The sequence below is a fragment of the Pipistrellus hanaki genome (genome assembly GCF_964339955.1).
Source record: "Pipistrellus hanaki genome assembly, chromosome: 14".
NCBI lineage: Eukaryota > Metazoa > Chordata > Mammalia > Chiroptera > Vespertilionidae > Pipistrellus > Pipistrellus hanaki.
Genome location: NC_140516.1, coordinates 9,573,073 through 9,644,123, shown reverse-complemented (window position 1 = coordinate 9,644,123; position 71,051 = coordinate 9,573,073). Strand labels below are relative to the sequence as shown.

The window sequence follows — 71,051 nt, the reverse complement described above, 5'->3', positions numbered from 1 at the left end:
ATCAGGTTCGAGGTCAGGGGAAGAATAGGCAGAGGAAAAGGCTGGAAGAGGAATGGAAGAATTTAGCTTGACCTGTAGATTTTTACTGTTTTCCTGACTAGGGCCGATCATTACATACTGGGAAGAAATCCATGTGAGGTGGCAGACGGGCAGCCATGGATGTTGGCCACACCTCAGCCAAGTGATGCCCTGAGACTCTGCCCTGTAAACCTACAAACACACCCAAGCTCTAAGCAGTGGCTTTTGCATATCAATGGCCCTCTCTGTTGCAGTTTATAAAATTGCAACCTGGAGCAAACAGATCCAAGGAGGACAGGACTGTGGTTCACACTGTAGCCCCTGCAATAGTACTGGCCTTGGACAGTAGCTGAACTGCACTTCATTGAGACCCAGAAACCAGAGTTCTAGTGCTCAGTTTCAATCTGTAACACCCATAAGTGACACATTCGGAAGACGGACTCAGTTAGCACTAAAGCCTCATTGAAACAAGGCGTGTCCCCAGCACAGCAGTTCTTCCTCTATGGACACAGCAGGTCCTCACAGACAACTGGCCTGAGTCAATTCCTCCCAGTGTACAGCAATCAAGGCTTAATTACACCAAGACTTTGCACTAAGCCCACAAAGGTATATAGCAAAAGCGACCACCTAAGGTGATTGGGGAAGCTGAGCTACTGACCCCTATAGGTCACCTGCCACAAAAAGCTACTTCAACAAACAGGGAGGCAGCCAAAATGAGATTCACAGAAGCATGACATGAATGGGAGAGATGGAGGAGAGTAAATTACTGGACGACACACAGTTCATAATCACATTTATAAGATTACTCAAGAATCTTCTAAAAACCTTTGAGAAATTTGATGAGACCTCCAAGAAGCTTGGTGAGACCTTCAAGGACCCTAATGAGAAAACAAAAAAAAAAATGGAAAAGGATCGGCCAGAAATTAAGCATACAAAGTCTGAAATAAAGAATATACAGAAACCAATATAGATCAACATGCCCCAAGAATCAAACCAAAGATATGGAATATAAGAAAGCAAAAATCACCGAACCAGAGAGGCAAAAAGAAAGAAGAATCCAAAAGTGTGAGGATAGTGTAAGGAGCCTCCAGGATGGCTTAAAGCGTACCAAGATCTGGATTTTTGGGGTGCCAGAAGAAGAGAGAGAGCAAGATATTGAAGGCATAATGGAAGACATAATGACAGAAAACTTTCCCTACCTGGTGAAAGAAATAGACCTACAAGTTCAGGAAGCACACAGGACCCAAAACAAGAGGAATCCAAAGAGGAACACACCAAGACACATCATAATTAAAATGCCAAGAGCAAAAGACAAAGAGAAAATCTTATAAGCAGCAAGAGAAAAACAACTAGTTACCTAAAAGGGAGTACCCATACGACTGTCAGCTGATTTCTCAACAGAAACTATGCAGGCCAGAAGGGAGTGGCAAGAAATATTCAAAATGATGAACAAGAACCTACAACCATAATTACTCTAACCAGCAAAGCTATCATTCAGAATTGAAGGTCAGATAAAGAGCTTCACAGACAAGAAAAAGTTAAAGGAGTTCATCAACACCAAACCAGGATTACATGAAATGTTGATGGGTATTCTTTAAGAAGAGGAAGAAGAAAAAGGTAAAGGTAAAAAATAATGAACAACCAAAAGGCATCAAATACATACGTACCAACAAGTGAATCTAAAAATGAAGAGAATAAAAAAAAAATCTGAAGAACAGAATGGACTGGTGAATATAATAGAATCAGGGACATAGGAAGGGATTGAACTAACAATTCACAGGGGGAAAGGGGTCTGAGGGGTGTGGGAAAAGATTGGACAAAAATCCTACACATATGGATGAAGAGAGCGGCAGGGGTAAGGGCGTGGGGTGGGGTTGGGAATCATGTGGACGGGAACTCTGGGTGGGGGAGAGGAACATCTGTAATAATTCGAACAATAAAGATTTAAATAAATAAATAAACAAACAAATAAATAAATATATAAACAAACAAACACAGGAAGTTCCTTTTAAAAAAAAAAATAAAGATACTGTCCTTTATGCACAGTATAAACACGAAGACATTCCCTTCAGGGCAGAGCAGAACCCTTACAAAAAATAACTAATTATATAATGGTTACCAGTCCGTTTTCTCCTTCTTTTCTTGCCTGTGGGAAAATTCAGGCATTAACTTTTATGCTTTGTTGCAGTAATCCTTCTTTTCTGAGTCATCGCATGTGCATTTTCTTTTTTGAAAGTTTCTGGTCTTTCCTTTTTCTATTTGCCTGGATGAATGGTTTGATACATGCCCCTAAACCTGTAGTAGTCTCCCACTCCTCTGGTGAACAGAATGGAGTTTAATTGAAAATAGAGAATTGTTCTGCTCTACATCACAAAATTACTCTTGGCATTGCCCCCAGATGCAGTGCTTGTAGGAGAGTGTGTCGTGGGATTAAAAGTCCAGTGATGTGACACACCTGCCCTGTCACCCCTACTGTACACTCCTTCAGCATTTCCCAGGCCACCTCTCACCCTGCCCCACAGGCCTGCATTAGGAGGGCACCTGGGAGAGTCCTCTCCCTACATTCACTTGTCAGATCCACTCCATGAGTCCACTGAGCATTTTTGGGGGGTGTCCCCATTCAACAAATACTCATCAAGTACTTCCTTAGTTTATGGTGCTCTCTCTGGGAGTTCAGACACAAAGAAAAACAGAATAGAAAACTAATTTTATTTATTTTTATTTTTAAAAATGTATTTTATTTTTTACAGAGAAGAAGGGAGAGGGATAAAGAGTTAGAAACATCAATGAGAGAGTAACATCAATCTGCTGCCTCCTGCACACCTCCTATGGGAATGTGCCCATAACCAAGGTACATGTCCTTGACCCGAATCAACCCTGGGACCTTTCAGTCCACAGGCCAACGCTCTATCCACTGAGCCAACACGGTTAGGGCTAGAAAACTAATTTTAATAAAAACATCTTATTAAGTGGCCTTTGGCACATTCATGAACTATTTTCAACCTTATTTGGTGAATGGGCTCCAAGTGCAGCTGCAATTCACTGTCTCCCCAGTTTGCTACCTGGGTTCTGCAGCATGTCAGCTCCACCAACCCTGAGATTGCTACAAACATGCATGGTCATGAGCAGGACTGCGGGCTCACAGTGTCAGAATCCTGCTCAGAGGGAGGTCTGGTTGGCCTTCTGGTTGACGATACATCATTTGACCCACAGGGTGTGAAGCTCACCATTGGGGAGTTTCTCCTCTTGTATCTACTAATAATGGACCCATTGACCTATAATGGGATGAGGATGTTCACAAAGAAGGGAACACTGAAGGGACAGACTGAGACTGGTGGTGCCCTGTGAAGAGTGAGGTCAGGACATTTTGCCCCACAGCAGTGATGCTGGCACATGCCATATCAAATCAGTGTCCTAAAGGTATTCTGGAAGGAAAGGCTGTCTTTGTCCTCCAGATTGCCTGGTGGCAGTTATGAGGCTATAACCACTTGGGGATTCCTGGGACTAATCATGGTACCGTGTTGGTGTGGTAGCAAAAGGGGTTCCATGGAACATAAGCTCCCAGGGTGTTCTGATCACAGATTTCTAATTGGGCAGGTCACAGTGAGTAGTCACACTGCAGGCATCTAGTATTTTTAGTAAAAGGGTTAACACACCTTTGAACGGCCTCTTTTAAGAGAAACCACCCTCAAGAGATATGGAGAGAGTGCAGGGAAAGAATTCCATCTCATCCTGTGAGCCAACATTCGCTACCACCTCTGGTGTGTTGGACCCTGTGGTGGGACAGCAGACACACCAGCTTTGACTCTGAGTTTCTCCCAGGCTCCTAAGGAGACAGATAACTTACACATTCCATTACCAAAACCATATACTTTCCCCCCCAACTTCATTAGAATTCTTAATTCTTAGAAAACTTAACTTGTAGTGACATCTAAAAGCAAGTAATTAGCATTTTCTAGATTGGCAAATTTCTAAATATACTTCATAACTTTCAGAAACACTCGTTTTTCATTGGCAATTAGATTCACATTTTCAAGAAATCTACTTCAAATAAAGTACAAAATATATTCATTCACAAATTCAAATGTATTTGTTCTTACCAACTGTATGAGAGTTAAAGTTAATTATTACCCAAGCCATTTTATTGACAAATTTTGTAACAGAGATAAATAACATGAACTTATTTTTGTAAACCCAGGCAAAACAAACATGTATGTTATGTTAATAATTTTGAAAGACATTCACTAACCTTAAACCATCATTTGAATTCTTGGTGATTATTGCTTTCCTTTAGTGTGTTGCTTAATTACCTAGTGTCCTTGCCAACTTTAAAGAAGGCTGGAGATGAGGGAGGGTATGAGGCTTGGACAACCTCCACCACTTCAGTTTTAAAAGTGTTGGTTTTTGGAGAACCAATATGGTGGCCTAGGTAAGCACCTAAGCTGTCGCCTTGCACAATTTCAAAAACAATAACTAAAATCAGAATGGACTTCATCCAGAACCATAGGAAAGCTGGTGGAGTGGGAAATGTATAACTAGAAAGAAAGAGAGAGGCTCACAGAACGGACTGGGAGCCGCAAAGCGCTGAGGTAGGGAGATGCTCAAGTGCAGAGAGGAAGTGCAGCCAAATGTCTGGCTGGCGGGAGGGGAGGAATTCCCAATTGCATTAAACGCTTTCTGTCTGTACTGAACCCCAACTCCAGCCAAAACCCCGTGGACCCAGGCTCATACGGGTGGAATCTGGACTGTAGAAAAAGGCACCCAGAGACTCAGAGACTGGGAGACTGGGGGAGCCCGGAGCCGCAGCAGTCGCACGAGAGTGAGTGTGAGCAGAGAGGTTCAACCTCGGAGGTTGCTGTGGACTCTCCATAGGGAAGGAGTCAGAAGCTCCAGACTATAGAGACCCAACCCAATTCCGGGTGAGCCCCTCGGGCACCAACACTCTGAGACTCTGCCCTATCCAAGCTGAGCACAGAAGTTTCTGCAACTTTGCAAGTCTGATCCTATAAGACTGTTTCCAATACAGAACGTATCCCAGAGTAGACACAGCTGATACCCACATCCAATTGGCCTGAAGGTCAATTCCTTTCAGAGATACCAACAACAATCAAGTCTTAACTGCAACAAGGCTGTATACGCAGTCCACAAAGGGGAGCACCAAGAGTGTCTACCTCAGGTCACTGAGGAGGCTGAACCTTTAGGCCATATAGGACACCAAACACATAAAACCATCCTACCAACTCTGGAAAGCAGCAAAAATGCCGAGACAAGGAAATAGATCTCAAATGAAAGAGATGGAGGATATAGAATTTAAAACGACGGTTTTAAGGTTATCCAAGAATTTCCTAGAAAAGGCTGATAAATTTCATGAGACCCAACTAAAAATTAAACATAAACTGACTAAATTGGAAAATATTATGCAGAGATCCAACAGCAAAATGGAAGAACACAAGAATAAGGTCAAAGAGTTGAAATACAAAAAGCCAATAGACACTTCTCTGGAGAAGCAAGAAGAAAAGAGAATCAGAAAGTTGAAGATAGTGTAAGGAGCCTCTAGGAAAACTTCAAATGTACCAAAATCAGAATTATGGGGGTGCCAGAAGAAGAGAGAGTGCAAGGTATTGAAAACATATTGGAAGAAATAATGACAGAAAACTTTCCCTACCTGGTGAAAGAAATAGACTTACAAGTACAGGAAGCTCGCAGAACCCCACACAAAAGGAATCCAAAGAGGATAACAGCAAGACACATCATAATTAAAATGCCAAGGGCAAAAGTAAAAAAGAGGATCTTACAAGCAGCAAGAGAAAAGCAGTTGGTTACCTATAAGGGAGCACCCATACGACTTCAGCTGATTTCTTAACAGAAACTATGCAGGCCAGAGGGAGTGGCAAGAAATATTCAAAGTGACGAATACCGAGAACCTACAACCAAGATTACTGTATTCAGCAAAGTTACCATTCAGAATTAAAGAGTAGATAAAGAGCTTCACAGATAAGAAAAAGCTAAAGGAGTTCATCACCACCAAACCATTGTTATATGAAATGCTGAAAGGTATTATTTAAGAAGAAGAAGAAGAAGAAGAAGAAGAAGAAGAAGAAGAAGAAGAAGAAGAAGAAGAAGAAGAAGAAGGAGGATAAAAATTATGATCAACAAATACATATATATATCAACAAGTGAATCTAAAAATCAAGTGAATTAGAAATCTGAGGAATAGAATTAACTGGTGAATATAATAGGATCAGGGGCAAACAAAGGGAGTGAATTGATAATAATCAGGGGGAAAGGGGTGTGGGGTGTGCAGAAAGAGACTGGATTAAAATCGTACACCTATGGATGAGGACAATGGGTGGGGGGTAAGGCCAGAGGGTGGAAGGGAGCTATGTGGTGGGGGGGGGGGGAGGAGAAAGAATTGTAATAATCTGAGCAATAAAGATTTATTTTAAAAAATAAAAAAAATTAAAGTGTCGGTTTTGGCATCTCACATGGAGGTTGGGCAGTCACCCCGACTGCCCACACAGAGTTTGGGGGAGACACCAATTCCTGCACTGTCCAGGGACCACAGCATCTTCAGGGCCTCCAGAAGAATTTAGGGTGCTTAGAAGACCCACATTCTTTTCTTTTTAAAATATGTTTTTATTGATTTGAGAGAGACAGAAGAAGGGAAAGGGAGAGAGAGAGAGAGAGAGAGAGAGAGAGAGAGAGAGAGAGAGAGAGAGAGAGAGAGAGAGAGAAAGAGAGAGAAACATCAATTGGCTAACTCCTCCACACCCCCTACTGGGGATGGAGCCTGCAACCAGGTATATGCCCTGATCAGGAACTGAACTGGGGATCTTTCAGTTCATGGGATGATGCTCAACCACTTGAGTTACTCTGGCAGGCAAAAGACCCATTGTCTTCATTTTCCTTTCATTTGCCAGAGGCAGCTTTCACACCACCGATTCCAGGTCCAAAAACAGTCCTATTGGCAGTTTCAAGGTGGTGTCCAACTGTCAATAAGGGTTGCCACCTGGGATTTCCCCCACTACATTCACACACCTCCCATCCCACCTCCACCAACAGGACTATGCGACTTGTTCTGCAAAGAGCTGAGGTCGGAGAAAAACATCAGTGTGTTGCTTGCTGATTTTATTTTTTAAAATAATTTCAGAGAGCAAGGGAGAAAGAAAAATCAATGATGAGAATCATTGATTGCCTCCTGCACACCCCTAGTAGGGATCAAGCCCACAACCCAGCCATGTGCTCTGACCAGGAATCAATCCTAGGACCCAGAAGAGGGACTATTGGATTCTATGATTATTCTTAATTTTTTGAGAATCATCCATACTGTTTTCCATAGTGGCTGTACCAGTTTACATTCCCACCAGCAGTCAATGAGAGTTCCTTTTTCTTCACAACCTCTCTAACACTTGTTATTACCTGTTTTGTTGATAATAGCCATTCTAACAGGTGTGATGTGGTATCACATTGTAGTTTTTATTTGCATTATTCCAGTAGCTAGTGAAGTTCAACATGTTTTCATATTCTCTTGACTGTATGTCTTCTTTGGAGAGCTGCTTGTTTAGGTCCTCTGCCCATTTTTAATTGGATTGTTTGTTTGCTTGGTGTTGTATGAGTTCTTTATGTATATTGGATATTAAACCTTTGTTGGAGCTATTTGCAAATATCATCTCCCATTGAGTTAGTTGTCTTTTTTTGTTGTCAGTTTCCTTTGCTGCACAGAGCTTTTCAGTTTGATACAGTTCCTTTCATCTATTTTTTCCTTTTCTTTCCTTTGGGGTAAAATTTTAAAAAATGTTCTCTACAACCAAGATCCCTATGCTTAGGACTTATGTTTTCTTCTGTGTAATTTACTGTTGGAGATCTTATATTTAGGTCTTTGATCCAATTTGTATTAATTTTTGTATATGGGAACAAACTGTAATCTAGTTTTCTTTTGCATCTGGCTTTCCAACTTTCCCAGTGCCATTTATTGAAGATGTTTTGTGCTCCTTTGTCAAAAATTATTAGCCCATATACATGTGCTTTTATTTCTGGGCTCTCCTTTGTCAAAAATTATTAGCCCATATACATGTGGTCTTATTTCTGGGCTCTCAATTCTGTTGCATTGGTCCATGTGTTTGTTTTCCTGCTAAAGTCATGCTGTTTTGATTATTAAAGCTCTGTAGTGTAATTTGAAACCAGGTAGTGTGATACCTCTGGCTTCGTTCTTTTTTCTCAGGATTGCTCTGGGTATTATGGGATCTTCGTGGTTCCCTGCAAATTTGATGTTTTTGGTCCTGTTTGTTTAAAAGAAAATGACTTTGGATTTTCATGGGCTCATATTAAATCTATATATTATTTTGGGTAATATGGCCATTTTTTCTATAGTGATTCTTCCAATTCGTGAATAAAAAAATATCTTTTCATTTCATTGTGTCTTTTTCAATCCTTTTTAATCATGTTTTGTAGTTTTCCATATATAGGTCCTTCACATCCTTTGTTCATTTTATTCCAAGTTATTTTATTCTTATGGTTGAATTGCAAAAAAACTATTTTTTCTTTTTCTTTCTTTTTTTTTTTTTTTGAGGTTTTATTGTTAGTATATAGGAAAGCAGTGGATTTTTTACATTGATTTTATATCCTGCAACTTTCAGTTTTACACCTTTGAGTATGATATAGGCTGGAGGTTTGTCATATGGTCTTTATTATGTTGAGGTACTTTCCTTCTATACCCATTTTATTGAGTATTTTAATCATACCTGGATGCTGTATCTTATCAAATGTTTTTTCTCATCTATTGATAAGATCATGTGACTTTTTATCCTTTGTTTTGTTACTGTGGTGTGTTTCCCTGATTGATTGTATATGCTGAGCTATCCTTGTGCCCTTAGAATGAATCCCACTTAATCATGATGTGTTATTTTTTAAAATGTATTATTGCATTCCATTCCCTGGTATTTGTTTAGAATTTTCACATCAGCATTTGTCAGAGATATTGGTCTATAGTTTTTTGTTGTTTTTTTTCTATGTTATTCTTGCTAGGTTTTGGTATTAAGGTTAGGTTGGCCTTATAAAATGTGTTAGAAAGTATTGCCTCTTTTTCAATATTTTGGAAGATTTTCAGAAGAATAGGCATTAAATCTTTGAATATTTGGTAGAATTTACTAGTGAAGCCATTGGTGCTGAACTTTTATTTTTGAGATGGTTTTTGATGGTTGTTTCAATTTCCTCACTGTTTATCACTCTATTTAGAGTTTCCAATTCTTCATGTTTGTTTTAGGAAAGTTATATAATTCTAGGAAGGTATCCATTTATTCTTGATTATGTGGCAGATGTCTTTTATAGTATTCTAGTGTGATCCTTTGTATATCTGTGTTGTCTGTGGTAACTTCCTGTCTTTTATTTCTGATTTTGTTTATTTAAGTCTTTTCTCTTTTTTCCTTAGTGAGTGTAGCGAGGAATTTGTCAACTTGATTCATCTTTTCAAAGAACTAGCTCTTTGTATTAATTAATTTTTGTAGAGTCCTCTTGTTCTTTATTTTATTCAATTCTGCTCTAATTTTTATTATTTCCTTTCTTCATCCTATTTTGGGTTGATTTTTTTGTCTGGAAGATCTCTTCTGTAATGTCAGTGGGGTGTTAAAATTTCTTACTATGACTATATTAATATCAATCTCTCCCTTAAAGTCCTCCAGGAGTTTTTTATTTTTTTAAATGTATTTGGGTGTTGCTATATTGGTTGTATATATGTTTACCAATGTTATAGTCTGTTAATGAATAGGTCCTTTTAGTATAATGTAATGACTTTCTTTGGCTCTTGCTATGATCTTTGTTTTAGAGTATTTTGTCAGATATAAGTATTGCTATCCCACTATTTTTTTTATTTCCAGGTGCTTGGAAAATCCTTTCCATCCTCTTTAATTTCATCCTGTGTGAATCTTTTGTTTTGAGGTGGGTCTCTTGTAGACAGCATATATATGGGTCATGGTTTTGTTTGTTTCTTTGTTTGTTATTTATTCAGCTATTCTATGTCATTTGATTGGAGTACTTAGTCCACTTACATATAATTTAATAATTGACTAGAGGTTTGGTGCACAGATTCATGCACCAGTGATCTCCCTCTGCCTGGTCTGCACGGATCAGCCAAAACCAGGTCTCAAATATCCCCCGAGGGGTTCCGGAGTGCAAGAGGGCACTCTGCATAGTTGCTGTTGCTTCGTAGCTCCTGCATCGAGCATCTCCCCACTGGTGTTCAGTGTCTAGTAGGCCCATTGCTTAGGCTTTTATATATATGTATGTGTATGTATGTATATATATATGTTTGTACGTATGTATATGTATATATATGTATGTATATGTATGTGTACACACACACACATACACAGACACACAGACACACACACACACACACACACACACACACACACACACATATATATATATATATATATATATATATATATATATATATATATATATATATATACTTGAGGCCCAACACACAAAATTCATGCATTGGAGAGGTGTTCCTAGCCCAGCCTTAACCCTTTCCAATCTGGGACCCTTCAGGGGATGTCTGATTTCCAGTTTAGGCCCCAACCCACATGGATTGAGCTTAAACTTGCAGTCGGACATCCCTCTCAAAATCCGGGACTGCTGGCTCCTAACCACTCACCTGCCTACCTGCCTAGTTGCCCTTAACTGCTTCTGCCTGCCAGCCTGATCGCTCCCTAACTGCTACTCTGCCAGCCTGATGGATGTCTCACTGCTTCCCTGCCAGCCCAATCACCCCCAAATACCCTCCTTGCTGGCCCGATTGGCCCCAACTGCCCTCCTTTGCCAACCTAATAGGCCCCAACTGCCCTCCTCTATTGGTCCAATAATCTCCAACTGCCATCCCCTGCCAGCCTGATTCCACCAACAGCCCTCCCTTGCCCACCTGGTCACCCCTAACTGCCCTCCCCTGCTTGTCTGCTCACCTCCAATTGCTCTACCCTGTTGGCTTGGTCACCCCCAACTGCCAGCCTGATTGCCCCAATTGTTCTCCACTGCTGACCCAATCATACCCAACTGCTCTCCCCTGCTGCCCTGTTCATCCCCAAGTGCCCTCCCTGTTGACCTAGTCGTCCCTAACTACCCTCCCCTGCTAGTCATCTTGTGGCCAGCACTTTGTGGTGGCCATCTTGTGGTGGTCATCTTGTGTTGATATGAGGGTGTCTTGTGAGGGTGCGAGGGCCATCTAGGCTTTTTTTTTTTTTTTTTAGTATAGATAGGTACTTATTTATTGTATTTACTGCCATTTTTAGTCTTTATACCTATGTTCTGTCCCTTCTCTCTCTTCCTCTTACAACAGCCTCTTTAGCATTTCTTGTAATGCTGGTTGGGTGGTAATAAAGTCCTTTAGGTTTTTGTGTGTGTGTCTGGGAAGCTTTTTATTTCACCTTCAATTGTGAATGATAGCTTTACTAAATAGAGTAGTCTTGGATTCAGATCCTTGCTATTCATGACTTTGAATACTTCATGCCATTCACTTTGGCTTACAGTGATCCTGTTGAGAAATCAGCTGACAAATTTCGGGAGCTCACTTGTAGGTAATGGACTGTCATTCTTTTGCTGGCCTTAAGAGTCTCCTAAAGTTTTCCAATTGAATTATGATGTATCTTGATGTTGGTCTCTTAGTCTTCATCTTTATTGGGACTTTCGGAACTAATATGACATTATACTTCTCCAGGTTAAGAATTTTCCTTTCATTCTTTCTTCAAACAGGTTATTTATTTCTTGCTCACTCTCTTCTTTCTCTGGTACCCCAGTTTGTGGGTATTGTTCTGTTTCATGTTGTCCCAAAGTTCCCTTATGGTCTTTTTTTTTTTTTTAAATTCTTTTTTGTTTTTGTTTTTGTTGCTCTAATTGGGTGTTTTTCCTAAATTGGGTATTTATCTTTTTATTAAAAAATAAATCTTTATTGCTCTAATTATTATAGGTGGTCCTCTCCCCCTTTCCCCAATAGCTCTCCTCCACCTGATTCCAAACCCCACCCAAGGCCCTTACCCTTGCCGCTGTCTTCATCCATAGGTGTAAGATTTTTGTCCAATCTCTTCCCGCACCCCTCAGACCCTTTTCCCCCTATGAATTGTTAGTCCAATCCCTTTCTATGTCCCTGATTCTATTATATTCACCATTCCATTCTGTTCTTCAGATTTTTTTTTATTCTCTTTATTTTTAGATTTACTTGTTGGTACATATGTACTTGATGCCTTTTTGTTGTTCATCATTTTTTACCTTTACCTTTTTCTTCTTCCTCTTCTTAAAGAATGCCCTTCAACATTTCATGTAATCCTGGTTTGCTGTTGATGAACTCCTTTAACTTTTTCTTGTCTGTGAAGCTCTTTATCTGACCATCAATTCTGAATGATAGCTTTGCTGGGTAGACTAATCTTGGTTGTAGGTTCTTGTTGTTCATCAGTTTGAATATTTCTTGCCACTCCCTTCTGGCCTGCATAGTTTCTGTTGAGAAATCAGGTCATAGGGGTATGGGTACTCCCTTGTAGGTAACTAGTTGTTTTTCTCTTGCTGCTTGTAAGATTTTCTCTTTGTCTTTTGCTCTTGGCATTTTAATTATGATGTGTCTTGGTGTGCTCCTCTTTGGATTCCTCTTGTTTTGGGTCCTGTGCGCTTCCTGAACTTGTGGTTCATTTCTTTCACTAGGTAGGGAAAGTTTTCTGTCATTATGTCTTCCATTAAGCCTTCAATATCCTGCTCTCTCTCTTCTTCTGGCATCCCAAAAATCTGGGTATTGGTACCCTTTAAGCAGTCCCGGAGGCTCTATACGCTATCCTCACACTTTTGGATTCTTCTTTTTTTTGGCCTCTCTGATTGGGTGATTTTTGCTTTTTTATATTCCATATCTTTGGTTTGATTCGTGGGGCATGTTGTTCTATAGTTGTTTCTGTATATTCTTTATTTCAGACTTTGTATGCTTAATTTCTGGCTGGTCTTTTTCCATTTCTTTTTTTTTCTCATTAGGGTTCTTAAAGATCTCACCAAGCTTCTTAGAGGTCTCATCAAATTTCTCAAAGGTTTTTAGAAGATTCTTGAGTAATCTTATAAATGTGATTCTGAACTGTGTGTCATCCAGTAATTTACTCTCCTCCATCTTTCCCATTCGTGTCATGCTTCTGTGAATCCTCATTTTGGCTGCCTCCCTGTATTGATGAAGTAGCTTTGTGTGGTCGGTGACCTATAGGGGCCAGTAGCTCAGCTTCCCCAATCACCTGAGGTGGTTGCTTTTGCTATATACCTTTGTGGGCTTAGTGCAAAGTCTTGGTGTAATTAAGCCTTGATTGCTGTACACTGGGAGGAATTGACTCCATGCCAGTTGTCTGTGAGGACCTGCTGTGTCCATAAAGGAAGAACTGCTGTGCTGTAGACACGCCTTGTTTCAGTGAGCTTTTGGTGCTCTCTGAGTCTGTCTCCCGAATATGTCACTTATGGGTGTGAGGGATTGAAACTGAGAACTAGAACTCTGGTTTCTGGGTCTCACTGAGGTGCAGTTCAGCTACTGTCTGAGGCCAGTACTACTGCAGGGGCTACAGTGTGAACCACAGTCCTGTCCTCCTTGGATCTGTTTGCTGCAGGTTGCAATTTTATAAACTGCAACAGAGAGGGCCATTCATATGCAAAAGCCACTGCTTGGAGCTTGTGTGAGTTTGTAGGTTCTGTGGGATGGAGTTGCAGGCCAGAGTCTCAGAGCTTCAGTAGGCTGGGGCGTGGCCAACAGTGATGGCTGCCAGTCAGCTCCCTTTTGGATGGAGTCCCCACATCCTCGAGTCCCTGCGTCTCCTCACTTCTCGAACCACAGCACAGCAAACAATCTCAGCTCTGCAAGCAAGCGAGCCTCACGTTCCGACCAGATGGCAGATAGTCTAGCTTCTCCCCAGAAACTGGATTTCAGAGAGACCAGGAGCTTGTCTCTCTTCGGGTTGAAGAAAGCACTGCCCTCCGCCAGCTGGGATCCTCCGCCAGCCCGTATTGCCTCCATGCCCTCCTACCTCAGTTTTTCAGTGCTTGTGCCCTGGATTCTCCTCTTTCTCTTTCAGTCTAGTTGTAGGACTTCCTCTCAGCCAGCTTTCCTTTGGTTTTAGGGGAGATTGACGTTTGTTTTATAGGGTTTTTTGAAATTGTTGTGCATGGCAGCCATTTAGGAGTGTTTATCTACGCCGCCATCTTTGTTCTCCGGGTATTTATCTTTTAAATCATTAATTCTATCCTGTGCTTCATCCAACCTTTTTTAACATTTTTTTCCACTGTTTTCTTGATGTCAATATGGTTATTTTCACTTCTGACTGGTTCTTATTCATGAAAGCAACTGTCACCATCACTTGAGATCTGACTCTTCTCACCTGTGTTGGTGTCACTGAGAAAGGCAAAGGTTATCATTGTAACAGGAATATCTGGGTTGGGTCATAAATAAAGTCAGACTCTGTTGCAATGTGGAGTTAGATGAAGGAAACACTATAGTCTGTGTTATAGGGAGATGTCAGGGCATTAAGAGTACTTATTAAGCCAGGAGGTAGCAGTTAATAGAAGCTAAGTTGCAAACAGAGAAGACATAGGGCTTCTGAAATAAAAGTCACCATAAATAGGAGTTTGACCACCAGGATAAGACTTGTCAGGAAGGCTCTGTGGGGAGTGGAGAGCAATGGTTCAGGTCAGTTCAGCCTCCATGCTGATCCAGATCTCTGTGAGGCACATGAACATTCTAACTTGGGGATGTTAATAACAAAAGTTTTATCATTTGGGGCACAAGTGGCTCTGCTATGGTATCCTGCTTCAAAATGTTGCAGTATGGGGAACAAGAGCCTTTCCTATGGGCCGGAGGAAACTGGCATTATAGACTCTACAATACACAAGGAGTTGCCACAGCAGCAACAAAACCCAGAAGCAGTAAGCACCCCCAATGGACAGGCCAAAGGAGAGTATTGCAGGCATTGGGCAGCTGGTATATGGCCTTAGGCAAAGGTCCACTGATGCAAGAGATGAAGCCACAGGGACATAGAAGGTAGCAGAGAGGACAGCAACAGCAGCAGGGCAGACAGCTGCCCCATGGCCACTGGAAGGCAGAGTTTCCTGGGGGAGGCCTGCAATAATGTGTCAGCAGCTCAGGGGTCCAAACTGCTCACTAGAGCAACCCACAGACGCAACAGCAGCTAAGGGAGTGGCGAGATGATGGCAAGGATTTAGGGACACCCATCCCATAAAAAACAAGTGAGGGGCACCCAGATCTAAACCAGCAAGCAAAATAGTGACCCCTGCCACGTGGCAGCTCCCCCAGCTACTCTCCTCACAGAATGCTGCAGCCTGGGCAACCTCTCAAAATCCATCCCTGCCTAGAAATGCCAAGAAGTGCCCAGCTCTTTCCCTATATTTGGTTAGTAATGTTGAGGTGAAGGACAAAGAGAAGGTGACACAGCAAGCCTTGTCTCTTGAAATATGCAAATGTGTGAGCTTTTGCAATAGTTGTCGGTTATTGGGCAACTTGCTTCTTTATCTGCCCCTCATTCAGCTTCCTTGGCTTTGTTCTTCTCAGGACCTCAGATTCCTGGAAATCTGTAAAACCCAGACACTGATAATTGCCACTGAACACCCAGAGCCCAGTGAGGTACAAATGAGGTCATGCCGTGTGTGCTCCGTAAATTCTAAGGTGACATGGGAGTAGTGTTGGGCGCTTAGTGGCAAGTTTCCAGAACCCAGGTGGGGGTGAGAGTGAGTGAGTCAACAAGGAAGAAAGTTACCCAAAAAAGTTCTTAAAAGATCAGCGCCTGGCAGAGAGGCATAAATAGCCTGTGCGTGCCAGGAAGTGAGCATTTGCCTGGAGACCCTGAGCCCTTGAAGAAGCAATGGTGAGTGTCCCTGGGCCTGCCTCTCTTTTTGTTTTCACTGTGTACAGCGAATGTCTCCCTGTCCATTTGGGGTGGTCTAATGTTCTGGTGTTGAGGGAGATAGGGTCAATGTAGCTCTACTGATCTGGGAGGTATGGGTGTGGTGTGAGGGCCTGAGAGGGCAGCATAGTGGGGGAAGAAGGACAGTTCTTCTCTCCCTCACTCTGCTTCCTTTGCTCCATGGGAGATTTGCCTTCTGCGCTGGGGGAGGTTGGGTGAGTGAGATATGACACCCACCTGGACCATAGATGCCATTGTCAGGAAGCCTCAGGTGGGAATGCAATTTCAACTTCCCACTTGTCTCTCTGCACACCTGATTTCTTCAGAAAGGTAGGTGATGGAGGAGAAACAGCCCAGGCCTTCCCAGGCCCGGGGTCAAAATCCATCCCGGTTCCAACTGCCAATTGGACATGGATAAACATCTTTCCTCTTAGCTTCAAATTTTTGTCTTAAAAATACACCCACAGGACAAGTTTACTGATTTCCAATTAATTTTTAGAGGTGTCATTTTTTCAATATACTTTAGTCTGACATTGAGGCATAAAGTGAACACTATGTGGTGGTTTAAGGGGATGTGGCTCTGCCCAATACCTCTATAGGCCCAGCGCAGAGGCCTCATCCAAGTCCTATGTCTCCAAACCTCTAAGGTGGCCCCTGCCCAGACCCCATCCTGCTACAATGAGCTCTGGTGCCTTCTGTGCCATCTTGAGCTGTTGGGCAGAATGCCTGTTTCTTTTCATTCTTCCCCAGATGTGGGCACAGGGCCCTTGAATTGTGGAAGCTGCACACTGGGGGGCAATGTCCTGGCTCAGGCTGGATGCTTTGTTGCTCCTGGCAGAGCCTCTGCCCTAGCAAGGGCCACGCTGCTGGCCTGTGAGCTTGCCTGGTGTTTAGAGACTCCCATGATGCCTGAGGATGTGGTAAACTTGGAATGAGAAAGCACTGATGCAAACAGGTTCCTCCACAACCCAGAACCACCAGCAGGTGGAGAAGAAAGCACTTCTATGGCCAGGAAGGTCCTCCACGGCCTCACCCTCAGGCTGCCTGGCAATTCCTTCTCCTTTGCTCTATCCCTCAGGCTTGTTTCCAGCCTTTGCAATTCCCATGCATGCTTTCCTGGCTCCTAATATACAGTTTCTCTCAAGAGGAAAGTAGCCCACCATTGGGAGTGGCCAGGTCCTTTACCCACCATGACCTCACTTAGCTGTGGAGTCCCTCTCACATGTCACTGGACACTACTGAACATGTTTTTCCTACATCAAAAACCACCCTCTCCCTGACGGAGCGCAACTTACACGCCCTCCTCCACGAGGCCCCTCTCCCAAGTGGTCCCAGGTGGAGGGCCAGCCTTCTAGGTGTCCCAGGGTCTCTCCAGCTATTCTGAGAACTTTTTTCTGGGTTCCATCTGGATCTTTATACATGGAGCAATGTAAGTAGTAAACCACCTGGCAAACATGTATCCATGTGCCCATCTTGTGTTAGGACACATGGCACTGAGCATTCTGGCTCCTTTCCAGACAAGCACTGAAACCGCCAGTGCTAGTCCATGCACAGGTACAAGTGACAGGAAATGAGTTTGCCCAGCAACCTTACTGATTCAGACAGGGAGAAGGAGGTTCAAAGAGGAGGACTGTCCTGCCCAAAGGCACTTCATGAGTCCCTCCTGATGTGACACGTGGCCTCAGTGAGGAGTGCTCATCTTAGCTGTGCCGATGGCAGTGAAAGTGAAGTCACTAGAAAGGACAAAATGGGGCTCTGAGAAGAGGTAGATGTTGCTGATAACCCATGTCAGAGTTCAGCTGGGTAACTCATGCCCTGCCAGGCCAGACTCTATGGCTGCCTTGTCCTAAGATCCTTTCAGAGTCCAGTCGTTCTCTGATTCCACAGAAGGGGCACGGTGATAGGAAAGTGCCTCTCTGACTTCTGGGTGTTGGGCTAAGCACTAACTCGTGTTCTGGAACCAAGAGCATGTCTTTCTTTCTCTGTCCTCCCCTGAAGGCCCTGCTTCTCCTCCTCTCCACGCTGGTCCTGCTCACACAGCCTCCAAGGTCATGGGGAGCAGAGATGATGAACCATACCCAGAAACATTTGGTTGATGCCTGCACTCTGGTCATGTGTGGCCCTGTGGAGAATGGTCTGCCTGGTCGTGATGGACGCGATGGAAGAGAGGGCCCCCGGGGCGAGAAGGGGAATCCAGGTAGAGCTGGGACCATGGGCTTGTCCTGGTGGGCATGGGTGGGCATGGAATTGTAACCAACTCAGCAACTCTGGGCATTTTGCCATGGAAGCCCTGGAAATGGAAGCCCACCTCCTGGGGAAGAGGTCCCCTGGACATTCAGGCCATCTGAAACACCTCGTTACCAGTTGGCAAATGACAGGCCGTCCTGAGCGCTGAGATGTTTTTGCCCCTGCCCTAGTGGCCAGGATTCCTCCCCTAGGATCTTCTGATTCCTCTCACCCTAAGAATGAGCAAATGATGGGTAAATGACTGGTATTTGGGGTCTAGAACCAAGCACTTACAATTGCTCATTGTGGTGGAATGATTTCTGGGCAGTGTGTTAATATGTAAGTAAATTCTACTACTGCATGAGAGGTGGGCAAAGATGAGGCCCTGTGGCCCCACACTCAGTCCTTATAAAAAGGATTTACCTAAATACACTATGGAGAGCAGGAAATGGAGCTCATATTTCTGTGTCCACCCCTCTGCTTAGGCATTCACTTTCGGAGTTCATTTAATCCTATTTATTAGTGACACTTTAACCTCATTTCATTGGTTATGAAATTGTGAGACCCTATGTGGAAGGTGATAAGGACGTGCGCTTCTGTGTCAGGCAAATCTTTGCTTGATTGTTGGTTCCACTCCACAGCAGGGACCCCTGGGACAAGCCGCTCAGTGTGCACATCTGTAAGTGGGAAGAATTTCACACAGTGACAAAAATTGAGCCAAGGCTTTAGTCTTTGTTGAATCTCCAGGATAAAGTTGTATTTTCCTCTGTACTACCAGGTGAATTCTCTTTCGCTTTCTAAAGGTGCTCTTAATAAGGGTGTTATGCAAGAAATACCCCCCATAGGAGAAAGAGGGAGATAACACCCAACTGTTCATTCACTTCCTTGTCCGTTTACTCATTATTTTCTTTGTTCACTAGAAACGGACAAGGAAGTGAATGAACAGTTGGGTGTTATCTCCCTCTCTCTCCTTGCTTTATTACTCATAATAAATCAATGTTACTCATTTATTTGTTAACTGAATTTATGGGATGACATTGGTTAATAAATTATATAGGTTCTATAATAAATCATCTGTATATTGTTTTATGTGTTCACCACCCCAAGGCAAGTCTCCTTCCATCACCATTTATCACTCATGTACCCTCTCCTGCCTTCCCCCACTCGCCTTTCCTTCAGGTGTTTTTTTTCTTTTCTTTTCTGTTTGCAATATGTGTTCTATCCATAAAATGGTGTATTACTCACTTATACAATGGCATATTATTGAGCCATTCCATGGCATATTATTAAGTTATACAAAGAAGTGAGACATTCTACAAAGTGAATAAGCCTCAAGAACTCACTGCACATTAAAAAAAAAAAAAAAAAAAAGCCAGACACCAAAGGTAACATATTGTATAATTCCATTGATAAGAATTATCTGGAGTAGGTAATGGAGACAAGAAGCAGAGTTGTGATAGCCAGGGGTGGGGCGGGGGCATGGGGAATAGGGAGTGGCTGCCCAAAGCCTAGGAGGTTTTCCTTTGGGGTGGTTAAACGTTTTGAACTAAATACAAGTGGCAGTTGCATGACATTGTGAAGGTGCTAAATACCACTGAACTGTATACTTTTAAAGGGTTGGTTTTACATTCAAGAACTTTCTGCCAGGGCTGATTAGCAGACCATGACTGACAGATGAACAGAATACTCCGACACAGGGTTTTGTGCTACAGGACTCTTTTACTCCAGTTGTAAAAGCTGTCCTGTACGCCTGCCTTGTTGGCTTTTTACTGTAACAGCTTGAGCTCAAATTAACCTCCAGATACAATCAGCAGGGCAAGTATCCTTGAGGAAGTATATGCTTCTACAAGGTCAGGTCTTTAAAGATTAAATACAGAGATTCTAGCTAAACACCACACGATCGGACTTGTTTGGAAAAGTCAAGGTAGGGGCTGCTGCTTCCGAGGTCCTCCCAGAGGCCTAGATCTTTCAGAGAATCCTCCTTAAGACAGACATTCCAACCAAGTCCATGCTTCCCCATAACTTTCACTTCAATAAAATGGAAGAACCAAACTCATATAATTAAGTGTAAAATCCTTAAATGTTAATAGCCATTTGTTCCCTTTTGTGTCTTTTTTTGTTAATCCTTACCCCAGGATGTTTTCCCCATTGACTTTTAGAGAGAGGGAAAAGGAGAGGGAGAGACAAAGAGACAGGAACACTGATGTGAGAGAGACACATTGATTGGTCAGATGGAGCCTGCAACTGAGGTACGTGACTTTGACCGGAATTGACTTGGGACCCTTCAGTCTGTGAGCTGATGCTCTAACCACTGAGAAAAACTGGCTAGGGCAGGTTCCTTTTGTCTTTTTTGGGTAACTCTTGCATCATTTAAGACTTAGGCAGCCTGTCTTCAAATAACAGGTCTTTTAAAAATATTTTGACTATTTTTCCAATAGAAAAATACTATGTGGTCACTAAAGATAAAGAAAAAGAAGAAAGTTGAAATTATCTTTGTGACACTTAGAAAAAAATTAACGTTTTGAATATGTCTTTTCTGGGGTTTTCCAATAAGTTTGATGTGCACACCCAATAATGTCTGTACATGTTTATGAAGCAGAAGCATATTCAATATAATGTTTATAATGTCCTTATCCCCTTAATGATGCAGTAGACAATAATTTGGTCTGTTTTCTATAGGTATCAGAACATGTGACCATGCTTTTTCTATTTTTCATGGATGTTTAACCTATTCATCTCATAAAAGGGTAATATGTAAATTGACCGTCACTCCAACACACAAGATGGCTGCCCCCATGTGGACACAAGGCGACCACCACAAGATGGCCAACAGGGGAGAGCAGTTGGGAGGGACCAGGCCAGCAAGGGAGGGCAATTGGGGGTGATCAAGCCTGTAGGGGAGGGCAGTTAGGGGTGAGCACGCCAGCAAAGAAGGGAAGTTAGGGGCAACCAGACCTGCAGGGAAGGGCAGTTGAGAGGGACCCAGGCCTGTAGTGGAGAGCAGTTTGGGACACCAGACCTGCAGGAAGGGCAGTTAGGGGTGACCAGGCCTTCAGTGAAGGGCAGTTAGGGGCAAACAGACTGGCAGGGGAGTGGTTAGGGGGTGATCAGGTTGGCAGGCAGAAGTGATTAGGGGCAATCAGGAAACCAGGCAGGTGAGCAATTGTGAGCCAGAAGTTTTGGATTGATGGGTTCCAGATTGGTGAGAGTGCAGGCTGTGCTGAGGGACTCCCTCCCCCCCTCACCTCCGCCCCCATCCTGTGCATGAATTTCGTGCACCGGGTCTCTAGTATATATATATATAAAAGCCTAATATGCTATTTGTCCGACCAAGCAGTCAACCAAATCATCGACTGGTTGACTGGTCACTATGACATGCACTGATCACCAGTGGGCAGATGGCTAACCAAAATTGCTAATGCGAGTTCAGGTTCTTTGTTTTGTTTCTTCCAATCCAGATATAAGTGAGATTACACTGTGTATTTTTTAATTTGTATGACTTATGACACTTAGCATAATTCCTTCAAGATCAATTCATGTGTGGCAAATGGTAGGATTCTTTTTATGGCTTAATAGTATTCCAGTGTGTGTGTGTGTGTGTGTGTGTGTGTGTGTGTGTGATATTTTTATCCCTCCATCCATTATGGACACTATTAGGTTGTTTCCACCTCTTGGCTACTTTAAAAAATGTTACAATGAACATGAGGGTACAGATATCTTTCAAATTAGTGTTTTATTTCCTTTGGATAAAACCCAGAAGTGGTATTGCTCGGTCATACTTTTAAAAAATATTATCTTTTCAATGTCTTAAAGAAACTCCGTATTGGAATCCATAGTGGCTGCACCAAATTACAATCCCACCAACAGTGCATAGGGGTTCTTCTACTCCACATCATGACCAACACTGATGCTTTTTTGTGTTTTTAATAGTCACCATTCCAGGAGATGTGAGATGATATCTCATGGATTTGATTTGGATTTCCCTGATGACTCTTGTCAGGGACCATTTCTGTTATAAAGTTTGGCCCTAGGAAGGGGAAATCCAGGAGTCCATGATCCAGGGCAAACTGCAGCTCATGAGCCACATTTGGCTCTTTGGCCACTTGAGTGTGGCTCTTCCACAAAATACCACAGCCTGAGAGAGTCTATTTTGAAGAAGTAGCATTAGAAGAAGTTTAAGTTTAAAAAATTTGGCTCTCAAAAAGAAATTTAAATCTTTGTACTGTTGATATTTGGCTCTATTGACTAATGAGTTTGCCAACCACTGATTCAGGGTGAAAACTGGCAGATCCACTGCTGTAATTTTGCAGCCTTGGGGCAGGCACTGGGCACTGCATGGAAATCAGACTGTCCTTGGCTGGACCCCCTCCAGCTCTGGAAGGCCTGTTTCCTCGCCTGTGAAATGGGGTTGTGCAAACCTGTCTCCTGGGTCATCACTGGACTGAGGAGTGTGGAGGTGGAATGTCTACACCTGTGGAACCTGAAGGAACAGGACCTGCATCGCTGGCTCCTCCTAGGACCAGGGCCAGGTTTATGCCCATTTCTTCTGCTGCTACAGGTCCACCAGGAGCTCCAGGGCCAAGGGGGAGGCCTGGACCTGTTGGCCCCATTGGGCCCAAAGGGGACAACGGCTCTGCTGGAGAACCTGGACCAAAGGGAGACTCGGGGCCACGTGGTGAGCAGTGGGTGGGGACTGCAATGCCTGCCTGTAGGTCATGAAGGAGGATGCACATACCACCCAGGAAGGAGGGTGCCCTGCAGGTGGCACTGGGTTCACACAGGGAAGGTGGTAGTCCTTCTGGGCGGAGTCTGTAGGATGGTGCTATTGTCTTACCTCTATGACTGCTCTTGCTTTCTCACTGTCTCCCCGTTCTGAGAAGACCTAGTGCACTGATTGGCTGTTCCTTTTCCCAGGACTTCAGGGACCAGCAGGTGAGCCCGGGCCAGCTGGAAGAGAGGGTCCCTCAGGAATGAAGGGGGATGTAGGCCCCCAAGGCGAACCTGGCCCCAAAGGAGAGCCTGGGCCCAAAGGTAGGAGGTTGGTGAGTGGTGGTCCGGAAGGGAGAGGGAGGAATGACAATGGCAATCCCTGATGTGACCTAAGGATGCTCAGCGTGCCAGGGAAGCCAGGCCTTCACCTCTGGCAGGCCTTGCTGTGGTCCCTCCCCCCACACCCGCACATCAAAGGAGCCCAGACAGTGGGGACTGTGCACTGTCTCCCTCTCCATGTCGAGCTGAGGAAATGATCCAGTCTGCACACACTCTCAGCAGCCTTTGTTCCAATCTGTTCCTTCCTCAGGAGAAGTTGGTGCTCCAGGCATGCAGGGCTCTGCAGGGCCAAGAGGCCCCCCAGGTCTCAAAGGAGTGCAAGGTGCCCCTGGTGAGCCTGGAGCCCCTGGGAATGCAGGGCCAGCAGGTGAGTGATGGGCACAGCTGGGGCAGGCCTTCGGTTCTCCTGTGTCCACTTGAAGCTGTGGATGCCAGTCCCTCCCCCATCACCCACCAGCTCAGAGCTGCAACACTGGGCATGGGGAGTCTGTGCAAGGAGGTGCCTCGCCGGGTTTGAGCTCTGTAACTTGGGAGAGTGGGGAGTGAGCAGCAGGGACAGTCTGCATCCTGGGAAGATCTGGTGATGGGTGCTGGGACAGTAGTGCACAGAGCGGGTGCTTGGCTGGCTTTGGGACAGACTGTACGTGGGAGGGTGTATTGTGGGACAGTAGCACAGTCCATATGCTGGAAGGGAAAATGCAGGAGAATGTGTGCCGAGCTTACTCTCCTCTTCTTATCTGATCTCAGGGCCTGCAGGACCCCCGGGCCCATCGGGACCTCCAGGCGCCAGGGGCCTCCAGGGACTGAAGGGGGACAGAGGTGCTCCTGGGGAGAGAGGACCAAAGGGAGAGAGTGGGCTTCCAGGTAAGGTCACCTCCCCTAGCTCTGGGGCCCAATCAGGGTGCAGAGGGAGGAGGGCCTACTGCTAAGTGGTCAGCCCATTTTGGGGGCAGGGTGGGGTTGTGAATGCAGGAAAGGCTGTTGGGCTAAAGGCAGGAAGATGAGGTTCTATCTAGAGAGCCCCAGTACTCGGGTTCAAGCCTGAGCAGCTTCCCATCTGGTCACTGGGACAGCTCAGCTCTCTTCCCAGCTCATCAGAGAGCTTTGAGCATCAAATATCCCAGAGATGGGAAGTACTTAATGGAAATGCAATTCCCCCATCTCCCCAACAGGCATCTACTAATGTGCTCCCAGATTCTTAGATTTTGCTGTGAAATGTCATCTGGATCAGCGTTAGTGGGGTGCCAGGACCTGCCCAAGGCACGGTGTGCTCATAACAGAGCCTCAGGGAACTCAAGGGCAGGAGGGCCAGCTGGGGCACAGCTCCTTCCCCTCCCCCAAGAAAGCCTATCACTGAGCACCCTTTCCTTGAGACCCGGACTCTGACCAAATGCCTGGCTGTGAGGGACTAGTCCTCACTGGGCCCCTCTCTCCTGCAGACATCGCTGCTCTGAGGCAGCAGATGGAGACCTTGCAGGGGCAGGTGGGACGCCTTCAGGGAGCCTTCCTTCAGTCTAAGAAAGGTGAGTGCCTGGACTGAACCAGTCTCCAAGGGCAGGCCCCAGGCGGGGCCTGAGGCAGGCTGGTCCTAGGATTGGGGTCTCTAGGATGGTAGTGGATTTGGACAATGGGCTGGACCTGGGACTGGGGCGGGACCTGCAGCTAAGCATTGGGTGGAGCAGAGCAGGGCAGCCACATGTTCCAGGAGCTGCAAGCAGATGCAAGAGACACGTAGCAGGCTGTGGCCCCTATACCAGCTCAGTGAGCTGGCACCAGCATGGTCAAGGCTACCAAGCTTCAGCCCCCACCAATCATAGCCACCTGGGACTGGAACAGTTCAATGCCCAAGCTCAGCTGTTCAGACCTTATCACCTGCTGACTTGTGCTGGGCTCAGGACACACCACTACCCAGGATGCATTTCTGATCTTTATGCGGCTAAGTGTGCTGACCCCCCAAGATGTTGCTGCCCAGCCCACAGCAGCAGTGACTCCAGACAACTGTCCTGAGAGTTGGGGCTGGGATGCTGTGCTAGGGTTCAAGGCTGTGAGGGTGTGACCTTGGCATTTGGCCATTGAGTGTCTCACCTCTGACAGGCCCTGGGTCCGCCAGGGGGAAAGCCGCCTTTGGGCTCTACCTAGTGCTAGGCTCTCCCATCCTCCCTGGGTGTTCATGGTGGAGACTCTTCCCTAACCTGGGTGCTGAGGAGTCAGAGGCCCCAGGAGCACAGCCAGTGCCCTGTGCCTGTGGGCATCTCCACCTGAGTCCCAAATTTGCTCCTCCTCCTCCCTGCTTTCCCTATGTCAGCTTTCAGCCCAAATCATTGAGCAAATGACATTGATCCAAAGAGAAGTTTCTGAAGGAGGAGGGCAGGCAGGGGTGAGACATAGGGTTGGCTCTTACATTCCTTAGGGCACTGAGTACCCATGTACCAAGGGAGAGGTTCCAAGCATTTGGTATGTCTCCCTCTCTCCACAAACATGCATGTGTGCTCAGTCCCTCACATGCACACTGATGCAAACAAAGGAAAATTTGTGTCATGCACCTGCCACAAGTGTGTGTATAACACACATGCCATCACTCACATCATGCATCTACACCCTTGAGCACACATGCATATTCACACACACCCAGGTGGGCCTTCAGTGCTCCCATGTACCTTCAGATGGACACGTGGTCATATTCCTGCCTGCACACACAGACCCTCCTGGGTGCATGTAATGAATGGCAGATGAACTCTTGACCAGGGCTGCTGTGGGTGCCCTTCTGAGCCTGTGTAGAGTCTGCCCCTTGAACCCTTGCGGAAGGGTCACGGTAGGTCAGGGTGCAGCCTGGGCTCCTCACCAGCCCTTTGGGGCTGGAGCACAGCCCTCTCAGGAGCCCTGAAGGCTTCTATGCACAAACCCAGCAGTCAAAGGGATGGAAAATGAGCCTGGCCAACATGTCGAAATGGTTGAGTGTTGCTCTATGAACCAGGAGACCATGGTTCAATCCCCAGTGAGGGCATGTGTCTGGGCTATGGGCTTGATCCCCAGTAGGGGGTGTACAGGAGGCAGCCAATTAATGATTCTCTGTCATCATTGATGTTTCTACCACTCTTTCCCTCTCCTTTTCTTTCTAAAATAATTAAAAATATATTAAAGTACACACACACACACACACACTCACAAACACAACAAAGGGATGGAAAATGAGATGGAATAAAAATATATAGTTGTGTTATTTTGTAAACCAGAAGATACCTTAACCAATAATCCAAATTAATTTGGAGTCTTTTATTATTACACTAGCGGTAGTGGGCTCAGAATAGAATATCCGTCAGATTCTGGGCCCCAACATGGTGGCAGTCTATCCTATTTATACTTTTCAGCTCTTTGTCTTCCAAATTTGGAACGAGACTTTCAGACCTTCTGAGAAAGAAGTGCTATGTGTTAGGGCAGGGCAGTGAGACCATATCTCAAGGCCTGGCCTGGCACCAGCACTAACTCCGTCTGGGATATAGTTTATGGCCTCAATGGAATGGGAGTAGTCTTATATTTTCTTATTATTTAAGAAAGCAAGCATTTACAGAAGCCACAATAGCAGGGTTAACATTTCAAAGAGCAGTTTTTACACAAAATTGAGGTTACTATGCTTCTGCTGAATGCCACACACATGATGCTTTTTATCAATTGTACTCCCATCTTAGAGATAAGGAACTGGTAACCCAGAAAAAGAAATGATTTTCTCTGCCACCTGGACAGGCATGGCCAAGGGGGGCTGAACACATGGCCCTCTGGTTCCCAGACAGGGCTCTCTCCAGCACTGTCTCTCTCTTGCCCCTGGTACCCATGCACACCTCTCAGCTGTCTTTTGGCCTCTCTCCCAGCCCTCCAGCCTCACCCAAATGCACAGCAAGGTGACAGCACTGGGCTGCACTCAGTGCAGAGATTAGCACATGGCTGCCCTCAAAGGGCCCACCCTCCCCTCTTCTTTCCCACGTCCACACATGGCACGGGCCTCCCTCCCAATGCCACAGGGTCCCAGTGAGAGGAGAGGGGGCACTTGTTTGAAGCTCTCAGAGGCCACACAATGCCAAAGCTTTCCATTCCTGCCCAGGAACTGGGAAACCGATTCTACCATGCAATATGGGGTGAGATAGAAAGAGCATGTCTCAGCTTTACTGTGAGATCCGATAAGGGTGACTCCCCAACTCTACATGGGATGGTTAATGAAGTTGAGCTCCTCTCTCTGAGCTTAGGGTTCTCACCTGTAAGTAGACAGGCAGATCCACCTCTCAGAGTGTACCACGGAGCCAGGGGTCTCACCTTTGTCCTCCCTGGTGCCCTGAGGTCCTGGGCTCTGGGTTGGAGCACAAGGGTCTCAGAGCCATGTAGCTTTGGCAGGTGCCCCCAGAACCCTAACCTGACTGTCCTCTCCTCCTAGTGGAGCTCTTTCCCAACGGCCGAGGTGTTGGCCAGAAGGTCTTCAAAGCATCAAGCTTTGTGAAACCTTTCCAGGAGGCACAGCAAGTGTGCACACAGGCGGGGGGCCAGCTGCCCTCCCCACGCTCTGCAGCTGAGAACGAGGCCTTGAAACAGCTGATCGAAGTTGAGAACTTGGGTGCTGCGTTCCTGAGCATGACTGACTCCGAGACGGAGGGCAAGTTCGTCTACCCAGGAGGGGAGCCCCTGGGCTATTCCAACTGGGCCCCCGGGGAGCCCAACAATGATCAGGGCATTGAGGACTGTGTAGAGATCTACACCAACGGCGAGTGGAACGACAAGTCCTGTGAAGAGAAGCGCCTCGTGATCTGCGAGTTCTGAGCCCTCCCCTGTGCTGCCCACATAAAAATGAAGAGCTGAGGGCTCTGTGACCGGCTTCTGCACAGAGCCAAGGGCTCCCATGGAACTCCTCTCTCAGAATAAAATACACAACTGGCTACACACACTGGCTGCCCTGTCAGCGGGAGAAGGGGCCAGCCTGCTTTTCCAGTTGCAAGGGATAAAATTAGGTCCCAAAATCCAAAGGCTCCTCCTCAGCCCTCTGCCTCCTCACACTGTCCACCCAGCTTGTCACTCCCTCCTCTGTCACTCTTCCTCCTCTGTCACACATCCTCCTCTTGCTTTGGTGTCCCATTAGGGCAGTTAAATATCTTCCACTTTTGCTAGCCCCTCCTCTTCCTGACCAATTAATGGACTTATGCTCAAGCCTTAACTCTCCCTTCTCTACCCTCCTCATCCTCACTCCAGGGATTAGCTAGTTCTGTCCAGGGCTCAGACCCCTGGTACCCACATTTCATGCCTGCTCAGGACCTCTCCCGGAGCCCCAGACTCCTCTGACCAATGCTAGTGGAGCCCCAGGGGCTGGGAGGTTCAGTGGTTTCTCCTTGCCTCAAGGCCTGAGCCCCAGAAGGAGCACAGCTCCATGTTCTGACCTGGAAGGTCATCTGCCTCCCTGGCAGGACTGTGTGGCCCAGTTGAGCAGCCTCCTCCGCATCCCTGCACACCAGCACCTCATTCTACCCTGTCATTGTGACTGCCTGCCAGCTCATGGTGGGAGTCCTACTTCAAAATCCCAATTCCAGCTAAGATCTCAGGCACTGAGGGTCCAGCCACACTCATGTTCACCCCCAGCCCTCCCTTTGCATCTGCCCAGGAAGTTCTCCCCCTTTGAAGCCTCAGAGCCATCTGGCCAGTTCCTCATCCTCATCCCACAGAGAGGGGAAACTTGCTCAAGGCCCCAGGTGTGTCAGTACTACAACTTAGTAATATGAAAGGTCATCTGATCCCAACCCTTACACTTCTGGCCTATCAACTTCTGGGCCAAAGGCCTCTGTGTACCAGTTGACATTAATGACACCTGTGCTTAAGAAATCAGAAGGACATCTGGTTGAAGCCCAGGCTCATAGAAGAGGCAACAAGACTCCTCCCCAGACAGGAAACCAGCCCTCCTTTGTTCCCAGGGACTGGAAGCCACACACCTCTCTTCCCAACACTTTCCAGCCTCACCTCAAATGTAGGACAGCAGGTCTGAGAGCAAAAAGCCACATCTAATCACTATGGTGTCAGATGGTACGAGATTGATCAAAATGATCATTTAGTAAGTTATGTAATGACTAATCACTGGGATTTACACCTGAAGTTAATATAATACAGCATGTCAGCTATAATTTACAAATGAAAAATAATTTAAATAAATAAAGTAAAACAAGGACCACACCTCCCAATAGCACTCAACTCAGTCTCTCTGCTGAGACCTTATACCTGTTACTGAACAAAAAGCCCCAGGTCCTGGCAGCTTCTGAAATAAATGTCAGTTATGCAACAGTGAGCAAATAATCTTCAATTCAGAAGTCACACTGGCACACCATCCACCAGGGAGCTGACAAAGGTATTTCATTGCAAATAAAAAGGAAAAGCAGTGGATGTAGTTTAAGCCCAGGGAGGGATATTTCCCAAGAATGAAGAGTTCTGAGGTGGCTCAAGGACTGCGGGTACACACACAGCGCTGTGCGGCCTCCCTGCTTCAGCCTCTGTGCATCTTCGCCTCTCTTCCTCCCTTTCCCACCACCTGCTTCTGCTTCCGGCTCTCAGTGCCCAAGCACAGAGTCATGTGTCACACAGAGATCAGAAACTCTTGCTTGATATCAGGTCAAAATTCCTGTGGAAGTGAATCGGCCTGGCCCAGGAGACTAGGCCTGGGGGTGGACGACACAGCACAGTATGGCCATTGGGACCCATGCAAGGTCATGGTGGTCTGTCAGTCCCTCTAAAAGTGACCACTTCCCACCCCAGCATGTAAGGCAACCTATTTCTTTGACACAAGTGCAGTGGAAATGACATACCTGACTCAATAGGAAGAAAAGAAGTGGCCTGTGGTGTTGAAGGCAAGGACTGTGGAGACCCCAAGCCCTAGGAGAAGCTTTAGATTCACCTCATCATGGGGTCTGGTTAGCTTTCCAGCACAGAGAGCAAGTAAGAAGGGCCATTTGGGTTCTGTAGACACAGCCCAACGAAAGCCAAAAACTAAGCACAATATTTCAAAAAAAAAAAAAAAAATCCAGGTTTTAACCCTTTCTGAGCACAGAGACCTCTCCCCCACTCCTACATGAGCAGAGGTGAACATGTGCAATAAATGACATTAGCCTTACCCCACCCATAGTAGCTTGGTCCTTAGGGGAGTAGCCTGGGTGCCACATGGAGCCAAGACTGCATCACTCTGACCTCTCAGGAGACGCTATGACCCTCACCTTGTCAGGCGACATCCTGGGAGCAGCCTAGGGTCCTTCCAGGTGTGGAGGGTGACAAACACAGCAGCTCCATAGGGAAGCCCTGCTCAGTTCAATAGTATATTCTCAGATCAGCTCTTGGTTCTCAACCAGCCCACTTCCCATCAGGAACTGACAGTGAGGCGCACTGTGATGTTTGCAGGTGTTAGGATCTTTTATCTTCGTCCTGAATTCCTTCCGTGTAAAACTGAGTTGCTTAAGTTCAGGACATTCTCAATCACTCTTATCTTCTGGATATTCTTAATTCAGGCTTAATGGTGTGCTTGACCTTTTCAAGCTACCAGTGCTTATATACTAGAGCCAAGAACCCAGGTATCTACTATAGGGGACAACATACGTATAAGTTACATATTTATCCTGGCATCTCGTCATACCCTCATAGATGCTATAATCATGAACGTACATGATAAGTTGAAGAACTGTGTTCCTGCACACAATAGAGGCACTCAACAATAAAATCTGAAATGAGTGGATGATGGTAAAACCTTTTAACTAGGAGAATAGAGGTTAGCCATCTCTTTGTGGTTTCACCAAGCCACTGAGAGACCAAGACACTTCTTATTATTGCCCAAGCTATGTCTATGAGGCCCCCATATGGCCAATAACAGGTGTCTTCTTATAGGCTTTACATTTGTTGTTGCTTTTGTGTGTCTGTGAATATTTTAATCCAAGAGGCCTTATGAAGGCTGGTCTGTGACCTGCGTAGAAACAGATAAGGGCAAGTGCACTGTCTGAAACGCCCTGTTCTCTGCTGCTGTGTAGGAGCAGCAGCAATAGTGGTTATATGTTGTGTAACCCAGCATTCTGGAAACCTGAGCAAATGCAGGGAAAACATTGAAGATCACTTGGATGGATCTACCTGGGCCTTGAGTGCGATTGGGAGTTTGTCACTGCAGCATGTGTAGTCCATCTTTACTGCATAGAATTTGAATATCAACCTATTTGACTTTCAGTTACCTAAGCAATATAGTCTCTCTCAGGCTTCCTGACTCAAATAACCTGAGCCACTCACGAGGGCCCTCCCTACCTGATGAAAACAATACTTTTCATATTTGTTTATTAAGAAGGTTGAGTGAAAAAATGAAACAGTTGAGTGAATGCAATCCTGAGTTCCTATTTGTAAGCCTGTTTGTATGGTTGAAGAAAATGTTTTCAACACATTTTCAGGCCCATTGACCTGAGGAAATATAGCACAGTGACACACACACACACACACACACACACACACACACACACACACACCGTCAGCCTCTCTGCACGTTTATTAATTCCCTGAATGTTTCATTTTACATGTAAGTGGCTGGGGTCAGGCAGAGGCCAAAGTTCAGATGACACCTTCAGGCCAAGGGAATGTGTTCTGTGACCAGAGGGGTGCATCGGGGCAAGAAGGGGAGGGTACAAGCACTGCTGGGTTTTCAGCAAGCCTAGGACACCTGGCCTGGCGTCAGAGGGCCTGAGAGGATAGTAAGAGGATGAGAGGGATGTGAGTTCTCCAAAGACTCAGTTCCAAAAGAGAGTGAGGCTGGGAGAGCTCATCAGAAGGTCTTATGAGAGAATAAACAACCTAGAACAGTCAGAAAAATTACTTAAAAAACAAAGAGAATGCAGTTGGTCCTTTTAAGTTAAAAGGTTTTATAAAACTAACGTAATTGTAATAGTGTTTTACTATCACAGGACAGATGGGCCAAATGTAGAGTTTACCCAAGCCAGTCCCTAGTATGTCTATACATATATGTCATATATGCATGACAAAAATAGGTTGCCAAGGTTATAGTAAAATAATGAATGGTTCAATTAATAATTCTCAATAAAATGGGTAAGCATTTAGTGGAAAAATAAAATCAGATTTTTACTTACATATAAAATTTAAAATCAGAACTAAAATATAAAAGTTCTCTGCCAAAAAGTAAAGCAATATAAGATTAAAATTGAAATGCTCATTTATCTACAAATATATAACAGATAAATAAACATGAAAATGATAAATATTGAAGTAGGAATGAAAAGAGAAATATCTAAGAATGAGAAGAGAAAAATTATGAAATAAGATATACTGATGGCCAATAGTAATGAAACATGAAACATGTACAATCTTAGTAGTAATTAAAGAAACTCAAATTAGAGAAACCAAGTTGGCGGCATAGGGTAGACACCCAAATGCAGCCTACTACAACAAATTTGAATATAGAACTGGAAAACAGGGGAGGCATGCCCTGAAGCACCGAACAGTTAGCTGAGAGGTGGCTCTGCCATCTGGGAAGGAGAGAGAGGCATGCTGACCCTCAGAAACTGTGAAGGTATGGAGAACTGTGCACACGAAAAGGTGCTGCTTAATCCAGTGTGCGGAGTGGGAGGGCCGGGCCAAGATTGCTGCTGGCCGACTCCTGGTGTACCGAGAGGGTGGACAGCTGACGCGTGGCTGGCTTTCTTGTTCGAGAGGAAAACAGATTCAACCTATTGCTCTGATAGATGGCCCTAGTCAGGGAGAGGCCAGACTGTCAGGCAGCAGGCAGAAATCTCTCTGAGGTGTGTGAAGCCAGAGGCCATTACTGTGGGACTTGGGGAGGAGCCGATGGGAAAACAAAGCTTGTCTGTACCAACCTGTGACTCTGCCCCATCCAAGCTGAGCACAGAAACTCTCCCAGAGGCTGGCTTTCTCTAAGGAGGAACTGGCTAGAATCCAAAGCTAGCCTGTGCCTTTACCAAAGAGGTGTGTACGCCTGCAACCAATCTTGCGAGACTCACCATGAACAGGACTTTTCTAAGGCAAGACTGACAGGGAACCAAGATTGTCTGCATCACCCCAAGACTCCGCCCCATCCAAGCGGAGTGCAGAAGGCCTCCTAGCTGAGACACTGCTGATGCTCCCAACCAATTGGCTTGGAGATCCATGCTTCCCAGTGATACCAACAATAAGCAAGGCTTAACAACAAGACAGTACACAAAGGGCTACACCAAGACTGTCCACCGCAAGAAACTGGGAAGGCTGTGCTATTGGGCTCTACCAGAACACTTAGCACACAAAACTATTCCATCAAATCAGAAAAACAACTACCCTGGTTTCCCCAAAATAAGAGTGTCTTATATTAATTTTTGCTCCCAAAGATGTGCTAGGTCTTATTTTCAGGGGATGTCTTATTTTTCCATGAAGAAGAATATGGTACACATTTATTGTTAAATGAAAATAAAGGAAATTTATTACCTGTATATGGTACGGTAGTACAGTATTTGTCAACACAAACCAGAAAAACTGTGAATCCTACAGTATCAAGAATTTACTCATTTATTCAATGACAATCATGTCATCATCTTCTGGAGCATCATCATAACAATCCAATTCCTGAATTTCCTGGTGAATTTCTTGTGACTCCATTTCTTTCAGAATCAGTGGACCAAATCTCTCATGTTTAGCAATAGTACTGTCTTTAAATGAGTACTTCTTGTCAAGGTAGCCTGCTCGCAATGCATTTGCAAAGCAACTGTCAGTGATTTTCTCACATGAATTCTTCACCCAAGTCACAACTTCTTATGGTTTAGGTTTCACAAAGTTTCCACGCTGATTTCTCTCCATTCAATTTTTAATGTAGTCATTAATTTCTATGCGCAAATTGTCTTTGAATGGCTTGTTTATTGCAATTTCAAGAGTGTGGAGATAGACCATCATTCCTGCAGGAATCATTATCTGATCTATTTTTCTTTTGTGAAGAAATGTCTTCATGTCTGTAGCACGGTGAGTGCTGGCTGCATCCCAGACTAGCAGAACTCTTTGGCTCCCTCGCATAACAAGCAGCAGCATTAAATCGACCCACTCTCTTATAACTGCTTGTGTGGCCCAGGCTTTTTCAGTTTCAAGAATAGAAATGCCGAAAACACTTTCAATCTTTTCCTTCTTGCCCTTAGAAATGATTAAAGGTGGGATTTTAGTGTCATCCAGACGAATTGCCAAAATGCAGGAAATACGTGCACTTTCATAAGCAGTGGAGGGAATGTACACTAAGAAGGCACCTCGCTGTTCAATTGTTGTTTGAGATGATTGGCCCATAAACACTGCAGTGTCATCCATAGCAATCATGTTGGAAAGATTGTATTTAGAGAAGTCAGCATCATCAATAAAGGACTTGAATGCAAGTGCTCGCTTAATAAGTTGAGTATCTTCCAACCTAAACAATGTTGTAGATCTTCTTAAAGACAGTTCATTTCACTGAAGGAAATTATCCAGCCAGTGTTGTGATGCTTTGAAGTCTTCGGGGGCTATGTCAAACTGTGGTGCCATTGCAAGGGCAAATTCTTAAATCTGAGCCCTATTCACAACCAAAGCCTTTGCTCTCCTGTCAACAACCCATTCACTGATCAGGTCTTCCAGCTCAGAAAATAATGGTTGCCAACCTGATCCACACTTGCGCTTTTTAGCATTTCCCTTGTCCACTTGTTCAATGAGGTTACCATACTCTGCTCACCATTTTTGGACCAATCGGATACTCAACATCTTCTCTGCAGAAAGCAGTAAGATTTTGGCCACAAGAGTCTTCCACGAGTCCTTTCTTGTACTCCACGGAGTAGCTTTTTCTTTTTGTGCTCATTTCTAGGGGTAAAAAAAAAGGAATTGGGGTATCAAGGTGGGGAAAGGGGGATCACTTAAAATGACACAGTGGGGATCAGAGGGGGGAATCAAAATGGCACAGGAGAATGAGACGGGAGATTACCATTTTAGTAACCCCTTTTGATCCTCCTGTGTCATTTTGAGTGCCCCCTCTGATCCTCCTCTGTCATTTTAAGTGATCCCCCTCCCCCCACCCCTTTGCCACTGAACACCTTCACCAGACATACCCCCTACCCCTTTATCAGACATTTACCCCTTGGGGCCTGCCTGGGGACTCTCACTGGGCTTGCTGGAGCCTGAATCTGGGCTGAAGCAGGGTCTTCCACTGACTGAGAACCTTCAATCATCATGAGGGCGGTTGTGAGCATCAGGTAGTGTCACCAGAGACAGGCCAGCACTCAGCACCTTCGCTGTGTCAGCTCTAATCCTCCTGTTCTTCTACAGGCATCTGTGAAAGTCTCCTCCTCTCTCCCACCCCATGCTCACTGCTCACTCCTGACCTCCCTCCGCTCCGCCTCCACACCACAGAGATGTCAGGACTCTGCGTAACGTCACTAGTTGCTAGACACCAGTCGGGGAGGCCCTAGCGACCAGTTTACGGTAAATTAATTTTCATTCTGAGACAGAGCCTGGGGGGCCCTATTTTTGGGGGGATGCCTTATATTTCACTCAGAAAGAAACAGTTAAGTAGGTCTTATTTTTGAAGATGTTTTATTTTCGGGGAAACACGGAAAATGCAGACAAGAGGCAAGACACAAAGGTAGGAGATGGAAGAATAGAAAAGAATAGACATTGAGTTCAAAACTACAGTTATAAGGCTTTTCCAGACTATCCTAAAAAAGGCCGATAAAATAAATTAGATCTATGAGGATATAAAAGGGGATCAACTAGAAATAATAAGGGATCAACTAGAAATAAAGAAAATATTGTCTGAAATTTAAAATATTACACAGAGTCCTAAAAACAGACTGGAAGATCGCAAGAATCAAGACAAAGATTTAGAACACAAAGAGCCAGAGGACACTCCCCTGCAGAAGCAAGAAGATACGAGAATCCAAAAAGTTAAAGATAGTGTAAGAAACCTCTGGGACAATTTTAAGCGAACCAACATCAGAATTATGGGGATCCCAGAAGAAGAGAGAGAGCAAGATACTGAAAGAATACTGGAAGAAATAGTGACAGCAAACTTCCCCCACCTGGGGAAAGAAATAGATTTACAAGTCCAGGAAGCACGCAGAACCCCAAACAAAAGGAATCCAAAGAGGACCACACCAAGGCACATCATAATTAAAATCTCAAGAACAAAAGACAAAGAGAGAATATTAAAAGCAGCAAGAGAAAAGCAGGTAGTTACCTATAAAGAATCACCCATAGGAATGTCAGCTGATTGACAATATCAACAGAAACCATGAAGGCCAGATGGGAATGGCAAGAAATATTCAAGGTGATGAATAGCAAGAACCTACAGCCAAAAATACTCTACCCAGCAAAGCTATCACTCAGAATCGAAGGCCAGACAAGGAGCTTCACAAATAAAAAGAAGCTAAAGGAGTTCATCACCACGAAACCAGAATTATATGAATTGCTTAAGGTAGTTCTTTAGGAAGAGAAAGAAGATAAAGATAAAAATTATGAACAACAAATACGTAACTATCAACAAGTGAAACTTTAAACCAAGGGAATTAAAAAATCTGATGAAAATTGTTAACTGGTGAAGATAATATAATCAGAGGTATAGAAGGGGAGTGGACTGATGATTCTCTGGAAAAAGGGGAGTGGGGGTGCAGGAAGAGACTGAACAAAAACTGCACCTATGGATGAGGACTATGGGGGATGGGGAAAGGACAGAGTGTGGGGTGGGAACCTGGTGGAGGGGAGAAATTGAGGAGGGGGGGCAAGAGGAACACATTTGTAATAATCTGAACAATAAATATTTATTAAAAAAATAAAGAAACTCAAATTAAACAGCAGTAAACATCCAAAAATTTATGGACTAGAGTTCAAGCTATACTCAGAGAAAATTATACTTTACTTTCATTATTAAAAATTTATATATATAAAATCCTAAGCAACCATTGCAACCAAAACAACTAAACGGATGACCAAATAGGCTGTGTGGGGTGACTAGGCCAGCAGGGGGGTTAGTGAGGAATGACCAAACATCTGTACAGCGGGCTGTGTGGGCTGACTAGGCCAGCAGGGGAGTTAGTGAGGGATGACCAAACATCTGAAGAGCGGGCTGTGTGGGGTGACCAGGCCAGCTGGGGATTATTCAGGGGAAAGCAAACGACTGAACAGCAGGTTGTGTGGAGTGACCAGGCCATCAGGGGGGTGCAATGAGGGGTGACCAGGCCAGCAGATGGGGGCCTTGAGGGGTACCATGCTGGCAGTGGGGGAAGTTGGAGGTGACCAGGACAGCAGGGGGGCCAGTTAGGAGCAATCAGTCAGGTAGGCAGGTGAGCAGTTAGTGATCCTGGATTGTGAGAGGGATGTCCAACTGCCGATTTTGGGCCTAAATCAGTAGTCATACATCCCCTGAGGTGTCCTGGAATGGAGAGGGTACAGGCTGGGCTGTGGGGATACCCCCTCCCCTCCATGCATGAATTTTGTGTACCAGGCCTCTAGTTACAAAATAAAAGCATGGGCACTGAGTGTGGTATTAAGCCATCTCTGAAGCATCTGTCCATCCTCCATCTCAGACCATGCGTGCTTCCGCCTCTGGACTCCTCAGACCCGTTTCACATGGTGCACCCCAAATGTACTCCATTTTTCCTGGTCCCTGCCCTTGGAATGCTTGGGAAACAGACCTCATCAGTGTAAGGGGAGAGGATCACCTATAAACTGCAGACAGAGCACAAAAAAGGTCAGCACAGGTATCTGGGTGGCAGAGGATGTTCTTGCTGGGTAAAGGGTCACAAGGCAACTCCCATGTAATCTGATTGTGCCTTTGTGGTTGCCAATGCCACGGTTTGTTAAGTGAACAAGAAGCTGAACTTAGCAGAAGCACCAGGAAGAGCTGGCACATGGGTTCTTTTTCACACACTATCTCAGATCTGTTGGTAGTCACTGCAGGGGTCAAATGGCCCGAGGGTCTCATCCCAGCTGAGATATGGTGTTAAGTGTAGAGAAGTCCCCAGTCTCTCCTGGCTGATGCTGAGGGGTGTGGAAGGGGAAGCATAGGGCTTGATTCTGGTTGAACGTCACAGAGGTAGCTAAGGGGGGTGCCCACACATCCAGCCTCCACAGAGCCAGTCCTGTCCTGACAGAGATTCTGACTTCAGCCTAGACACAGAGAGCTGAGGCGAGCAGACAAGAAGGAAGAGCTCACAGTGAAGGTATGGACATGAGAGACACACAGACGCAGAGCAGAGGATTAATTCTACCAGTTCCAGGGATTGCTACACGTGGGGGCTACTGCTCACCCAGTGGGACAGTGTGTCTGGTCCTGCCTCTACAAGGGAGGGGCATTTAGGAAAGGCATTCTGACTGGGTATTGCAATCAGAGCAGCAGGGAAGAAAGCAGGAACATCTGAAGTTGCAGACCAGGGCCCCACTACTCACCTGGCTCCCATGTTGGCTTTCTGAGTTTGCTCGCCTTGTCTTAGAGACACCAGCAGAGGGCAGCATGAAGCCACTGCTTTTACCCAAGAAAGAAAGCTGTGCCCAGAGCCATATTCCAAAGTAAGTCTCTCCAAGCAGCTTCTCTCTTGGATCCAACTTGGAGCTCAGTCAAGCTCCTGAGAAGGTTGTGGGGTCACACATTCTTTGGGGAGCACTGCAATTCCTTCATTTGTTTGTTTATTCACTTATTCACTCAACAGTTATTGAGAGTGAGGTGGTCCCCAGCCCTGTTATGGGCCTGGGACTTCATTGTATGACTCAGCTTATCATACTAATCACAGTAACACCAAGAAGGAATGCTTGCATGGCATTCATCATGGCCAGAGCTCTTCTGGCTGCCTTACTTGTGCCAGTCCATTTATTCCTCACAGCCCTGTGAGGGGGACACTAGTCATAGCCCATGTTTACCATGAAGGGAACCTACACCCAGAGTGTGTGTGACTTGCTCAGGACCTCAGCTGCATGGGGTGTTAATCCAGACAGTCTGGCTCCAGCATCCTCTCTTTTATTTTTTTAAACATATTTTTATTGAATTCAGAGAGGAAGGGAGAAGGAGAGAGAGATAGAAACATCAATGATGAGAGAGAATCATTGATCAGCTGCCTCCTGCAGCACCCTACAACATTAAGCCTTTAACCCAGACATGGGCTCTTGATTGGAATTGAACCTGGCATCCTCTCTCTGCAGGTTGATGCTCTCTCCACTGAGCCAAAGCAGACAGGGCTCAGCATCCTCTTAATGACTTTGTTACACTTGACGAAAACAAACAAGTAAATGGTCAGGATGATTTCAATGTCCACAACAGCCAATAAGAAAATAAACCTGGGTGTTGTAATGGGGACTGGGGTTGCAGTAGCCATACATTCGATGGTCAGATAAAGGCTTTGAAGGGGAGGACAATGGTGACAATAAGAGCCAGGCCCTGCAGGAGAAGGATCATGCTATCACCCACACAATCTCTGTTGAGCCCAGGGTGGTAGTGCTCAGCTCAAGGCCACTTGTGGACACTTTGTCCATGACCAAGCATGCACATACCTCACCTTGAGCCCCTGACACCACCCCCAACTAATACTCCTCATTGAGGGGTGTGCAAAGTAAGGCAACTGGATATAGGCTTGGGATAGGGGGTAGAGAGGTAGTGGCTGAGTCAGCTAACTGCAGGATGCTGGGAATTTCAAGCACTGGGTCTCCTGGTTTCTGTACAGAAACACACACTCACACATGCACAAAGACCCCAAATCATGTGCACACAATTCCCCACTCACTGTTTCACCTGGTATTTCACAGAGATGTTCCAGACCCAGGCCCATTACCTGAAGCTAGGAGGCAGTTAGACCCTGGAAATGCAGAGGGAAGGATTTGGGTCAGCAGTTGTGTTTGACTAGTGGGCCATGAGCAGCTGACGGAGATATTTGGGATCTGACACTGTAGAGTTAAGCAGGATCCCCTTCACCTGGTGAAGGTCTACATAGATGGAGAAGCCTTGGCCCCTGGCTTCTGGGTCTCCCTGTAAAGGTAAAAGGCAGTCAAAAAGCTACTGGTATGGTTGTGTTTCCTTGAGCAGTGGTTTCCAAAACTGGCTAAACATCTGGATCACCTAAGGACCCTACTACGGTGAAGGACTCTGAGCTTTTGATGCACTGGGTCCACAGCACATCCAACTTGACCTTATGACTCACTCTGCCAAGCCTTCCAGGTAGCTCTGCTGGCATGCCTCTGAAGAGCCACATAAGGTGGCACTCAAGGTTACAAAGACAGCATCACTTTACAAAGTTCACTTCCCAACATCCCCATGGTGACATTCGGTCTCTTCCTGGTTAACAGGAAATGAATCTCTGATTCTTGGGAGTTCTAATGCACAGAACAGTTACACAATTACGAAAAACAACCTTCTAGATCAGAGGCCCTCTGCCACGTGCAAATACAAGTCCAGTTCTGCCAGTGACCCAGCTCTGGTGGATCTCTGACAGCCATGGGAGGGAAGCAGGTGGCCCAGGGCACAAGAGAGGGCAGAGGAATGTGAATTCTAGACCATTAGCCTGTACCCCAAGTCCCCATCCTCTGGTATGGGCATGGCTGAGAGTGAGAACAGCAGAGTTGTAGGGCTCCCCTGAAAGATGATCCTGCAGGAGTCTTTCAATTCCAGATGCAGAGCTCAGTTGCATCAGGGCGATGAACATTGAAAGCTCTCCTAGCTGCTTGCCCTCTGATGGCGGAAGGAAATCTCACTGGCTGGGTCTATACTACCTCAGGAGACCATGGACTTACATGAACTTTAAATTCCAGGTTCCCATCTTTAGAGCAAGTTGAACACACCATTCTAACTTACTCAGTGTTGCTGTTGATGGACTTGGAAAACAGGTGATCCATGATCAGGCAACAATGACTTTGCACAAAATGGCAGGTAACCAACACTGAAAACAGTTCTGGGATCCTGCAGCGTTTGCTCCTGAAATGGGCCGCACGGATCTGAATCTGTGTGACCATTGACTCCTCAGCTTTAGCAGGGAGAAGCCTCGACAGAGCAATTTAGATATAGAGATTGAGGCCACTCAATGCATTAGGCAGGGACATGCTTCGCAACCTTGCATTTCCCACCAACCTACTGCCTCTCATCCAGCCTCAACATGGCTCAGGCTTGTTCTCTCTGGGACACAACCCTGGAGTCAGGGCCCAGGCTCCACAGAGGTCTCAGCACCAGCCTTCTGTCTAGGAATGTGCTGAGCCATGGCCTTCAGTTCCTTACTCTTTGCAAGAGGCAGCAGAGAAAATTGCAAGTCAGATAGATCTGCGAGTTTCTTGGTCCAAAAGCCATCCTGGGGAGGGATATGGCAACAGCAGGGCTCAAAAGGTCACTCAGTTCTCCCCATTCCTGAAGCCCTGGGAAGCCTGGATGAACTGTAGTTACTATCATTAGACTCTCATTAGAATAGTGTATTTTTACATTTATGCCACCCTCAACGGAGCTAACTTGCATGGGTTCCACTACTTATTGATAAGAATTGGGAAGTGAATTTCAGGGAGGTGGTTGCCTCAATCCTAGATGGAGGCAGAATCGTGGCAGGCAGATGCATTTAGAGAGAGGAGTTCTGAAAAGACGATTTGGTGTGACGTCAGGAGAAGAATAGGCAGAGGAGAAGGCTGGAAGGGGAATGGAAGAATTTAGCTTGTCCTGTAGATTTTTACTGTTTCCCTGACTAGGGGTGACCATTACATGCTGGGAAGAAATCCATGTGAGGTACAATTTTATATATAATTTTATATATAAAATTCTACAATTTTATATCTAAAGATACTGTCCTTTATGCTCAGTATAAACACGAAGACATTCCCCTCAGGGAAGAGCTTGGTCCCCCGTCCATTACAAAATATAGAAATAATTATATAATGGTTACCAGTCCGTTTTCTCCTTGTTTTCTTGGCTGTAGGAAAGGGCACCTGGGGAAGGCCTCTCCCTACATTCACTTGTCAGATCCAGTCCATGAGTCCACATGGCATTTTTGGGGGTGTACCCATTCAACAAATACTCATCAAGCACTTCCTAAGTTTATGGTGCTCTCTCTGGGAGTTCAGATACAAAGAAAAACAGAATAGAAAACTAATTTTATTTATTTTTATTTTTAAAAATGTATTTTTTTTTTTTTACAGAGAAGAAGGGAGAGGGATAGAGAGTTAGAAACATCAATAAGAGAGAAACATCAATCTGCTGCCTCCTGCACATCTCCTATGGGAATGTGCCCATAACCAAGGTACATGCCCTTGACCCGAATCAACCCTGGGACCTTTCAGTCCACAGGCCGACGTTCTATCCTCTGAGCAAAACCGGTTAGGGCTAGAAAACTAATTTTAATAAAAACATCTTATTAAGTGGCCTTTGGCACATTCATGAACTATTTTTCAACCTTATTTGGTGAATGGGCTCCAAGTGCAGCTGCAATTCACTGTCTCCTCAGTTTGCTACCTGGGTTCTGCAGCATGTCAGCTCCAACAACCCTGAGATTGCTACAAACATGCATGGTCATGAGCAGGACTGTGGGCCCACAGTGTCAGAATCCTGCTCAGAGGGAGGTCTGGTCGGCCTTCTGGTTGACGATATATCATTTGACCCACAGGGTGTGAAGCTCACCATTGGGGAGTTTCTCCTCTTGTAACTACTAATAATGGACCCATTGACCTATAATGGGATGAGGATGTCCCCAGAGGAAGGGAACACTGAACATGGACAGACTGAGACTGGTGGTGCCCTGTGAAGAGGGAGGTCAGGACATTTTGCCCCACAGCAGTGATGCTGGCACATGCCATATCAAATCAGTGTCCTAAAGGTATGCTGGAAGGAAAGGCTGTCTTTGTCCTCCAGATTGCCTGGTGGCAGTAAGGAGGCCGCAGCCAATTGGAGATTCCTGGGACTAATCATAGTACCGTGTTGGTGTGGTAGCAAAAGGGGTTCCATGGAACATAAGCTCCCAGAGTGTTCTGATCACAGATTTCTAATTGGGCAGGTCACAGTGAGTAGTCACACTGTAGGCATTTAGTATTTTTAGTACGTAAAAGGGTTAACACACCTTTGAACGGCCTCTTTTTAGACCCCTCAAGAGAAACCACCCTCAAGAGATATGGAGGGAGTGCAGGGAAAGAATTGCATCTCATCCTGTGAGCCAACATTCGCTACCACCTCTGGTGTGTTGGACCCTGTGGTGGGACAGCAGACACACCAGCTTTGACTCTGAGTTTCTCCCAGGCTCCTAAGGAGACAGATAACTTACACATTCCATTACCAAAACCATATACTTTTTTTTCCCAACTTCATTAGAATTCTTAATTCTTAGAAAACTTTACTTGTAGTGACATCTAAAAGCAAGTAATTAGCATTTTCTAGATTGGCAAATTTATGAATACACTCGATAACTTCCAGAAACAGGCATTTTTCATTGGCAATTAGATTCACATTTTCAAGAAATCTACTTCAAATAAAGTTCAAAAATATTCATTCACAGATTCAATGTATTTTTTCTTACCAACTGTATGAGAGTTTAAAGTTAATTATTACCCAAGCCATTTTATTGACAAATTTTGTAACAGAGATAAATAACATGAACTTATTTTTGTAAACCCAGGAAAACAAACATGTATATTATGTTAATAATTTTGAAAGACATTCACTAATCTTAAACCATCATTTGAATTCTTGGTGATTAATAATGAAAGAGTTTTATCATTTGGGGCACAAGTGGCAATACTATGGGATCCTGCTTCAAAAAAGTGCAGTATAGGAAACAAGAGCCTTTCCTATGAGCCGAGGAAAACTGGCATTATAGATTCTACAATACACCAGGAGAAGCCACAGCAGCAACAAACCCCAGGAGCAGTCAGCATCCCCAATGGAGTGGCCAAAGGAGAGTATTGCAGGCATTGGGCAGCTGGTATGTGGCCTTAGGCAAAGGTCCACTGATGCTAGAGATGAAGCCACAGGGACCAAGAAGGGAGCAGAGAGGACAGCAACAGCAGCAGGGCAGACAGCTGCCCCATAGCCACTGGAAGTCAGAGTTTCTCCTAGGGGAGGCCTGAAATAGTGTGTCAGAAGCTCAGGGGTCCAAACTGCTCACTAAAGCAACCCACAGAGGCAACAGCAGCTAAGGAGTGGAGAGATGATGGCAAGGATTTCAGGACATCCATCCTAGGAAGCAAAAGAGTGACTCCTGCCAAGTGGCAGCTCCCCCAGCTACTCTCCTCACAGAATGCTGCAGCCTCGGCAACCCCTCCAGCTACTCCACCCCTGCCCAGAAATGCCAAGAAGCTCCCAGCCCTTTCCCAATATCTGGGTAGTAACGTTGAGGTGAAGCACAAAGTGAAGATGACACAGCCAGCCTTGGCTCTTGAAATATGCAAATGCATATGCTTTTGGAATAGTTGTAGGTTATTGAGCAACTTGCTTCTTCATCTGCCCCTCACTCTGCTTCCTTAGCTTTGTTCTTCTCAGGACCTCAGATTCCTGGAAATCTGTAAAACCCAGACACTGATAATTGCCGCCAAACACCCAGAGCCCAGTGAAGAACAGATGAGGTCATGCCCTGGGTGCTCCATAAATTCTAAGGTGACATGTGTGTAGTGTTGGGAGCTCAATAGCAAGTTTCCAGAACCCAGGTGGGGGTGAGAGTGAGTCAACAAGGAAGAAAATTATCCAAAAGAGTTCTTAAAAACCAGTGCCTGGTGGCTCAGGTGGCAGGGCAGCATAAATAGCCTGTGTGTGCCAGGAAGTGTGCATTTGCTTGAAGACCCTGAGCCCTCAAGGAAGCAATGGTGAGTGTCTCTGGGCCTGCCTCTCTTTTCATTTTCTCTGTTTCCAGCGAAATTCCCCCTGTCTGTTTGGGGTCTAATGTAGTAGTGTTGAGGAAGATAGGGTCTATGTACCTCTTCTGGGCTGAGCGGTGTGGGTGTGGGTGTGGCTGCGGGCCTGAGAGGGCAGCATAGTGGGGGAAGAAGGACTGTTTTTCTTCCCCTCACTCTGCTTCCTTTGCTCAGTGGGAGATTTGCCTTCTATGCTGGGGAGGGTGGGTGAGTGAGATATGCCACCCACCCAGTCCCCAGAAGCCATTGTCAGGAAGCCTCAGGTGGGCATGCAATTTCAACTTCTCACTGGGCTCATTGAACTTCTGATTTCTTCAGAAAGGAAGTTGGTGGAGGAGAAATAGCCCAGGCCCGGGTCAAAGTTTACCACATCCTGGTACAAACTGCCCGTTGAACATGGATAAACATCTTTCCTCTTAGCTTCAAATCTTTGTCTTAAAAATACACACTTTGGACAAGTTTAGTAATTTCTACTTAATTTTTAGATGCGTCATTTTTCATTATACTTTAGTCTGAAATCGAGGCATAAAGTGAACAGTATGTGGTTTAAGGGGTTGTGGCTCTACCTACTACTTCTATAGGCCTAGCAAAGAGGCCTCATCCAAGTCCTTGGTCTCAACCTTGTGAGGTGGCCCCTGCCCAGGCCTCTTCCTGCTACAATGAGCTATGGTGCCTTCTGTGCCATCTTGAGCTGCTGGGAAGAATGCCCGTTTCTTTTCATTCTTCCCCAGATGTGGGCACAGGGCCCTTGAATTGTGGCAGCTGCACACTGAGGGGCAATGTCCTGGCTCAGGCTGGATGCTTTGTTGCTCCTGGCAGAGCCTCTGCCACACCAAGGGCCATGCTGCTGGCCTGTGAGCTTGCCTGGTGTTTAGAGACTCCCATGATGCCCGAGGATGTGGTAACCTTGGAATGAGGAAGAACTGGTGCAAACAAGTTCCTCCACAGCCCAGAACAACCAGCAGGTGGAGAAGAAAGCACTTCTGTGCCAGGAAGGCCCTCTACAGCCTTCCCCTAAGGCTTTTTGGCGATCCCTTCTCCTTTGGTCCATCCCTCAGGCTTGTTCCCAGTCTCTGCAACTCCCATGCATGCTTTCCTTACTCCTAACTTTACAGTTCTCTCAAGAGGAAAGAAGCCCACCATTGGGAGTGGCCAGGTCCTTCACCCACCGTGACCTCACTTAGCTGCGGAGTCCCTCTCACATGTCACTGGACACTATTGAACATCTGTTTTTCCTACACCAAAACCACCCTCTCCCTGACCGAGCGCACCTCAAACACCCTCCTCTATGAGTCCCCACTCCCAAGTGGTCCCAGGTGGATGGCCAGCACTCTAGTTCCAGGGTCTCTCCAGCTATTCTAAGAACTTTTTCTGGGTTCCATCTGGAACTTTCTTCGTGGAGACATCTAGTCCAGGAATGGCAGACCACCTGGCAAACATGTACCCATGTGCCCATCTTGTGTTAGGATACATGTCACTGAGCATTCTGGCTCCTTTCCAGAGAAGCACTGAAACCTCCAGGAAATGGGTCTGCCCAGTCACCTTATTGATTCAAACATGGAGAAGGAGGTTCAAAGAGAAGAACTCTCCTGTCCAAAGGCACTTCCTGAATCCTTCCTGCTGTGACATGTGCCCTCAGTGAGGAGTTCCCTAGTGAAAGTGAAGTCACTAGAAGAGACAAAACAGGGCTCTGAGTAGAGGTAGAGTTCAGCTGAATAACTCATGCCCTCCCAGGCCAGACTGTATGGCTGCCTTGTCCTAAGTTCCTTTCAGAGTCCTGCTCCTCCTGGTCCCACAGAAGTGGGGAGGAGGTAGGAAAGTGCCTCTCTGACTTCTGGGTGGTGGGATAAGCACTAACCCATGTCCTGGAACCAAGAGCATGTCCTTTTCTCTCTGTCCTCCCCTGAAGGCCCTGCTTCTCCTCCTCTCAGCGCTGGTCCTGCTCACACAGCCTCTAAGGTCATGGGGAGAAGAGGTGATGATGGTTTCCCAGAAACGTTTGGTTGATGCCTGCACCCTGGTCATGTGTGGCCCTGTGGAGAATGGCCTGCCTGGTCGTGATGGACGCGATGGGAGACAGGGCCCCCGGGGTGAGAAGGGGGATCCAGGTAGAGCTGGAACCATGGGCTTTTCCTGGTGCGCATGGATGGGCATGGAATTGTAACCAGCTCAGCAACTCTGGGCATTCTGCCATGGAAACCCTGGAAATGGAAGCCCACCTCCTGGGGAAGAGGTCCCCTGGACATTCAGGCTACCTGAAAAACCTTGTTACCAGTTGGCAAATGACAGGCCGTGCTGAGCCCCAAGATGTTTTTGCACCTTCCCTAGTGGCCAGGATTCCTCCCCTAGGATTTTATGATTCCTCTCACCCTAAGAATGAGCAAATGCTGGGCAAATGACTGGTATTTGGGGTCTAGAACCAAGCACTTACAATTGCTCATTGTGGTGGAATGATTTCTGGGCAGTGTGTTAATATTTAACTAAATTCTACTGCTGCATGAGAGGTGGGCAAAGATGAGGCCCTGTGGCCCCACACTCAGTCCTTATAAAAAGGATTTACCTAAATACACTACGGAGAGGAGGAAATGGAGCTCATATTTCTGTGTCCAGCCCTCTGCTTGGGCATTCACTTTGGGAATTCATTTAATCCTATTTCTAAGTGACACTTTAACCTCATTTCATTGGTTATGAAATTGTGAGACCCTATGTGGAAGGTGATAAGGACGTGGGCTTCTGTGTCAGGCAAATCTTTGCTTGATTGTTGGCTCCATTCCACAGCAGGGACCCCTGGGACAAGCCGCTCAGTGTGCACATCTGTAAGTGGGAAGAATTTCACACAGTGACAAAAATTGAGCCAAGGCTTTCCTCTTTGTTGAATCTCCAGGATAAAGTTGTATTTTCCTCTGTACTACCAGGTGAGTTCTCCTACGCTTTCTAAAGGTGCTATTATTAAGGGTGTTATGCAAGATATACCCCTATAGGGGAGAGTCCAGGTCTGACTGACAAGATGAGAGAATTCAATAAACCAGCAACAAGGATGAAGGGACTGTTGTGGCCCTGAGCTGGGCCAAGAGAGGGATCAAGTGTGATCTTTATCTTTGTGGAGATTGCATTTTGATTGAAGGAAGAAGAAGACATTTAAGCTGGAAAGAATAGGTAACTTTGCCAGCTTTGTGGGTGAGGAACAAGGGAGTATTCATCTGTCCCTTTCAGGAATGGGCTGGGGCTTAAGACAGCGCATGGAAGTGGACCCAGAAGGAGGGTGGTGTGCAAGGTGCCAGCTCTCTCTTGGGGAATCCCAGCTCTCTCTAGCTCCCAGTGGAGCCCTGAATTAGAAACAGCCTTTCCCTCTGAACTGTTGTGTGGAGTATGGCTGAGACCTCCCTCTCTTCTGCATGTGCCTCGTGCACATTGCAAGCCTGGCCTTGTGTTGGGACTTCAAGAGAGAACGATACCCATTCAGACTGGGGACCATGCTCCACACTGACTCCTTAACCCCAGGCACTTCAGACATGTGACCCTCATGGGTCCAGAATTTCCTGGAGAGTTTGGAGCAGCCTCTGACCCTGATCCAAGTATGTGTGGGTGAGACTTATGACCATATGCCCTTTAGATTCTGATGCATGTGGTCTCAAGGTCAAGATAGATCTGAATGGCAGACCCTTGAGCAGAGGAGGAGGGTGGAGCCGGGTTCCTGTGGCGAAGACCAGATGTATCATGGAGGGCCAATGAGACCTGGACTCTGTCTTATTTTTTAAAATATATTTTATTGATTTTTTTACAGAGAGGAAGAGAGAGGGATAGAGAGTTAGAAACACCGATGAGAGAGAATCATCGATCAGCTGCCTCCACAACCAATGTACATGCCCTTGACTGGAATCGGACTGGGACCTTTCAGTCCACAGGTGGACCTCTATTCACTGAGCCAAATAGGTTTCAGCTGGACTCTGTTTGGGGGGCTGTGTTTATGGGCACAATTTCCTTTGTTCAGCATCTAGATGCCTGCCTGGATGGGATCCCATGAGCGCCCCCCGAAGGGCATGCCCCCCCCCCTTAGAGGAAAACTACACACTTCACAGCAGCGGACAGAGCCCCTCTCTCCCCTGCTTATGTCTCTGATCTCATCTCCTTATCCTCCTCCCACAGTCACTGGGCTCTGACCACACCGGCTCCTCAGTGGTCCGATTCCACCCCAGTCCCCCTGCCTTCCCGGAGCCCTGTCAGTGCTCTTCCCATAGGCACACCCCTCTCCTCCTTCACAGCTTTACCCACAGACCTGGCTCAGTGAGTCCTCTCAGACCACCCACCTGAGAAGACAGCCCCTGACAGCACTCCATGTTTTATTACCTCTGTGGCTCTTACGCTAACCCAGTAACCACATAGTGTGCATTTATTTTTATTATCTGCTTCTATGCAATTGAATTTAAGGTCCCTGAGTACGGAATCAGATTGGTTGTCCATCTCCTTCACCACTTCCCTGCACTTAAGATAGAAGCTAGTAGAATGAATAAGAGATGCAAGGAGAGGCGGAATTTGGGTACAGTAAGGAGTGGCCAAACTGCTGGTCCGCAAAGCTGCATTTCATTGGCATGAAGGTACAGGGCTAGACACCCTGGTGATACTGGGATGCAAAATCGGGCTGGGTGGACGGGGGCAAAGGGGTTGAATGGGGGACATCAGTAATACTGTAAACAGTTAAAAGAATTGGAAACAAAACAAACAAAATTAGTGCTTTAGGAGGCATGTGTGCTTGGTGATGAGGGTGTGGCTTCCCCCACCTCAGAGCTCTCATGGCCTCCATGGCTGGGTGCCAGGGATGGGCAGCCTATAACGCTCCCTTCTAGGGAATGGCTTCTTCCCTTGGCCCATCTGCCTGCTGCCATCTCAACCAGGGTGGAGCCCAAAAGAAGTTCAGATGGGGTCCCCGCAGCTCTGCCCCTGATGAATGTGGAATGTGGGGCCCATCCTCTAACCCTCTGGGTTCCATTTCATTCCTAGGGAGGGCTGTAGCTGAAAGCAGGATACAATGCCCAGCACACAGCCTCTTAAAGTCATCATCCCCCCTCCTCCCTCTTCCTGCCCCACTGGGCCTGGCCCTCCTGCCCTGGGAGCATGGATTCCATGTTTTAAATCTCACTGCTCCTCTACAAATCTCTAAATCTTCCTCACCTTGAAGTCCCATTTCCTCCATCGGGAAAAGTGCTCTGAGCACAGGAGTGTGTGCTGAACTTGGGGTGCTGGATGGGACAAGGGGCACCTCACACATTGCCTTCCACACTCATTGCTGTGCCTCATGGTTCAGTATTCTGCAACCAATCCCTTACAGAACAGGACCTGGTGCTCACACTTGCATCTCAACCGGTGCTAAGCATGACCTTGTTTCTAGTGAACAAAGAAAATAATGAGTAAATGGAAAAGGAAGTGAATGAACAGTTGGGTGTTATCTCCCTCTCTTTCCTTGCTTTATTACTCATAATAAATCAATGTTACTCATTTATTTGTTAATTGAATTTATGGGATGACATTGGTTAATAAATTATATAGGTTCTATTATAAATCACCTGTATTTTGTATTATGTGTTCATCACCTCAAGTCAAGTCTCCTTCCATCACCATTTATTACTCATGTACCCTCTCCTGCCTTCCCCCACTGGCCTTTCCTTCAGGTGTTTTTTCTTTTCTTTTCTGTTTGCACATGAAGGTTCATAGCAGCTTAATTCACAACAACCCAATGTGCATCAACTGATGAATGGATAATCAATATGTGCTCTATCCATAAAATGGCGTATTATTCAGTTACACAATGGCATATTATTGAGCCATTCCATGGCATATTATTAAGTTATACAAAGAAGTGAGACATTCTACAAAGTGAATAAACCTCAAGAACTCAATGCACGTTAAAAAAAAAAAAAAAAAAAAAAAAAAGCCAGACAAGAAAGGTAACATATTGTATAATTCCATTGATAAGAATTATCTGGAGTAGGTAATAGACACAAGAAGCAGAGTTGTGATAGCCAGGGGTGGGGCGGGGGCATGGGGAATAGGGAGTGGCTGCCCAAAGCCTAGGGGGTTTTCCTTTGGGGTGGTTAAACGTTTTGAACTAAATACAAGTGGTTGTTGTATGACATTGTGAAGGTGCTAATTACCACTGAACTGTATACTTTTAAAGGGTTGGTTTTACATTCTAGAACTTTCTGCCAGGGCTGATTAGCAGACCCTGACTGACAGATGAACAGAATACTCCGACACAGGATTTTGAGCTACGCTACTCTTTTACTTCAATTGTAAAAGCTGTCCTGTACGCTTGCCTTGTTGGCTTTTTGTTGTAACAATAGCTTGAGCTCAAATTAACCTCCAGATACAATCAGCAGGGTAAGTATCCTTGAGGAAGTATATGCTTCTACAAGGTCAGGTCTTTAAAGGTTAAATACAGAGATTCTAGTGAAACACCCCATGATCGGACTTGTTTGGAAAAGTCAAGGTAGGGGCTGCTGCTTTCGGCAAGGTTCCCCCAGAGGCCCCTCCTTACAGACAGACATTCCTACCAAGTCCATGCTTCCCCATAACTTTCACTTCAATAAAAAGAAAGAGCCAAACTCATACAATGAAGTGTAAAATCCTTAAATGTTAATAGCCATTTGCTCCCTTTCGTGTCTTTTTTGTTAATCCTCACCCCAGGATGTTTTCCCTATTGACTTTTAGAGAGAGAGAAAAGGAGAGGGAGAGACAAAGAGACAGGAACATCGATGTGACAGAGACACATTGATTGGTCAGATGGCACACTGAGGTACGTGCCCTTGACCAGAATTGAACCTGGGATCTGTCAGTCTGTAAGCTGATGTTCTAACCCACTAGGGCTGGTTCCTTTTGTCTTTTTTGGGTAACTCTTGCATAATTTAAGACTTAGGCAGCCTGTCTTCAGATTACAAGTCTTTTTAAAATATTTGACTATTTTTCCAATAGAAAAATGCTCTGTGGTCACTAAAGATAAACAAAAAGAAGCAAGTTGAAATTATCTTTGTGACACTTAGAAGAAAAAAATAACGTTTTGAATATGTCTTTTCTGGTGTTTTCCAATAAGTTTGATGTGCACACCCTATAATGTCTGTACTTGTTTATGAAGCAGAACCATATTCAATATAATGTTTATAATATCACTTTCCCCTTAATGATGCAGTAGACAATAATTTGGCCTGCTTTCTATAGGTATCAGAACATGTGACCATGGTTTTTCTATTTATCATGGATATGTAATCCATTCTATCTAATAAAAGAGTAATATGCAAATTGACCACCACTCCAACACACAAGATGGCTGCCCCCAAGTGGACACAAGGCAACTGACACAAGATGACCAACAGGAGAGGGCAGTTGGGAGGGACCAGGCCTGCAAGGGAGGGCAGTTAGGGGTGAGCACGCCAGCAAAGAAGGGAAGTTGGGGGCAACCAGACCTGCAGGGAAGGGCAGTTTAGAGGGACCCAGGCCCGTAGGGGAGAGCAGTTGGGGACACCAGGTCTGCAGAGGAGGGCAGTTAGGAGTGACCAGGCCTGCAAGGAAGGGCAGTTAGGGGCAAACAGGCTGGCAGGGGAGTGGTTAAGGGGTGATCAGGTTGGCAGGCAGAAGTGGTTAGGGGCAATCAGGAAATTGGGCAGGTGAGCAATTGTGAGCCAGCAGTTTTGGATTGATGGGTTCCAGATTGATGAGAGTGCAGGCTGGGCTGAGGGACACCCAGCCCTCCCCACCGCCACCCCCCGCCCTTTGCATGAATTTGATGCACCGGGCCTCTAGTATATATATAAATATATATATATATATATATATATATATATATATATATATATATATATATATATATATATATATATATATATAAAAGCCTAATATGCTATTTGTCCAACCAAGCAGTCAAACAAATAATCAACTGCTTGACTGGTCACTATGACATGCACTGATCACCAGTGGGTAGACGGTTAACCAAAATTTTTAAGGCGAGTTCAGGTTCTTTGTTTTGTTTCTTCCAATCCAGATATAAGTGAGATTACACTGTGTATTTTTTAATTTGTATGACTTATGGCACTTAGCATAATTCCTTCAAGATCAATTCATATGTGGCAAATGGTAGGATTCTTTTTATGGCTGAATAGTATTCCAGTGTGTGTGTGTGTGTGTGTGTGTGTGTGTGTGTGTGTGTGTGATATTTTTATCCCTCCATCCATTATGGACACTATTAGGTTGTTTCCACCTCTTGGATACTCTAAAAAAATGTTGCAAAGAACATGATGGTACCAATATCTTTCAAATTAGTGTTTTATTTCCTTTGGATAAAACCCAGAAGTGGTATTGCTGGGTCATACTTTTAAAAAATATTATCTTTTTAATGTCTTAAGGAACTCCAGATTGGTCTCCATAGTGGCTGCACCAAATTACAATCTCACCAACAGTGCATAGGGGTTCTTCTTCTCCACATCCTCAGCAACACTTGTGCTCTTTTGTGTTTTTAATAGTCGCCATTCTAGGAGGTGTGAGATGATATCTCATGGATTTGATTTGCATTTCCCTGATGACTCCTGTCAGGGACCATTTCTGATATAAAGTTTGGTCCTAGGAAGGGGAAATCCAGGAGTCCATGATCCAGGGTGGTGGTTGGCAAATTGCAGCTCACGAGCCACATGCGGCTCTTTGGCCCCTTGAGTGTGACTCTTCCACAAAATACCACGTCCTGAGAGAGCCTATTTTGAAGAAGTGGCATTAGAAGAAGTTTAAGTTTAAAAAATTTGGCTCTCAAAAAGAAATTTCAATCATTGTACTGTTGATATTTGGCTCTGTTGACTAATGAGTTTGCCAACCACTGATCCAGGGTGAAAGCTGGCAGATCCCCTGCTATAATCCTGCAGCATGGGGGCAGGCACTGGGCACTGCATGGAAATCAGACGGTCCTTGGCTGGAACCCCCTCCAGCTCTGGCAGGCCTGTTTCCTCGCCTGTGAAATGGGGTTGTACATACTGGTCTCCTGGGTCACCACTTACTGAGGAGTGTGGAGGTGGAATGTCTACACCTGCAGAACATGAAGGAACATGACCTGCATCGCTAGCTCCTCCTAGGCTTTGAGCCAGGTTTATGCCCATTTCTTCTGCTGCTACAGGTCCACCAGGAGCTCCAGGGCCAAGGGGGATGCCTAGACCTGTTGGTCCAGTTGGGCCCAAAGGGGACAACGGCTCTGCTGGAGAACCTGGACCAAAGGGAGACTCGGGGCCACGTGGTGAGCAGTGGGTGGGGACTGAAATGCCTGACTGTAGGCCATGCGGGAGGTTGCACATACCCACCCAGGAAGAAGGGTGCCCAACTGGTGGCGCTGGGTTCACACAGGGAAGGCGGTAATCCTTCTGGGCGGCATCCGTAGTCTGGAGCTGTTGTCTGACCTCTATGACTACTCTTGCTTTCTCACCATCTCCCCCTTCTGAGAAGACCGAGTGCACTGATTGGCTGTTCCTTTTCCCAGGACCTCCGGGACCTGCAGGTGTACCTGGGCCACCTGGAAGAGAGGGTCCCTCAGGAATGAAGGGGGATGTAGGCCCCCAAGGCGAACCTGGCCCCAAAGGAGAGCCTGGGCCCCAAGGTAGGAGGTTGATGTTTGGTGGTCCGGAAGGGAGAGGGAGGAATGACAATGGCAATCCCTGATGTGACCTAAGGATGCTCAGCGTGCCAGGGAAGCCAGGCCTTCACCTCTGGCAGGCCTTGCTGTGGTCCCTGCACCCCACTCCCCTACATCTGTGGAGCTAAGACAGTGGGGACTGTGCACTGTCTCCCTCTCCAAGTTGAGCTGAGGAAATGATCCCGTATGCACACACTGTCAGCAGCCTTTGTTCCAATCTGTTCCTTCCTCAGGAGAAGTTGGTGCCCCAGGCATGCAGGGCTCTGCAGGGCCAAGAGGGCCCCCAGGTCTCAAAGGAATGCAAGGTGCCCCTGGTGAGCCTGGAGCCCCTGGGAATGCAGGGCCAGCAGGTGAGTGATGGGCACAGCTGGGGCAGGCCTTCGGTTCTCCTGTGTGTACCTGAAGTTGTGGATCCCTGTCCCTCTCCCATCACCTGCCAGCTCAGAGCTGCAACACTGGGCATGGGGATTCTGTGCAAGGAGGTACCTCACTGGGCTTGAGCTCTGTAACTGAGGAGAGTGGGGAGTGAGCAGCAGGGACAGTCTGCATCCTGGGAAGGCCGGGTGCTGGATGCTGACACAGTAGTGCACAGAGCGGGTGCTTGGCTGGCTTTGGGACAGACTGTACGTGGGAGGGTGTATTGTGGGACAGTAGCACAGTCCATATGCTGGAAGGGAAAATGCAGGAGAATGTGTGCCGAGCTTACTCTCCTCTTCTTGTCTGATCTCAGGGCCTGCAGGACCCCCGGGCCCATCGGGACCTCCAGGCGCCAGGGGCCTCCAGGGACTGAAGGGAGACAGAGGTGCTCCTGGGGAGAGAGGACCAAAGGGAGAGAGTGGACTTCCAGGTAAGGTCACCTCCCCTAGCTCTGGGGCCCAATCAGTGTGCAGAGGGAAGAGGGCCTACTGCTCAGTGGTCAGCCCACTTTGGGGGCGGGGTGGGGTTGTGAATGCCGAAAGGCTGTTGGACTAAAGGCAGGAAGATGAGGTTCTTTCTAGAGAGCCCCGGTACTCGGGTTCAAGCCTGAGCAGCTTCCCATCAGGTCACTGGGATAGCTCAGCTCTCTTCCCAGCTCATCAGAGATCTTTGAGCATCAAATATCCCAGAGATGGGAAGTACTTAATGGAAATGCAATTCCCCATCTCCCCAACGCGCATCTACTAATGTGCTCCCAGATTCTTAGATTTTGCTGTGAAATGTCATCTGGATCAGCGTTAGTGGGGTGCCAGGACCTGCCCAAGGCACGGTGTGCTCACAACAGAGCCTCAGGGAACTCAAGGGCAGGAGGGCCAGCTGGGGCACAGCTCCTTCCCCTGCCCCAAGAAAGCCTATCACTGAGCACCCTTTCCTTGGGACCCGGACTCTGAGTAAATGCCTGGCTGTGAGGGACTAGTCTTCACTGGGCCCCTCTCTCCTGCAGACATCGCTGCTCTGAGGCAGCAGATGGAGACCTTGCAGGGGCAGGTGGGACGCCTTCAGGGAGCCTTCCTTCAGTCTAAGAAAGGTGAGTGCCTGGACTGAACCAGTCTCCAAGGGCAGGCCCCAGGCGGGTCCTGAGGCAGGCTGGTCCTAGGATTGGGGGCTCTAGGATGGTAGTGAGTTTGGACAATGGGCTGGACCTGGGACTGGGGCTGGACCTGAAGCTAAGCGTAGGGTGGGGCAGAGCAGGGCAGCCACATGTTCCAGGAGCTGGAAGCAGATGCAAGGGACACATAGGAGGCTGTGGCCCCTACACCAGCTCAGTGAGCTGGCACCAGCATGGTCAAGGCTACCAAGCTTCAGCCCCCACCAATCACAGCCACCTGGGACCTGAACAGTTCAATGCCCAGCCCAGCTGTTCAGTCCTTCCCTCCTGCTGACTTGTGCTGGGCCCATGACACCCCACTACCCAGGATGCATTTCTGATCTTTATGGGGCTAGGTGTGCAGACCCCCCTAAGATGTTGCTGCCCAGCCCACAGCAGCAGTGACTCCAGACAACTTTCCTGAGAGTTGGGGCTTGGATGCTGTGTTAGGGTTCAAGGCTGTGAGGGTGTGACCTTGGCATTTGGCCATTGAGTGTCTCACCTCAGACAGGCCCTGGGTCCGCCAAGGGGCAAGCTGCCTTTGGGCTCTATCTAGTGCTAGGCTCTCCCGTCCTCCCTGGGTGTTCATGGTGGAGACTCTTCCCTAACTTGGGTGTGAGGAGTCAGAGGCCCCAGGAGCACAGCCAGCACCCTGTGCCTGTGGGCATCTCCACCTGAGTCCCTAGTTTGCCCCTCGCCCTCCCTGCTTTCCCCATGTCAGCTTTCAGCCCAAATCATTCAGCAAATCTCATTGATCCAAAGAGGAATTTCTGAAGGAGGAGGGCAGGCAGGGGTGAGGCATAGGTTTGGGTCTTATGTTCCTAAGGCCACTGAGTACCCATGTACCAAGGGAGAGGTTTCAAGCATTTGGTATGTCTCCCTCTCTCCACAAACATGCATGTGTGCTCAGTCCCTCACATGCACACTGATGCAAACAAAGGAAAATTTGTGTCATGCCCCTGCCACATGTGTGTGCATGACACACATGCCATCATGTATCTACACTCTTGAGCACACAGGCATATTCACACACACCCAGATGGGCCTTCAGTGCTCCCATGTACCTTCAGATGGACACGTAGCCATATTCCTGCCTGCACACACAGACCCTCCTGGGTGCATGTAATGAATGGCAGATGAACTCTTGACCAGGGCTGCTGTGGGTGCCCTCCTGAGCCTGTGTAGAGTCTGCCCCCTGAACCCTTGCGGAAGGGTCACGGTGGGTCAGTGTGCAGCCTGGGCTCCTCAACAGCCCTTTGGGGCTGGAGCACAGCCCTCTCAGGAGCCCTGAAGGCTTCTATGCACAAACCCAGCAGTCAAAGGGATGGAAAATGAGCCGGCCAGCATGTCGAAATGGTTGAGTGTTGCTCTATGAACCAGGAGATCATGGTTCAGTCCCCGGTGAGGGCATGTGTCTGAGCTATGGGCTTGATCTCTAGTAGTGGGGGTACAGGAGGTAGCCAGTTAATGATTCTCTGTCATCATTGATGTTTCTATCTCTCTTTCCCTCTCCCTTCCTTTCTAAAATCAATAAAAATATATTAAAGCGCACACACACACACACACACACACACACACACACAACAAAGGGATGGAAAATGAGATGGAATGAAAATATATAGTTGTGTTATTTTGTAAACCAGAAGATACCTTAACCAATAATCCAAATTAATTTGGAGTCTTTTATTATTACACTACCGCTAGTGTATTCTGGGCCCCAACATGGTGGCAGTCTTCCCTATTTATACTTTTCAGCTCTTAGTCTTCCAAATTTGGAATGAGACTTTCAGATCTTCTTAGAAAGAAGTGCTATGTGCTGGGACAGGGCAGTGTGACCATATCTCAAGGCCTGGCCTGGCATGAGCACTGACAACTCTGTCTGGGATATAGTTTATGGCCTCTCTGGAATGGGAGTAGTCTTATATTTTCTTATTATTTAAGCAAGCAAGCATTTACAGAAGCCATAATAGCAGGGTTAAAATTTCAAACAGCAGTTTTTACACAAAATTGAGGTTACTATGCTTCTGCTGAATGTCACACACGTGATGCTTTTTATCAATTGTACTCGCATCTTAGAGATGAGGAACTGGTAACCCAGAAAAAAAAAATTATTTTCTCTGCCACCTGGACAGGCATGGTCAAGGGGGGCTGAACACATGGCCCTCTGGTTCCCAGACAGGGCTCTCTCCAGCACTGACTCTCTCCTGACCCTGCACACCTCTCAGCTGTCTTTGGCCTCTCTCCCAGCCCTCCAGCCTCACCCAAATGCACAGCAAGGTGACAGCACTGTGCTGCACTCAGTGCAGAGATTAGCACATGGCTGCCCTCAGAGGTTCCATCCTCCTCTCTCCTTTTCCACATCCACACATGGCACGGGCCTCCCTGCCAATGCCACCTGCCCTGCTGTTACACAGGGTCCCAGTGAGAGGAGAAGGGGCACTTTCCTTGTTTGAGCTCTCAGAGGCCACACCATGCCAAAGCTTTCCAGTCCTGCCCAGGAACTGGGAAACCGATTCTGCCATGCAACATGAGGTGCGATAGAAAGAGCATGTCTCAGCTTTTCTTTGAGATCAGATAAGGGTGACTTGGGATGGTTAATGAAGTTGAGCTTCCCTCTCTGAGCCCAGAGTTCTCACCTGTAAGTAGACAGTCAGATCCACATCCCAGAGTGCACCATGGAGCCAGGGGTCTCACCTTTGTCCTCCCTGGTACTCTGAGACCCTCTATGTGAGGCCCTGGGCTCTGGTTGGAGCACAAAGGTCTCAGAGCCATGGAGCTTGGCAAGTGCCCCCAGAACCCCAACCTGACTGTCCTCTCCTCCTAGTGGAGCTCTTCCCCAATGGCCGACGTGTTGGCCAGAAGGTCTTCAAGTCAGCAGGCTTTAAGAAACGTTTCCAGGAGGCACAGCAAGTGTGCGCACAGGCCGGGGGGCAGCTGCCCTCCCCACACTCTGCAGCTGAGAACGAGGCATTGCAGGACCTGGTCGAGTTTGAGAACAAGGGTCCTGCGTTCCTGAGCATGACTGACTCCAAGACGGAGGGCAAGTTCGTCTACCCAGGAGGGGAGCCCCTGGACTATTCCAACTGGGCCTCCGGGGAGCCCAACAACGAGGATGGCAATGAGGACTGTGTGGAGATCATCAACAATGGCAAGTGGAATGACATATCCTGTGAAAAGCAGTACCTTATGATCTGCGAGTTCTGAGCTCCCGTGGTGGGTGAGAAAGCTGTGGCCCAGGAGCCTGACCCAGACCACTGTGCTGGCCACATGACAATGAAGAACTGAGGGCTCCAGCCGGGCTTCTGCACAGAGCCTTGGGAAGAGGCCAGCCAAGGGCTCCCATGGAACTCCTCTCTCAGAATAAAATATACTTCTGACTTCACACACTGGCTGCCCTGTCAGGGGGAGAAGGGGCCAGCTTGCTCTCCCAGCTGAAAGGGATAAAATTAGGTCCCAAAATCCAAAGGCTCCTCCTCAGCCCTCTGCCTCCTCAAACTGTCCACCCAGCTTGTCACTCTATCCTCTGTCACTCTTCTTCCTCTTGCTTTGGTGTCCCCTTAGGGCAGTTCCTTATCATCCCTTTTGCTAGACCCTCCTCCTCTTCCTGACCACTTAATGGAGATGTGCTCTAGCCTTAACTCTCCCTTCTCTCCCCTCCTCACCCTCACCCCAGGGATTAGCTATTGTAGTTCTCTCCAGGGCTCAGATCCCTGGCACCCACATTTCATGCCTGCTCAGGACCTCTCCTGGAGCCCCAGACTCCTCTGGCCCCAGCTAGCTAGGAGGTTCAGTGGCTGCTCCTTGCCTCAACGCCTGAACCACAGAAGGAGCACAGCACCGTGGTCTGACCTGGCAGGTCATCTGCCTCCCTGGCAGGACTATGTGGCCCAGTTGAGTAGCCTCCTCTGCATCCCTGCACACCAGGACCTCATTCTACCCTGTCATTGTGACTGCCTGTTGGCTCATGGGAGGGAGTCCCACCTCACAATCCACATTCCATCTGAGATCTCAGGCACTGAGGGTCCAGCCACGCTCAGGTTCACCCCCCAGCCCTCCCTTTGCCTCTGTCCAGGAGGTTTTGCCTCCTCGCCACGTCAGAGCCACCTTGCCAGTTCCTCCTCCTCCTACCTCAGAGAGAGGAGACTTGCTGAAGGCCCCAGGTATGTCAGTGCTACAACTTGATCACGTGAAAGGTCATATGATCCCAACCCTTACACTTCCTGCCTGTCAACTTCTGGGCCAAAGGCCTCTGTGTACCAGTTGACTTTAATGACACTGGTGCTTAAGAAATTGGAAGGACACCTGGATGAAGCACAGGCTCATAGAAGAGGCAACAAGAAGGAAACCAGCCCTCCTTTGTTCCCACAACCTTCTTCCCAACACTCCCCAGCCACACCTCAGATGTAGGACAGCAGGTCTGAGAACAAAAAGCCACATCTAATCACCAAGGTGTAAGATGGTACAAGATTGATTGGGATGATCACTTAGTAAGTTATGTAATGACTAATCAGAATGTACACCTTAAGTTAATATAACACAGTATGTCAGCTATAATTTAAAAATGAAAAATAATTTAAATAAATAAAGTGATTATTGATAGGTTAAAAAAGGAAAACAAGGACCACACCTCCCAGCAGCACTCAGCTCAGTCTCTCTGCTGAGACCTTGTTCTTATCACTGGAAAAAAAAAAAAAAAAAAGGCCCAGGTTTTGGCAGCTTCTGAAATATGTCAGTTATCCAATGGTGAGCTAATAATCTTCAATTCAGAAGTCACATCTCTACACCATCCGCCAGGGAGCTGACAAAGGTATTTCATTGCAAATAAAAAGGAAAAAGCCGTGGATGTGGTTTAAGCCCAGGGAGGGATATTTCCTAAGAATGAAGAGTTCTGAGGTGGCTCAAGGACTGCAGGTGCACACACAGCGCTGTGCGGCCTCCCTGCTTCTGCCTCTGTGCATCCTCGCCTCTCTTCCTCCCTTTCCCACCACCTGCTTCTGCTTCCGGCTCTCAGTGCCCAAGCACAGAGTCATGTGTCAGAAACTCTTGCTTAATATCAGGTCAAAATTCCTGTGGAAGTAAGTTGGCCTGTGTCACTTGCCCACCTCTGGTCCAAGAGACTAGGCCTGTGGGGGTGGACGACACAGCACAGTATAGCCATTGGGATCCATGCAAGTTCATGGTGGTCTGTCAGTCCCTCTAAAAGTGACCACTTCCTACCACAGCATTTAAGGCAACCTATTTCTTTGACAGGAGTGGAGTAAAAATGGGAAAACTGACTCAATAGGAAGAAAAGAAGTAGCCTGTGGTAGTTGAAGGCCAAGACTGTGGAGAACCCAAGCCCTAGGACAAGCTTTAGATCCACCTCATCATGGGATCTGGTTCGCTCTGCAGCGCAGAGATCAAGTAAGGAGGGCCATTTGGGTTTTGTAGACACAGCCCAAGGAAAGCCAAGGACTAAGGCCAGTATTTCAAAAAAAATCAGGTTTTAACCATTTCTGAGCACAGAGACCTCTCCTCTACTCCTACATGGGCAGAAGAGAACACGGGCAATAAACGGCATTAGCCCTGCCCCACCCATAGTAGCTTGGTCCCTAGTGCAGTAGCCTGGGTGACACATGGAGCCAAGACTGCATCACTCTGACCTCTCAGGAGACGCTATGACCCTCACCTCGTCAGGTGACATCTTGGGAGCAGCCTGGGGTCCTTCCACATGGGGAGGGTGACAACCACAGCAGCTCCATAGGGAAGCCTTGCTCAGTTCAATAGCATATTCAGTATATTCTCAGATCCTGGTTCTCAACCCTCCTGCTACTCAACCAGCCCACTTCCCATCAGGAACTGACAGTGGGGCACACGCTGATGTTTGCTGGTTTGAAGATCTTCTATGTTTGTCTCAAAATCCCTCGATATAAAACACCGAGAACTGAGTTGCTTAAGTTCAGGGCATTCTCAATCACTCTTATCTTCTGGATATCCTTAATTCAAGCTTAATGATGTGCTTGACCTTTTCAAGCTACCGGTGCTTATATACTAGGGCCAAGAACTCAGGTATCTACTACAGGGGACAACATATGTATAAGTTATATATTTATCCGGGCATCTTGACATACCCTTAGAGATGCTATAATCCTGAACATACGTGATATGAGGGATAAATTGAAGAACTGTGTTCCTGCACACAACAGAGGCATTCAACAATAATATCTGAAATGAGTGGATGATGGTAAAACCATTTAACCAGGAGAATAGAGGTGAGCCATCTCTTTGTGGTTTCACCAAACCACTGAGAGACCAAGACACTTCTTATTATTGTCCAAGCTCTGTCTATTAGGCCCCCATATGGTCAATGGCAGGTGTCTTCTCATAGGCTTTACAGTTGTTGTTGCTTTTGTGTGTCTGTGAATATTTCAATCCAAGAGCCTTATGAAGGCTGGTCTGTGACCTGCGTAGAAACAGATAAGGGCAAGTGCACTGTCTGAAATGCCCTGTTCTCTACTGCCATGTGGGAGCAGCAGCATTGGTGGTTATAACATGTTGTATATCCCAGCATTCTGGAAACCTGAGAAAATGCAGGGAAAACATTGAAGATCACTTGGATGGATCTACCTGGGCCTTGAGTGCGATTTGGAGTTTGTCACTGCAGCATGTGTAGCCCATCTTTACGGCATAAAATTTGATTATTAACCTATTTGACTTTCAGTTACCTCAGCAATATAGTCTCTCTCAGGCTTCCTGACTCAAATAACCTGAGCCACTCACAAGGGCCCTCCCTACCTGATGAAAACAATACTTTTCATATTTGTTTAGTAAGAAGGCTGAGTGAAAAAATGAAAGAGTTAAGTGAATGAAATCCTGAATTTCTATTTGTAAGCCTGTTTGTATGGTTGAAGAAAATGTTTTCCACACATTTCCAGGCCCATTGACCTGAGGAAATAGCACAGTGACACCCCCCCCACCCCCCCCCCAACTCTCCCCCGACAGCCTCTCTGCACGTTTATTAATTCCCTGAATGTTTCATTTCACATGTAAGTGGCTGGGGTCAGGCAGAGGCCAAAGGTCAGATAACACCTTCAGGACAAGGGAATGCGTTCTGTGACCAGAGGGCTGCATCGGGGCAGGAAGGGGAGGGTACAAGCACTGCTGTGTTTTCAGCAAGCCTAGGATACCTGGCCTGGCCACAGAGGGCCTGAGAGGATAGTAAGAGGATGAGAGGGATGTGAGTTCTCCAAAGACTCTGTTCCAAGAATAAACAACCTAGAACAGTCAGAAAAATTACTTAAAAAACAATGAGAATGCAGTTGGTCCTTTTAAGTTAAAAGGTTTTATAAAACTAACGTAATTGTAATAGTGTGTACTATCACAGGACAGATGGGCCGAATGTAAAGGTTACCCAATACAGCCCTAGTATGTCTATACATATATGTCATATATGCATGACAAAAATAGATTGCCAAGGTTATAGGAAAATAATTAATGGTTCAATTAATAAGTCTCATTGAAATGGGTACGCATTTAGTGGAAATATAAAATCAGATTTTTACTTACATATAAAATTTAAAATCAGAACTAAAATATAAAAGTTCTCTGACAAAAAGTAAAGCAATGTAAGATTAAAATTGAAATGCTCATTTATCTATAAATATATAACAGATAAATAAACATGAAAATGATAAATATTGAAGTAAGAATGAAAAGAGAAATATCGAAGAATGAGAAGAGAAAATTCATGAAATAAGATATACTGATGGCCAATAGTAATGAAACATGAAACATGTACAATCTTAGTAGTAATTAAAGAAACTCAAATTAGAGAAACCAAGATGGCAGCATAGGGTAGACACCCGAATGCAGCATACTACAACAAATTTGAATATAGAACTGGAAAACAGGGGAGGCATTGCCCTGAAGCACCAGACAGTTAGCTGAGAGGAGGCTCTGCCATCTGGGAAGGAGAGAGAAGGCATTCTGACCCTCAGAAACTGTGAAGGTATGGAGAACTGTGCACACGAAAAGGTGCTGGCTTAATCCAGTGTGTAGAGACGGAGGCCGGGCCAAGATTGCTGCTGGCCGACACCTGGTGCACAGAGAGGGCGGACAGCTAATGTGTGGCTGGCTTTCTTGTTTGAGAGGAAAACAGATACAAACTATTGCTCTGATGGACGGTCCCAGTCAGGGAGAGGCCAGACTGTCAGGCAGTGGGCAGAAATCACTCCCAGGTGTGTGAAGCCAGAGGCCATTACTGCGGGACTTGGGGAGGAGCCAATGGGAAAACAAAGCTTGTCTGCACCAACCTGTGACTCCTCCCCATCCAAGCTGAGCACAGAAGCTCTCCCAGAGGCTGGCTTTCTCTAAGGAGGAACTGGCCAGAATCCAAAGCTTGCGCGCCTGCAACCAATCTTGCGAGACTCACCGCGAATAGGACTTTTCTAAGGCAAAACTAACAGGGAACCAAAGATTGTCTGTACCACCCAGAGACTCTGCCCCATCTAAGTGGAGTATAGAAGCCCTCCTAGCTGAGTCACTGCTGATCCTCACAGTCAATTGGCTTGGAGATCCATGCTTCCCAGTGTTACCAACAATAAGCAAGGCTTAACAAGACTGCACACCCAGCCCAGAAAGGGCTACACCAAGACTGTCCATAGCAGGTAACTGAAAAGGTTGTGCTACTGGGTTCTACCAGAACACCTAGCACTCAAAATTATTCCATCAAATCAGAAAAACAACTATCCTATTTCCCCAAAAATAACACAGTGTCTTATATTAATTTTTACTTCCAAAGGTGAGCTAGGTCTTATTTTCAGGGGATGTCTTATTTTTCCATGAAGAAGAATACGGTACACATTTATTGTTAAATGAAAATAAAGGAAATTTATTACCTATATATGGTACGGTAGTACAGTAGTTGTCAACACAAACCAGACAAACTGTGAATCCTACAGTATCAAGAATTTACTCATTTATTCACTGACAATCACGTCATCAGCTTCTGGAACATCATCATAACAATCGAATTCCTATATTTCCTGGTGAATTTCTTGTGACTCCATTTCTTTCAGAATCAGTGGACCAAATTTCTCATGTTTAGCAATAGCACTGACTTTAAATGAGTACTTCTTGTCAAGGTAGCCTCCTCGCAGTGCATTTGTAATGCTACTGTCAGTGATTTTCTCACATGAATTCTTCACCCGAGTCACAACTTCTTGCAGTTTAGGTTTCACAAAGTTTCCACGCTGATTTCTCTCCATTTCATTTCCAATGTAGTCTTTAATTTTCAGGTGCAAATTGTCTTTGAATGGCTTATTTATTGCAATATCAAGAGTCTGGAGATAGGCCGTCATTCCCACAAGAATCATTATCTGATCTATTTTTCTATTGTGCAGAAATGCCTTCATGTCTTTAGCGCAGTGAGTGCTGGCTGCATCCCAGACTAGCAGACCTTTTTGGCTCCCTCGCATAACAAGGGGCAGCATTAAATTTACCCAGTCCCTTATAACTGCTTGTGTGGCCCAGGCTTTTTCAGTTTCAAGAATAAAAATGCCCAAAACACGTTCAATCTTTTCCCTCTTGCCCTTAGAAATGATTAAAGGTGGGATTTTAGTGCCATCCAGATGAATTGCCAAAATACAGGAAACACGTGCACTTTCGTAAGCAGTGGAGGGAATGTACACTAAGGAGGCACCCCGCTGTTCAATTGTTGTTTGAGATGATTGGCCCATAAACACTGCAGTGTCATCCATAGCAATCATGTTGGAAAGATTGTATTTAGAAAAGTCAGCATCATCAATGAAGGACTTGAATGCAAGTGCTCGCTTAATAAGTTGAGTATCTTCCAACCTAAACAATGTTGTAGATCTTCTTAAAGACAGTTCACTTCACTGAAGGAAAATATCCAGCCAGTGTTGTGATGCTTTGAAGTCTTTGGGGGCTATGTCAAACTGTGGTGCCATTGCAAGGGCAAATTCTTAAATCTGAGCCCTATTCACAACCAAAGCCTTTGCTCTCCTGTCAACAACCCATTCACTGATCAGGTCTTCCAGTTCAGAAAATAATGGTTGCCAACCTGATCCACACTTGGGCTTTTTAGCATTTCCCTTGTCCACTTGTTCAATGAGGTTTTACCATACTCTGCTCACCATTTTCGGACCAATCGGATACTCAACATCTTATCTGCAGAAAGCAGTAAGATTTTGGCCAAAAGAGTCTTCTACGAGTCCTTTCTTGTACTCCACGGAGTAGCTTTTTCTTTTTGTGCTCATTTCTAGGGGTAAAAACAAGGAATTGGGGTATCAAGGTGGGGGGAGGGGGATCACTTAAAATGACACAGTGGGGATCAGAGGGGGGAATCACAATGGCACAGGAGAATCAGAGGGGAGATTACCATTTTAGTAACCCCTTTTGATCCTCCTGTATCATTTTGATTGCCCCCTCTGATCCTCCTGTGTCATTTTAAGTGATCCCCCACCCCTTTGCCACTGAACACCTTCACCAGACATACCCCCTACCCCTTTATCAGACATTTACCCACTGGGCCATGCCTGGGGACTGTCACTGGGCTTGCTGGAGCCTGGGTCTAGGTTGGAGCAGGGTCTTCCATTGACTGAGAACCTTCAATCATCATAAGGGCGGCTGTGAGCATCAGGTAGTGACCCAGAGACAGACCAGCACTCACCACCTTCGCTGTGTCAGCTCTAATCCTCCTGTTCTTCTACATGCATCTGTGAAAGTCTCCTCCTCTCTCCCACCCCATGCTCACTGCTCACTCCTGACCTCCCTCCGCTCAGCCTCCACAACGCAGAGATGTCAGGACTCTGCGTAACGTCACTGTTTGCTAGACACCAGTCGGGGCGGCCCTAGCGACCAGTTTACGGTAAATTAATTTTCATTCTGAGACAGAGCCTGGGGGGCCCTATTTTTGGGGGGATGCCTTATATTTCACTCAGAAAGAAACAGTTAAGTAGGTCTTATTTTTTGAAGATGTTTTATTTTCGGGGAAACACGGAAAATGCAGACAAGAGGCAAGACACAAAGGTAGGAGATGGAAGAATAGAAAAGAATAGACATTGAGTTCAAAACTACAGTTATAAGGCTTTTCCAGACTATCCTAAAAAAGGCCGATAAAATAAATTAGATCTATGAGGATATAAAAGGGGATCAACTAGAAATAATAAGGGATCAACTAGAAATAAAGAAAATATTGTCTGAAATTTAAAATATTACACAGAGTCCTAAAAACAGACTGGAAGATCGCAAGAATCAAGACAAAGATTTAGAACACAAAGAGCCAGAGGACACTCCCCTGCAGAAGCAAGAAGATACGAGAATCCAAAAAGTTAAAGATAGTGTAAGAAACCTCTGGGACAATTTTAAGTGAACCAACATCAGAATTATGGGGATCCCAGAAGAAGAGAGAGAGCAAGATACTGAAAGAATACTGGAAGAAATAGTGACAGAAAACTTCCCCCACCTGGGGAAAGAAATAGACTTACAAGTCCAGGAAGCCCACAGAACCCCAAACAAAAGAAATCGAAGGAGGACCACACCAAGACACATCATAACTAAAATTCCAAGAGCAAAAGACAAAGAGAAAATATTAAAAGCAGCAAGAACAAAGCAGGTAGTTACCTATAAAGGAGCACCCATAGGATTGTCAGGTGATTGACAATCTCAACAGAAACCATGCAGGCCAGACGGGAATGGCAAGAAATATTCAAGGTGATGAATAGCAAGAACCTACAGCCAAAAATAATCTACCCAGAAAAGCTATCACTCAGAATCAAAGGCCAGACAAGGAGCTTCACAAATAAAAAAAAGCTAAAGGAGTTCATCACCGCCAAACCAGAATTATATGAATTGCTGAAGGGGATTCTTTAGGAAGAGAAAGAAGATAAAGATAAAAATTATGAACAACAAATAAGTAACTATCAACAAGTGAAACTTTAAACCAAGAAAATTAAAAAATCTGATGAAAATTAACTGGTGAATATAATAGAATCAGAGGTATAGAAGGGGAGTGGATTGATGATTCTCGGGGAAAAGTGGAGTGGGGGTGCAGGAAGAGACTGAACAAAAACTGTGTACCTATGGATGAGGACTATGGGGGATGGGGAAAGGACAGAGTGGGGTGGGAACTTGGTGGAGGGGAGAAATTGAGGGGCGAGGCAAGAGGAACACATTTGTAATAATCTGAACAATACATATTTAATAAAAAAATAAAGAAACTCAAATTAAACAGCAGTAAACATCCAAAAATTTATGGACTAGAGTTCAAGCTATACTCAGAGAAAATTATACTTTACTTTCATTATTAAAAATTTATATATATAAAATCCTAAGCAACCATTGCAACCAAAACAACTGAACGGATGACCAAATAGGCTGTGTGCAGTGACTAGGTCGGCAGGGGGTTAGTGAGGGATGACCAAACATCTGAACAGCAGGCTGTGTGGGGTGACCAGGCTGGCAGGGGGTTTAGTGAAGTACATCCAAACAACTGAGCAAGCAGGCTGTGTAGGGCAACCTGGACAGCAGGGGAGTTAGTTAGGGATGACCAAACATTTGAGCAATGGGCTGTGTGGGGTGACCAGGACAGCTGGGGATTATTCAGGGGCAAGGAAACGACTGAACAGCAGGTTGTGTGGAGTGACCAGGCCATCAGGGAGGTGCAATGAGGGGTGACCAGGCCAGCAGATGGGGGCCTTGAAGGGCACCATGCTGGCAGTGGGGGAAGTTGGAGGTGACCAGGCCAGCAGGGGGGCCAGTTAGGAGCAATCAGTCAGGTAGGCAGATGAGCAGTTCGTGATCCTGGATTGTGAGAGGGATGTCCAACTGCCGATTTGGGGCCTAAATCAATAGTCATACATCCCCTGAGGTGTCCTTGAATGGAGATGGTACAGGCTAGGCTGTGGGGATACCCCCTCCCCTCCATGCATGAATTTTGTGTACCAGGCCTCTAGTTACAAAATAAAAGCATGGACACTGAGTGTGGTATTAAGCCATCTCTGAAGCATCTGTCCATCCTCCATCTCAGACCATGGGCGCTTCCGCCTCTGGACTCCTCAGACCTGTTCCACATGGTGCACCCCAAATGTACTCCATTTTTCCTGGTCCCTGCCCTTGGAATGCTTGGGAAACAGACTTCATCAGTGTAAGGGGAGAGGATCACCTATAAACTGCAGACAGAGCACAAAAAAGGGTCAGCACAGGTGTCTGGGTTGCAGAGGATGTTCTTGCTGGGTAAAGGGTCACAAGGCAACTCCCATGGAATCTGATAGTGCCTTTTTGGTTGCCAATGCCACGGTTTGTTAAGTGAACAAGAAGCTGAACTTAGCAGAAGCACCAGGAAGAGCTGGCACATGGGTTCTTTTTCACACACTATCTCAGATCTGTTGGTAGTCACTTCAGGGTTCAAATGGCCCCAGGGTCTCATCCCAGCTGAGATATGGTGTTAAGTGTAGAGAAGTCCCCAGTCTCTCCTTGTTGGGAGCCAGCAGAGTTGAGGCAAGCAACTCAGTCTTAAGAAAATAGAATTAAGTTCCTTCTAGCAGAAGTTATGCAGTGCCCTGAGGGCTTGGCCAGAAGATAAGATTAACCTGCTACTTAGCATCTTCCTGCCGCTTAGCAACTTCCCCTTACTGATCCTCCCCCCTAGATAGCCCAGCCTTGGAATGTTACACCTTGAAATGTTAACATCTTTGCAACTTCCCCTTCCTGATCCTCCCCCATAGACACTGCCAAAGACCCCTTTGCATAGGCAACCCTGCCCCCCTTTGTTTCTGCTGTATAAATACAGCCATTTCAGAGAATAAAGTTGAGGCTTGATCAGAACCTTGTCTTACCTCCATTCTTTTGCGTTCCTTGTTTGCCTCATTCTCTTAGGTGGTTCCTGCGTGCCCCCATTGTTGCCCCGCGGGTCGGGACATCCCCTGGCTGATGCTGAGGGGTGTGGAAGGGGGAAGTATAGGGCTTGATTCTGGTTGAACGTCACAGAGGTAGCTAAGAGGGGTGCCCACACATCCAGCCTCCACAGAGCCAGTCCTGACCTGGCAGAGATTCTGACTTCAGCCTAGACACAGAGAGCTGAGGCGAGCAGACAAGAAGGAAGAGCTCACAGTGAAGGTGTGGACATGAGAGACACACAGACCCACAGCAGAGGATTAATTCTACCAGTTCCAGGGATTGCTACACGTGGGGGCTACTGCTCACCCAGTGGGACAGTGTGACTGGTCCTGGCTCTACAAGGGAGGGGCATTTAGGAAAGGCATTCTGACTGGATATTGCAATCAGGGCAGCAGGGAAGAAAGCAGGAATATCTGAAGTTGCAGACCAGGGCCCCACTACTCACCTGGCTCCCATGTTGGCTTTCTGAGTTTGCTCGCCTTGTCTTAGAGACACCAGCAGAGGGCAGCATGAAGCCACTGCTTTTACCCAAGAAAGAAAGCTGTGCCCACAGCCATATTCCAAAGTAAGTCTCTCCAAGTAGCTTCTCTCTTGGATCCAACTTGGAGCTCAGTCAAGCTCCTGAGAAGGTTGTGGGGTCACACATTTTTTGGGGAGCACTGCAATTCCTTCATTTGTTTGTTTATTCACTTATTCACTCAACAGTTATTGAGAGTGAGGTGGTCCCCAGCCCTGTTATGGGCCTAGGACTTCATTGTATGACTCAGCTTATCATACTAATCACAGTAACACGAAGAAGGAATGCTTGCATGGCATTCATCCGGGCCAGTACTCTTCTGGCCGCCTTGTGCCAGTGCATTTATTCCTCACAGCCCTGTGAGGGGGACAC

General features: G+C 46.2%; 2 protein-coding genes across 6 annotated transcripts; both read left to right on the top strand.

The window, feature by feature from the left end:
• Window positions 1-17,941: 17,941 nt before the first annotated feature.
• Window positions 17,942-28,222, top strand: LOC311632804 (uncharacterized protein). Of its 3 annotated transcripts, none has more exons than XM_084904678.1 (7): window positions 17,942-18,135; window positions 22,723-22,839; window positions 23,079-23,195; window positions 23,464-23,580; window positions 23,961-24,077; window positions 24,653-24,736; window positions 27,637-28,222. In XM_084904678.1, the coding sequence occupies exons 1-7, from the start codon at window positions 18,003-18,005 to the stop codon at window positions 28,014-28,016; spliced, it is 1,065 nt and encodes a 354-aa protein (XP_084760804.1). In that variant the 5' UTR covers window positions 17,942-18,002; the 3' UTR covers window positions 28,017-28,222. The 3 variants fall into 3 exon arrangements, with proteins under 3 accessions (XP_084760804.1, XP_084760805.1, XP_084760806.1); XM_084904679.1 differs by having other exon boundaries at window positions 17,993-18,135; window positions 23,464-23,544; window positions 27,637-28,137; XM_084904680.1 differs by lacking the exon at window positions 23,464-23,580 and having other exon boundaries at window positions 17,993-18,135; window positions 27,637-28,137.
• Window positions 28,223-44,983: 16,761 nt separating this feature from the next.
• LOC311632801 (collectin-46-like) lies at window positions 44,984-59,647 on the top strand. 3 transcript variants are annotated; one of them, XM_084904666.1, is made up of 8 exons: window positions 44,984-44,999; window positions 46,957-47,155; window positions 54,193-54,309; window positions 54,550-54,666; window positions 54,936-55,016; window positions 55,433-55,549; window positions 56,123-56,206; window positions 59,091-59,647. In XM_084904666.1, the coding sequence occupies exons 1-8, from the start codon at window positions 44,997-44,999 to the stop codon at window positions 59,468-59,470; spliced, it is 1,098 nt and encodes a 365-aa protein (XP_084760792.1). In that variant the 5' UTR covers window positions 44,984-44,996; the 3' UTR covers window positions 59,471-59,647. The 3 variants fall into 3 exon arrangements, with proteins under 3 accessions (XP_084760792.1, XP_084760791.1, XP_084760793.1); XM_084904665.1 differs by having other exon boundaries at window positions 54,936-55,052; XM_084904667.1 differs by lacking the exon at window positions 54,936-55,016.
• The last annotated feature ends 11,404 nt before the right edge of the window (window positions 59,648-71,051 follow it).

Bases quoted from the DNA above. Each gene is read 5' to 3' on its own strand.
- LOC311632804 (XM_084904678.1), top strand. From the start codon at position 18,003: ATGATGAACCATACCCAGAAACATTTGGTTGATGCCTGCACTCTGGTC. The intron at 22,840-23,078 runs GTGAGCAGTGGG...TCCTTTTCCCAG, and splicing joins GGGAGACTCGGGGCCACGTG to GACTTCAGGGACCAGCAGGT. The intron at 24,078-24,652 runs GTAAGGTCACCT...TCTCTCCTGCAG, and splicing joins GGGAGAGAGTGGGCTTCCAG to ACATCGCTGCTCTGAGGCAG.
- LOC311632801 (XM_084904665.1), top strand. The intron at 54,667-54,935 runs GTAGGAGGTTGA...TTCCTTCCTCAG, and splicing joins AGGAGAGCCTGGGCCCCAAG to GAGAAGTTGGTGCCCCAGGC. The intron at 55,053-55,432 runs GTGAGTGATGGG...GTCTGATCTCAG, and splicing joins TGGGAATGCAGGGCCAGCAG to GGCCTGCAGGACCCCCGGGC.